The sequence below is a fragment of the Alosa pseudoharengus genome, unplaced genomic scaffold (assembly GCF_046254945.1).
Source record: "Alosa pseudoharengus isolate Yale_2024_CS ecotype anadromous, Long Island Sound unplaced genomic scaffold, YU_APseudo_1.1 YU_APseudo_1.1_scf_2, whole genome shotgun sequence".
NCBI classification, from domain to species: domain Eukaryota; kingdom Metazoa; phylum Chordata; class Actinopteri; order Clupeiformes; family Clupeidae; genus Alosa; species Alosa pseudoharengus.
In genome coordinates, this window is record NW_027468663.1 from 8,053,820 (window position 1) to 8,125,908 (window position 72,089).

At 42.6% G+C, this 72,089-nt stretch overlaps 3 protein-coding genes across 7 annotated transcripts in view; 1 reads left to right on the forward strand and 2 right to left on the reverse strand.

Annotated features, from left to right (window-relative positions):
- The first annotated feature begins 23,923 nt into the window (after positions 1 to 23,923).
- On the forward strand, positions 23,924 to 32,445 carry LOC143133724 (insulin-like growth factor-binding protein 3). Its single transcript, XM_076293560.1, has 4 exons — positions 23,924 to 24,484; positions 26,115 to 26,359; positions 27,579 to 27,698; positions 30,882 to 32,445. The coding sequence occupies exons 1-4, from the start codon at positions 24,115 to 24,117 to the stop codon at positions 31,005 to 31,007; spliced, it is 861 nt and encodes a 286-aa protein (XP_076149675.1). The 5' UTR covers positions 23,924 to 24,114; the 3' UTR covers positions 31,008 to 32,445.
- A 1,758-nt stretch (positions 32,446 to 34,203) lies between these two features.
- igfbp1b (insulin-like growth factor binding protein 1b) lies at positions 34,204 to 35,605 on the reverse strand. 2 transcript variants are annotated; one of them, XM_076295748.1, is made up of 4 exons: positions 35,260 to 35,605; positions 35,030 to 35,154; positions 34,428 to 34,556; positions 34,204 to 34,329 (listed from the first exon to the last, which is right to left on the reverse strand). In XM_076295748.1, exons 1-4 carry the CDS (start codon positions 35,603 to 35,605, stop codon positions 34,204 to 34,206), a joined length of 726 nt encoding a protein of 241 aa, XP_076151863.1. The 2 variants fall into 2 exon arrangements, with proteins under 2 accessions (XP_076151863.1, XP_076151862.1); XM_076295747.1 differs by having other exon boundaries at positions 35,030 to 35,144; positions 35,241 to 35,605.
- Positions 35,606 to 46,845: 11,240 nt separating this feature from the next.
- adcy1b (adenylate cyclase 1b) overlaps positions 46,846 to 72,089 on the reverse strand; it is a 46,870-nt gene continuing 21,626 nt past the window's right edge. Inside the window, exons 5-21 of one of the 4 annotated variants that reach the window (XM_076295751.1) lie at positions 69,204 to 69,331; positions 66,746 to 66,904; positions 66,342 to 66,483; positions 65,153 to 65,308; positions 58,689 to 58,883; positions 58,272 to 58,369; positions 57,935 to 58,019; positions 57,295 to 57,384; positions 55,153 to 55,399; positions 54,036 to 54,042; positions 52,598 to 52,730; positions 50,820 to 50,936; positions 50,435 to 50,581; positions 49,108 to 49,206; positions 48,839 to 48,953; positions 48,151 to 48,275; positions 46,846 to 47,234 (exon numbers count right to left, since the gene is read on the reverse strand). In XM_076295751.1, the coding sequence (XP_076151866.1) occupies positions 46,857 to 47,234; positions 48,151 to 48,275; positions 48,839 to 48,953; positions 49,108 to 49,206; positions 50,435 to 50,581; positions 50,820 to 50,936; positions 52,598 to 52,730; positions 54,036 to 54,042; positions 55,153 to 55,399; positions 57,295 to 57,384; positions 57,935 to 58,019; positions 58,272 to 58,369; positions 58,689 to 58,883; positions 65,153 to 65,308; positions 66,342 to 66,483; positions 66,746 to 66,904; positions 69,204 to 69,331 (2,421 nt within the window). In that variant the 3' untranslated portion in view covers positions 46,846 to 46,856. Of the gene's footprint in view, positions 47,235 to 48,150; positions 48,276 to 48,838; positions 48,954 to 49,107; positions 49,207 to 50,434; positions 50,582 to 50,777; positions 50,937 to 52,597; positions 52,731 to 53,924; positions 53,946 to 54,035; positions 54,043 to 55,136; positions 55,400 to 57,294; positions 57,385 to 57,934; positions 58,020 to 58,271; positions 58,370 to 58,688; positions 58,884 to 65,152; positions 65,309 to 66,341; positions 66,484 to 66,745; positions 66,905 to 69,203; positions 69,332 to 72,089 lie in introns of all 4 variants that reach the window. The other 3 variants (XM_076295752.1, XM_076295750.1, XM_076295749.1) reach the window with 3 other exon arrangements.

Genomic DNA, 72,089 nt, shown 5'->3' on the forward strand with positions numbered 1-72,089 from the left:
AATGATCTACAGCAGGGGCGCCTGCAGGAATTAATGCTATGGTACGCACATCCACCCCCCCGGCAAAAAAAAAAACTCACGCGTGGACAATATTTGTCCGTTTCCCGGTTTACATAGCATAGTAACATTCACATGCAATAATACAACAACGTCTTCAATGACCTATTTATTTGGACAACTTGATACAGCCCTATACAGGCTAAAGTTACCTTTAGTTTTGTTCTAGCTTACCGTGACGTCTGGCTTTAAACAGCTGTCTAATGCAGTCTAACGTTCTGACAAGCAATTGCCTACCTTGTTCTTGCCCATCTGGAATAACTCCTAGCTTTGCTGCATCCATTCTTTCTGTTTTCGTTGTTTAAACTTGTGATATCCATGATGAGTATTGAGTTAGTGAATTATCTCAACATTGTCTGCTGATAATATAGATAGCCGAGTAAAAGAAAACAAGTAGCCTAGTTGTGCCTGCGTGCGTATTCTCTCTCTCCTGCTCAAACAAAATGTGTGCGCGTTAATTTTGATAACGTGTTCACTAACTTCAATAGAAAATTGTAAATTGTAGCCTGATGGCATGCAGCTAATGGGATACTGTCCATAGTTGGGAAGGTATGGTGGGCCAAAACACACACACACAGGACATTTTCTCTTGTTGAGTAGCCTGATGGTACGCACAGTGCGTACGGACGTACACCTGCAGGCGCGCCTGATCTACAGTAGGCAGCACATTTTCTTCTCTCTCCTTTTTACAGTCTAATGGTTACTGACTACAACGGCTCGGGGTCAAAGGTCATACGGAATCAATTAATCTGCGTTATTTTTTTTAATCAGTTATTTTTTCTCAAATGAATTGTAGCCCCATGGGAATTTAGGGTATTTCCTAAAACCACTATTTTTATTTTGGTTATTTTCTTCTAAAATGTACATTTCATGTTGTTAAGAATGTGTTAAAAATGTTTACATAAAATTACGTTGGTTAAAATTATTCACTTACCTGGAAGAAAGATCCAATCAGGAGTCGGGGTGAGAGGTCGCGAGGAAGCAGGAAGATGTACGTGGGGAGAACATGGGGGAGAACGAGAAGAAGGGAGGAGAGAGGCATGAGTGAGAACTGCGCACTGCATGGTTGCTTTAGAAGTTGCCAGTTAAATGCTTATTGGTGTAAATGTGCTTGTAGACTGCACGGACAGTGAGTCTTAGAGAGACATTTTGCAGTAAGTTTGCGTGCTTTATGCAATTTGTGTGGAGAACTCGGATAGAGTTTTCATCGAGGAGAAAACGGAAAGCTAGTCAGCTCAACTTAGCCAAGAGGAGTTTCAAAAGACTTTGCCAACGAGTAGCCTGCTCGGCCGCCCTGTGTGCACTGTTGGAACGAGGTCCGATCTCCGGGATCACCTGCTTTGCTTTGACGACTTCACCAGCCCGCCAGAACTGCGTGGCCACGGCGAGGACGACATTGACCAGCACTACTGTAGTGAGTTTTCTTTTGTTTGATGCGCCTCCCCTCTGATTGGCCGTGGCCCAGTGCCTGTGTGTAAATTTGAAAATGCGTGTGCTGCAGAGAGAGAGAGAGGTCGGAAACCCGTCAGATGAACAGAGTGGATGTAGTTGCATTACAGTGTGGTCACATAGGCCAAGATAAATGTCCCCTCTACCCACTGCCTTTCGGCGGCTGGCAGCAGCAAACCGATCAGACGAGCTGATGATCAAGTTTATCGTTGCCTATGATGGGCCTAGTGAAACTTCCCTTCACCAAGTTAAGTCCGAAATAATTATTCACCAGAAAAATAGTTTGAACGTAAACCCGACGTACAGGAATGCCACTTGCGCCAAATTTATAGGAGTCATTCCAGATGAAAAGACGTCTTAAAATTGCGAACAATGCATACAAGGCCTTCCCGAACGACAGAGATAGGCTACAGATATCGCCGAAAAGGAGTGCGTCATTGACCGCAGTTACATGCAGGGTAACCCGGTTTTGAACAGCAATATTCGTTTTGCGCGCGAGTTGTGTAAACTCATTCTGATGGCATCAATCCGAATATCGCTGCTACATTTAAAGCCCGAATATTCCCTGCATGTAAAACTGTGGTCATTGTGTACAGTGAATTGAATGGACACATTTAGATCGAGCATGGCAAGTAATTGCAATAGCCTATAATAGGCCTACCATTTCGTTACTGCATTAACCATAGTGATGTTCTTATTGAAAATTTAAAAATACTAAAATTAAAAAGTAAATTGCATTGTGGGGCTGTCAAATGATTACTGCAATCATCATTGCAAAAGCACATAAAAATCCCCCAGGCTACTTGGAACATCTCTTTAAATTGTGCTCAAATACATTTCTATGGAAGATGCTAGCATGGCGAGCTGGTTTAGCCAAGGCCTAAAGATCATCAAGGATAGTATGTAAGACATTGAGCCATGAGATGTGCAGTTTGAAGCCCTTAAAAGACATGCACTGTTAATTTACTCACTGTTATTTTTATTTAATTCATCTTGAGATGTTTTTAAGTTTAAATTTCAGCTCAGTGAAGCACTTAAAGCACCAACACTTCATTAAGTTACTTTTCTTGTAGAATTGTAAATCATAAGTCATAGGACAACCTATGTAGGACAGTAATTAAGGAAAAAAGTGAACTTGCTGCGGTGTTAAATGCGATGTGGTTGAAAATTTGGGTGCACCTAACTTTTGTGCTGGTGCACCTAAGAAAAAAAAGCTAGGCGCACCAGTGCAAAAAGTTAGTCTGGAGCCCTGGTTTCTCAAAGTATTGAAGTTTACTGAGAAGCTAAATACTGATACTGATTATAGGTTAACATATGCTTTAGCGGTTAGCATTAGCCTCAGAATTTATTAGCTTCTATGAAAATAAAAAAAAAAGTTGTAGAGAAAACCTAAAAGCCTAACAGAAAATGGAGCCTCAGAATAGCACTGTAGAACTAGTTAAAGGAGGGTGGCTCAGCAGAGTCTATTATTCGTGCTGTAGGTGATTTGTTGACTAAGATGGGGAAACCATCAGGTGAGAACAGCAGTTACCGTCGTCTGAGTGTTCTCAGGTACTTTGCCAACTCCAGTTGGAGAAGAGTCTCTTGAGCATTGGTTAGAGCATGCGCGTCTGATGGTTGAGGAGAGCGAGTGTTCTACTAAGGAGAAACAACGGCGTATCATGGAAAGTCTGAAAGGTCCTGCGTTAGCTGTTGTAAAGGCTGTGCGGACTGCTGATCCAGAGGTTAGCCCTGCTCTATGCTTAGAAGCCATTGAGAGTGCTTTTGGGTCTGCTGAGACAGGTCAAGACCTGAATTTTGCTTTTAGGTTGCTACAGCAGCAGCCAAAGGAGTTGTCTGACTTTACTTAGGCGTGTAGAGTTGTCATTGACCAAGGTAGTTCGTCGCGGAGGTCTCCCTACAGGCCGTGCTGACCGTGCTCGAGTGGAGCAGCTGCTGAGAGGTGCTGTCCACTCTGATATGATGCTTGTCCAGCTCAAACTCTGGGAAAGGAAGGAAAACCCTCCATCATTCTTGGAACTGCTGAGTGAGATCAGAAGTGAAGAAGAATATGAGTCTTCTAGGATGAAGCTGAACACCTCTGTCCAGAGAGTTCACACAAACCCTGCTACAGACAGTAGACAGGAGGATGATGATCGTTTGAGAACAGAAATTAAAGAACTCAAGTCAATGTTTACTGCCATGAGTACTTTGCCTAGCCAGGTTGTAGCAGATAGCAAAGGACCTGTGTCAATGACAAAGATGCCCACCCCCGAGACAGGTGGGGATAGTGAAGTAGATGTTTTAAGAAAACAGGTGAAGAACCTACAAAAGCAAATGGCAGGCCATAAGCTTAAAGTCTCTGAATCCCCTACTTCAGTTCTTAAAGTAGAGCCATCAAGACAATAATGATAGAAAGCAACCATCTAACGATCGCTGTGGTGAAAACGGCCATTACTCTGCCAAATGCCAGAATGCAGAGAATCAGGGCAAAGTGATTCAAAAGCTGATACAGTCTCTAAAGAAAGCTAAACAGGGTGATCCATCTTCCCAAGCATCAGGCAGTCGTCACACCGTGTGCTCAGCTAAGAAAAGTGAAGTAACCACCCTTGAAAGAGGCATTCCTCAAGGACTGATCAGCCCCTGTTCAATCATTCCAGTGAAGATAAATGGCCAGCACTGTGATGCGCTTCTTGATAGCGGCTCTCAAATCACAATCATCTTTGAGACCTGGTATAAGCACCACTTACCTGATGTCCCAATCCAGCCAGTGTCAGGGTTGGCGATATGGGGTTTAAGCGACACCAGTTACCCCTACCTGGGATATGGCGTAGTGGAGATGGAAATTCCATAGGTCACAGGTGCAAAGGAGACCCTCTCCGTTCTTGCTCTGATTTGCCCAAGTCCCAAAAGTCCTGAAAAGACCCCTGTGATCTTAGGTATAAATGCAAACCTGTTCCAGAGACTGTCCAAGCTCTGCCGAGAGACCACAGGGGTCTTGCCCATTGCCCAGACTCTTGGCATAAAGACAAAGAACGCCATCGTTCACACCGACCAACCAACCACTGAGGGTGAAGAGGATGAAGTGGCATGTGTGAAGTGGATGGGTCCGGGCTCTCTAATCTTACCTCCTGGTGGTGAATGCTGCGCCATCTGTGAAGTAGAGTTGAAGAGGCCTCTGGGTAAAGACATGTTGATGGTTGAGGCATCACCCACTGCTCCATTACCATCTGGAGGAGGTAAGAGGTTGGGCTAAAACTATCCCTTGACAAGTGTCAATTTTGTCAACCCAGGGTTAAGTATGTGGGTCACATAGTGTCCGCTGATGGTGTTGCTACTGACCCTGAGAAGCTAGAGGCAGTCGCTAGGTGGCCTAGGCCCACAGATCTTAAATCGCTGCGGTCATTTCTAGGTTTCTGTGGGTATTACAGACGCTTTATAGCAAACTATTCTGCAATCGTTAGGTCCCTCACAGAGCTGACAAAGGGCTATGCACCCACCCAGCATGGAAGGAAACAAGCCCCAGACAAGACCAAGACCTACTTTAAAGACTCAGAACTATTAAATGACCGATGGGATCAGTCCTGCACAGACACATTCAATCGTATCATTCAGTGTCTGCTCAATGCACCTGTACTGGCATTTGCTGATGCCAATAAGCCATATGTCCTACACACAGACGCAAGTTTCAAAGGAGTTGGTGCTGTACTCTATCAGGAACATCTAGAAGGGTTGAGACCCGTGGCGTTCGCCAGCAGAAAGTTGAGCTCTCCTGAACAGCGATACCCTGTACATCAGCTAGAGTTCCTTGCGCTGAAATAGGCTGTCGTTGATCAATTTCACGACTACCTCTATGGAGCGAAGTTCACTGTACGTACCGACAGTAACCCTTTGACTTACGTACTTACCACGGCCAAACTCAATGCGACAGGTCATCGTTGGCTTGCAGCCCTGGCCACCTATGATTTTGACGTAAAGTATAGGCCTGGAAAAGCAAACATTGATGCCGACATGCTATCTCGCAACTTACCTGAAGATGGGCAGTGGGATGGCATATCTCGGAACATAGTGATATGTCGGCGGGTGGAAGTGGATGTATCCCCAAATTCGTCTCCAAGGTATGTGGAACAATTAGGAGCTTCGCCAGCCTGTATTCCGGAAGTGTATGCCTTTCCGTCTCAGTTACACCTCAGCTCACTGGAGCAACTATCAAAAGCGGACTTGATGACTGCTCAGAAGAGGGATGCTGTGATCAGACGTGTGATTGAGGCAGTGAAACAGGGAGTCTGGCCTAGCAACAAAGATTTAGACACCGAGATGCTACTGATGAAGAGGGAATTTGGCAGACTTGTGATGAGAGATGGACTTCTGTACAGAGCAAGCAAGAAAGCTGCAGAGGAGGCACTACAGCTTGTGCTGCCTGCTGAGTTCAGAGAAGTGGTGTTGCACTCTCTTCATGACGACATGGGCCACTTAGGCGTGGAGAGGGTAACTCAACTCCTAAGAGCAAGATTCTACTGGCCCAAAATGGCTCATGAGGCAGAGAAATATGTGCGGAATTGTGGACTGTGCATCACTCGCAAAACACCTGCCAAGAAAGCCGCCTCTTTACACCAAATCACCAGCAGTGGTCCTATGGATCTCGTGTGTATTGACTTTTGTCAATGGAACCCGATTCCAGAGGCATTAGTAACGTCCTGGTTGTGACCGATCACTATACCAGATATGCTTAAGCCTTTCCTGCAAAGAATCAGAAAGCCCTGACGGTAGCTAAGATCCTAGTCGAAAAGTATTTTGTTCACTATGGCTTACCTGTTAGGATTCATTCTGATCAGGGAAGAGATTTTGAGTCGAGACTGATAAGAGAGCTGTTGACATGGGCATACGGAAATCACGAACGACTCCGTATCACCCGCAAGGGGACCCCCAACCGGAGCGGTTCAACCGCACGCTGCTCTCTATGTTGGCTACGTTAGGCCAATAGAAGAAGAGATCCTGGAGTCAGCATGTAGCCTCCTTAGTGCATGCATACAACAGCACAAAAAGTGATGCGACGGGATACTCTCCTTACTACTTAATGTTCGGTAGGGAAGTTAGACTACCGGTAGATCTGTGCTTCGAGACATCAAAAGATGGAACTGAGGAGAGAAATCATTTCCAGTATGTCGAAAGCCTGACACGTGACCTGCAACGAGCCTATCAACTTGCTAGTCAAGCGGCTGACAAGACTCACTTGAGGAACAAGAGAGCCTATGATCAAAAGGTCAGTTTTCAGAACATACAGGAAGGAGACCGTGTTCTTCTAAAGAATCTAGGACTAAAAGGGAAACACAAACTGGAAAGTCGATGGAGTTCCATACCCCATGTAGTAGTAGGAAAGATGCCGAACTTACCTGTATTCCGTGTGATACCTAAAGGAGGCAGAGGCGGAGTAAGAACCATCCATCGTGACAACATCTTACCTATTGGGCAATCTGTGAGGATCCCAGTGGAGCAAGCCTGTGAAGAAACCCCTTTAAGACCTAGAACACGTTCAACCCGAACAAGACAAAGACAACCGATTGTGAGTCAAAGAGAAGAAGTCCCAGAGCTGACGGATTCCTCATCTGATGTGGAGTGTGGCCATTCCCATAGATCAGGGATGTCAAAGTCAAATACATTAGAGGGCCAAAAAAACTAATTTGCTACAAGCCGAGGGCCGGACTGGTTCAATGTTTATTAAAACATATTAAAATGACTGCACGTAACCTATTGAACCAAGACGTGTACTGTATTTTTTTAATCATTAAATGATTAATGACTGTGACTGAAGTGCGAGTTTGCTCAGAAATGTACGATTTTTCCCATTCTCACCGACCTTGTCATAAAACTTGTTTAAATGATCATATGATGCCTCCTTGCTGCTTTGTCGTCTACATCAGCCTTTCTCAAACTTCTTTGACCTGAGGCCCAGTCAAGGCATACTTTGGGGTCATAGGGCCCACCTACATGAACCCACCCCCCATCAAATTATCATAATGATATCACAATTATTATTATTTTTTTACTATATTGCTATATATGTACTTCAAAACAGTCAATGTTTAAAGTGCTAAGATTGTTCACAAAAGTTTGTGAAAACATGCACATCAGAGTACTGCTTTACTAATGTTAAATATAATTAGGCCTACAATAGTTTAATTGTTTTTGCATTGTTGCATGATGCTTGTATTAGAAATACTTCACAAAACAACAGCAGTTATATGGGTGCCGTTGTTCATGCAAGCATCATACACTGATAGAATATTTATATGCTATTTAATTACATTTAATTTGAATGCCTGAATGTAAGGATTCAGGAAACACAATACCAGCTTTTGTGAATGGTAAATGGCGGATCAGATCATGCATAAATCACTGATGTGGAGATCTTTAACTAAGACTAATTAATAGCTTTTGGCTGACTTTGATACTTAATGCCAAACAGTGTTTTATATAGTCTGAGTGAAGAATTTAGAGTAGAAGAACCTGCTGGCACAAATTCTGCAAAAACACAAAATTGGAATCTTAAAGGGTTGCTTTAAGAATTTAAGAAATTCAGTTTCCAATTTTAGTTAATTTATTCAACTAAAGGGTAACAACATCTTTTTTTACCTTACCCACTGGCCAAGTGATCTGATGTCAGATGCATGCAAACATGGATTTTAAATTTATTAGCTAAGCTCACATAAAACCTTACCTTCTTCAATGAAACTTTCATAAGAAAAACCAGGCTGCAGTTTGAGGTACTTTTTTAGTCCACGGTACTGGACCTTGATGAGCATTTTGCCAACCCTGTTAAAACAAACAAAATCCATAATTATATAAACACAAGAACCACAATTGACTATCAGCAGTATATCAACTAACTTAACTAGCAAAGGTCTTCTAAAATTCATTCTGACATCATTTACCATGTAGGCTACCAAATGTTTTAACCGCAGACAAACAGAAGTGTTTGTGTTCAAATATGTTAACATAATCGCTAAATAACCCAAACAAAACCAACAGACACTTAACTAATATCAATACTATTACTGAGAATATACAATGCACCTAACCTTAAAGGGGACATATTATGCAAATTTCACTTTTTGCATAATCCATTTGGGTCTCTACAGCTCCTAATAACACCCCAAGCGCGAAAAAAAGCCATCCATCCGTTTTCTGTGAGTCAGTTGAACGATTTTGGTGTCAGGAATCATAGGCTTCTATGAGCCATTTGAATGGCTCCCTTATACTGACGTCAAAATAAGGGAATTTGCATAGAACTACCCTGGCGCCACCCCTCACCTCTCAACCCCCACATAGCCCCACCCACTCGATTAGTTGAAGATCCGCCATTAGTTTGCTGGTTTAACAAGCACAGACACCGAGCGCAATGGCTACAAGCAAGAGCAAGTCACACATGAAGTGTTGTGTTGTTGGCTGCACAGAACAACACAAATCCTTGCACTTTCTCCCAGCCAAAGAGAACAGAAGAACCGAGTGGCTCCATTTCATTTTCGATGGCCATGTTCCAGCAACAGTCGGCAAAAATCTTGTGTGCGAACCACTTCAAGGCAGACTGCTTTGAAAACCTAGGACCGTACACTGAGGGATTAGCCATCAAACTTCGTTTGACAGAGGGATCTGTACCTACTGTCCGTGGCAAGTCACAAGATGAGACATGTAAGTACTTTCAAATAATGACTTTTGTGTTTCTATCGCAGTTACGCATGAACTAACGTTAGGTTGTTCTGTTTTGTCATTTACCACAAGCTAACTCAAACATTACGGCTAACGTTAGCCCTGCATCTGCTTGGAGTGAGCATTTTCTCCATTCCAAATTGCAAATGCAGCACACAGCCGATCGAGTCATATTTGACAATCCCAGTCAATAATATCTGAAAGTAATGATTGTTAAAATGTTGTCTAGACGCTAGACCTCCATTAAATATTGTCATGTTATCCACAATTGAGGCGACCAACAGCTAAAAGCCCTTAGTATAAGCTAATGTTGGCTTGTAGCCTCACTTTATAACGTTATTCAGTGTTTGCACATTTCCCCCATAGCTCTTTCATTTAAGCTGCAAGGGTTTGTCACAATTTGTAGTCGTTTTGTCCTTACAAGTTAGATATGGTCATGTTATCTACAATGAAGGTGGCCAGTAAGCTCTTAGTCTAGGCTAATGTTTGCTGTTGTAAATAAAGAGAGATATAGTACTGACAGTGCAAGAAGTTGTAGCCTCAGTTTTTAGCTCAAAGTAAACGTGCATATTATGTGCATGCCATTATTTTCATGTTTGGTTTTCTCTTTACTGCGCAAGACTCTACCTGGCTGCTCTGCATTACAATGAGGATGCTGCACGAGACCAGGCCACCTTATCCTCTGGGGACCCTCTCTACAGCAGTGTTTCCCAAAGTCTGGGTCGCGACCCACGGGTGGGTCGCAGGAGAATTTATTTGGGTCGCCAGCCCGACACAATTTATGTTGTGTTATAGGTCTAACTGATACCATTTGTCATTTGATACCAGGAAAGTTAACAGTTTTCTATTAGGATGTAGTTTGTTAACTACCACAGTTACGGTTTTGTCATAAAAGCTCATGAAACTGGCGCATGAAACTGGGGGACGAACGTATCGCAGAGGGGGAGCCAGAGCATGGATATCTACCTCTCAAAATGAAAAACTGTTCTGTGGGGCACCTGCCATGACCTGTACCTCGCAGTTGCAAACTGCAAGGGACATGAATCCGCCTATTTGCACGAACATTAACAGATACCAGTTCCTCAACTTTACCGATTAAAATCTAGTGACCGTGCTGTCAACTAAAGCAGACATCCATAGACCGGATAAGGATATTCAATTTGCATGTAGATAGTTTCGATTGTAGATGCAATCTTTAAAGTTAATAGCAACCTCCTCACATTCTTATTTCTGATTTAAAATGCAGAACAGTGCATTATATTAGGCTACAATTTAAATAGACATTTTAAACACTATTTCTCTCGTTTTCTACCTCGCGAACTCCAAAGTAAAGGCGCATTCTTCCGGCTATTGCCCAAAAGCCTCTTGTTCTGATATAACGACTATATAATATAATACAACAATACAATATAACGACTTGAGTAATTTGCTGTTTACATCGGAATTGACGTCCACAGTGTTATGGACCATTTGTCTGCAACGCAACGTAGCCTACAACATTTTTTTTTAGAAATACAGAAACAGCTTTACTATTTCCCCAAACTCTCGGATGCGCATTAAAACGTATCTTTTCAGTAGTCATTTCCAACTTTTCACGCTGACGGTGCTCAAAATGCAACACTACTGTGTTTAAAGCAGGATCTACCTATCTAGATCCTATAGCAATGTATGGTTGGGGGTGGCTTAGAAAAGTTGGAGAACCTGTGGCCTAAAACAGTGTTGGTGGTTGCAGGGTAGATTTGAAGTGAAATGGGTCGTGATGGTCTGTCATTTTTAAAAAGTGGGTCGCCAGAAAAAAAGTTTGGTAAACACTGCTCTACAGGATGCATTTCCCAAAGTAAAGGAAGGGAGAGTGCAGGGTGAAACCCATCAAAACCGAGACAACATTCCGTAAGTTACATATTTTTTTATTTATCAACAATAAAAGATCTGTTCATTTTGCATGCTATTGCACCATGGTGTCTTTTACAATGAACAAAACAATAAATAAATGTACAATGAAATACTTTACAAACTATGTACATAGTTACGAAGTGTGAAATATTGCACAGGGTATGTGGAAGACTTGATGGGCTTCATCATGGGCGAGGTCTTTGTGGACCAAGAAGCATACAGGGAGGAACTCCTGAAAATAAGCATTCCTCCGGACCTGTCCTCAGAGTTTGAGCGCCCAGAGAAGGAGGAGGTGATCGCCAACTATGTGTCTCGCTTCAATCCAGGGGAGGCAGTTTGAAGCTCACGTATTGTCTTTGGCTGTCAGGAAACTCCCGACGAACACGCAGGACCACACATGATGGGATGACGACCCTTATTCTGCATCCAAGGAATCCCCAACACCAACTGACAAAGCTCCTGTAGGCAAGCTATCTGTAACGACTAAAAAAAAACAAAAAAAACATTGCAGTAGTTAGCAGGTTACATAATCTGTCAGTTCTGTCAAAAGTGCAAAGTGCAATTGTCATATTGCATATGTCATGTTTTATTTCTGTTTTGTGTAATAAATATATTGTAATGTCTTAAATGTGTCACGAGTGTATGTTTGATACCTGCTGAATTTGCAGACAATAGCCATACATAAAAAGAAAGAAAACAACAATTGGGGCATGTGTTGGTGTGTAAGGCCATTAGTGACCTATGAACATTAGTAAGACTAACATCTGCTTTTGCTGATAAAAATGGTAGCCTGTCACTTCTCATAAACACTGGGAAAAACAAGTAGCTTAATAAATAACACATACTGCTCTATTCCCTGTAGCCGTAAGGCCCCATGGTCAGCTCTGTATATGTTCAGTGCATTCTGAAGAGAATAAACATTCAGGCACACCGGGTATAAACCCGTCTGCTGCAGACGTAGTGTGATCTATAATGGTAAGGTGAGTGCTATGCTAGCACGGTCCCTAGCATTATTTGTAAATGAGTGAGTATGGCAGCATACTCGCTAGCTCATTTGTAAATAAGTTAGTAACACGGTAACATATTTGCAGGCCTTTCTGTAGCTTAGAAAAGTTACCTGTGTAATCTCCTGGCAGCATATACTCTGCCTCAGTTGGCATTGCCCAACAATTTCCACAAGCACACCTATATAATAATTAAAATAATAATAATAATAAAAGCTAATCAAGTGCTGTGAACCTAGTGAAGTTTCAAATACAAGCAAATGTTAAATATTGTAAAAAGACTGGCTTTGTCACGAAAAATTACATTATGTTTACTTCGTAACAGGCTGAATAGGGTAAAGGCTAATAGCCAAGACTAATTTGGCACGTAGGAGAGATAGCAAATACATTGATTTAAAAAGTTAACAAACCATTTAGAAACTGCTTGCAGCATTCGTGAAGGTGTTTCTGCAGGTGGCTCCTCTTCATCTTGATCTGGGTCCGACTGGGTCGAAAATGTTGGGCTAGAGTGCGCCTCTGTATTCCGTCATTTTCACCCAAGCAGTGGAGGTTTTCACGTGAAGAAAATGAACAGCATAAACATCTGACAGGTGGGGCGTGGCCAGCAGTATCTTATTTGCATAAAAGTGACAGTCCTTAAACGGCTCATTCTGAAAGGGACTGAAGCTGGCAAGAATAGAGGCTGCAGAGATCTCTTTATGTGAGATTGATTTTGTGCAAAAAACTTTATGAACATGTTTTGTATAGCCCATAGACCTATTCTAACTTTTTTTAAAAAGGTATAATATGTCTCCTTTAACCAACAACACTAACAGTTACCTTACACCACGTGTATGCTACAAATGCCTAAAAGAATGCCCTGGTGGTCTCAGCTAACGTTAGCTACGAGCAAAATATATATATAACCCGAATTAAAAGCAAATACTGTTCAGTTCAATCAAACGTCAATTAGTGCTTTAATTAGTCAGTCAACAGATCCCTTAGTGCCAGACAAGCATTTGACACCACACTAGATCGCTTGGAACAGTGGAGTCCTGGCTAACTAATGTTAACCAGCTACATTAGCATGTTAGCTATTCCCTCAGTGGCTATTAAAATTCCAACCATCTTTTCAAATTCGTTACAAAAAGATTAAGACGTCGTCGACTCCAATAATATATTAATGTCAGTTTAGAGTGTCCCAAGTATTACAAATGATTATAAACTTGGCCATTTCAAATTGATAAGGTTATAATATAACCTACCGAAGTTAAGGTTAGCTTGCTGGTTAGTTTACCAACCATCTGAGTAGCAGCTAGCTTCTAAAGCTAACGATAGCGACCTTGCTACTGTTAAGCTAACTTCACCAATATTTCCTAGTAGGTCAAACACGTTGGTATGAAAATATATACCTGTGATGTGACATTACTTAATTGTATATTTGTAGTAGGGGAGAACCAGGACGAATGAAACCCTTCTTAATTAAATGTAATTTACAAAGACATCGTAAAACACTGAAAGTTAATATTTTGTCTTTAGCAACCTACATCTATCCTCTGTCAAATACAGTTGCATCTACAGCTACAGTTATAATCAATAGTGATTATAATAATAAAGGGAATGTAGCCTACCTCTCCCAGGTGCAATCATCATCACCTAGCCTACTCCTGAACAATGCTGAACTCAAATCTCGAAACTCGCCTGTCAATACCGGATAATGCATTATCATAATAATAATTGAAGGAATAACCTAGGCTACCTCTCGCTCTAAATACACCCATTATCACAGTGAGACATTATACATTATGAACACAAATAGTTACTTCAAAACTTTTATTGACACGTCATATTTACAGGTTTTTGGTTAATACTTTTTGGTATGAGCCAGGTGTGAAGACTCAATACAAATTTAATTGAGGACATCTGTACGCACAACTCGTTCTTACCATGCTGTGTTTAGAAAAATGTCTTTATTTTGTATCGCACCAATATTGCTGCCCTCGCAGCACCGAGTAGCCTAATAAGCAAGTAAGCTAGTCTCTCAGCTATACCAACAGGTGTGCTGTGTGTGTTCTGGTGGATGATAAGCTGGCCCATCGCATCGCTCCATTTATCAAACTTCCCAGCAGACAGGCGAACGTACTCATGGTGCTTTTTCCTTCATCAGCTCTTCCTTCGTTCAGTGCTCGCACATCCCACGTTCTTCTTTTCTTCAGGCGTTTCCGGCTTCTTTGGTGGTTGTGTCCTACTTTCAGGCTCGACGTACCGCCCCCAGTTGGTGGGGCAGAGTATCACAGTTAATCCGTAGTGCGCTAACCTTAACCATTTAAAGTGCATTCAGGACAGCAGAAGTTGGAGTATGCTTCACGTCCACGGCAAAAATGACGCACGTCTTGGACACGCGCAAATGTGACGCACGACCATACCAGAGCCTTTAGAATAAATGGGGTTTACTGCCTGGTCGGGACAAATGAAACAGGTGTTTCAATCGTCCCGCCATAGACATCTAGCATTATAGGCTGTTTTGCATCCATTACAAACAAACATGCAATGTGAATGTCTGGGATTGGGGAGAGCACTAAATGCTCTACTGAATAAGCATGAAGTCAAACCTTTAAATGGAAAAACACTTTTAATAATCAAAAAAAATAAACCGCTAATGAAGTAAACTTGTGAACCATCAAAAATCGTTTATCGCCTGTAACTCCGTGATACCAGGACGTAACAGGAAGGCATTTGGCTGAGCAACGGAGGTTAAAATGCTCTATGTTTTGTCCAAATGATGACTGTCTATCATCGTTGCACTCAGGAGAAAACCGGAATGTTTCATTCGTCCCCCGTTTCAATTGTCCCGGTTGTACCCTAGTTTTCATGCTAGCTTTCACAAGTAGCAGGAACAAAATACTTTACCTTTTACTATTCCATGCTGAACTTCGATGGCGTCCCTCTTTGAGGCATTCTTTTCAAAATTTCAACTGAAGGACGTTTTTCAGATGTTCAAAATATTTGAGGAAAAGGCTTCACATTTATCAGCGAGAAATTGTGCAACTTCCCACAATTCTTTTAGGGAACATTTTCTCTGAATATTTTTCTCGCAAATGTAGTTGATTTATTTGGGGGGAAACATAATAGTTATTATTTTTAAGGCGACTTCTTCAAGAAATTAAGTCATACTTGATTTTTTGTGTGTAATTTCCTTGGCACCAGGATTCATTTTTTACAGTGTAGTTCATAATTAGGAGCTCATAGTTCTGAATAAAAAAGTTCATTACTCTACATAGTTTAATGTTGGGAGTAAGTTTTATGTCTTATGAGGACATTTAGACATTTAGTAAGGGGAGGATGTAGCCCCATGGGAATTTAGGGTATTTCCTAAAACCACTATTTTTTCTTGTAAAATGTACATTTCATGTTGTTAAGAATGTGTTAAAAATGTTTACATGTATTAAAAATTACGTTGGTTAAAATTCACTTGGAAGAAAGATCCAATCAGGAGTTGGGGTGAGAGGTCGCGAGGAAGCAGGAAGATGTACGTGGGGAGAATGAGAAGAAGAAAGGAGGAGAGAGGCATGAATTAGGCCTGTCAAACTCGATTCCTTTTAAGGATCCGGGTTATTCTGAGTCACTCACTAAACTGATCCGGGTTGAACGAGTCACTTGAGTCACTTGAGTCAGTATTGCTAAATCGCAAAGAAATTCAGTCCTACGTTCAAGCAGTGCAGTGGGGTGCTTCATTTCGTTAAGTGCCTTCTCATGTTGGATGTGGATCCTCCATGATTTGAAACCAGGTTTTTGCAGTACTTGCATTTAGCCTAAGAGTTTTGGTCTCCTGGTCAAAGTGCATCCACACATTGTTCATCTTTTTGGTGCTCATGTTCAGAAACTTTGATCTTATTGACAGGGAGGGTAGCCTATATTATAATAATTAATTATTTGTTGTTGTTTTGTTAACAATAGAAAATTTGCCTAGGTCTAATGCTACTCTGCTACAATGTTTATTACCACTACTATATACTAATAGTAGGCTACTAGGAATCTATTCTAATAGGTATTATAGGCAGCTAATAGGCCTACTAGGCAGCTAATATTATTAGCCTATTAATCATAGCTATACATATATATATATATATATATCATGTTAGGTAGCCTAATATAATATCATATATAATATAATATAATATAATATAAAATAGCCTAATATAATAGCATCAAAACCTCCACCCACTCACGGGAAAGAAAGCAGTTTGAGCCAGACTGTTTATTTATTGTCTTAACCTAGCCTAAGCAATTGACTTTCAATGTAGACATAGAAACAGGAACGTAGAAATGCCCTGCAGTGACTAAATTATTATTATTGTTATTATTATTATTATTATTACTACTACTACTACTACTACTACTACTATTCTCATTAGGCCTATTATTATTATCACCTTGACACGAGTAGAAACTAGGCTACTTGCTCGTCTACAGATCCACTCATGACAATGTAGCCGGCTGATTCGACTGACTCGCACTCATAACAACATAATGTAACCGGTCCGCCCGCGGCTGATCCAAATGACCCAGGTAGGCTAGCCTACTCAAGCAACTCCATACAGAGCTTGCAATGTTTCGGACATTGCAACTGTCTTCGCGACCTAATTGCATTTTAAAGTAGGCTATGCGTGCAGAATATATGTTATTTCAGAAGTGAAAGCATGGCTTTTGTTGTGGATTTTCTTTTAACCTTGACGAGGAGTTACTCGTTCCTCTAAAGATCCACTCATGACAACGTAGCCGGCTGATTCGGCTGACTCGCACTCATAACAACAACGTAACCGGCCCGCTTGGCTGATCCGACTGGCTAGCCTACTCTCCATACAGAGCTTGCAATGTTTCAGACTGTCTTCGCGACCTAATTGCATTTTAAAGTAGGCTATGCGTGCAGAATATATTTTATTTCAGAAGTGAACGCATGGCTTTTGTTGTGGATTTTTTTTTAACCTTGACAAGGAGTTACTCGCTCCTCTAAAGATCCACTCATGACAACGTAGCCGGCTGATTCGGCTGACTCGCACTCATAACAACGTAACCGGCCCGCCCTGCTGATCCAACTGACCCGGCTAGCCTGAGCAGCTCCATACAGAGCTTGCAATGTTTCGGACTGTCTTCGCGACCTAATTGCATTTAAAAGTAGGCTATGCCTACGTGTAGAACATTGTATGTTATTTCAGAAGTGAAAGAATGGTTTTTGTTGTGGATTTGCTTTTCACCTTGACGAGGAGTTACTTGCTCGTCTACTGATCCACTCATGACAACGTAGCCAGCTGATTCGGCTGACTCGCACTCACAACGTAACCGCCCGGCCCAGCGATCCGACTAACCCGGGTATACAAAGCAGCTCCATTAAGAGCGTGCAATGTTTCGGACTGTCTGCGCGACCTAATTGCATTTTAATATGCTACATCTATACACCAAATCTAAAGTATGCCTAGGCTACATGCAGAACATTGAAGGTTATTTAAGAGGTGAAGAATGGCTTTTGTTGTGGAATTGCTTTTCACTTTGAGGAGGAGCTACTCGCTCGTCTACAGCCACTCATGACAACGTAGCCGTAGCCGACTCGTACTCAATGTAGCCTAACCGGCCGGCTGATCCGACTAACCCGGCTCTGCGGGAAGTTAACCAGTTATCTCAGACTGCCTGCTCACTCAGTCGCTTGAGTTGATTTGTGGAGTTGTGGTTATCCTACTTATGAAATTGTTACATTTTTGGCAGCTATGATGGCTAGTAGGCTAGCTAATGTTGCAAGAGGTTTGTGTGTGGCGCTGTTTATCGTTTTAGATTGAATTGTAGTAGGACTCAACTGATCCGAGTTAATGATACTAGAGACTCGCGACTCATGGGTTAATTTAAAGATACGGGTGAAAGATCCGAGTGAATCACGACTCAAACAGGCGTAGCATGAATGAGAACTGTGCACTGCATGGTTGCTTTAGAAGTTGCCAGTTAAATCAGTTAAATGCTTATTGGTGTAAATGTGCTTGTAGACTGCACGGACAGTGAGTCTTAGAGAGACATTTTGCAGTAGGTTTGCGTGCTTTATGCAACTTGTGTGGAGAACTCGGATAGAGTTTTCATCGAGGAGAAAACGGAAAGCTAGTCAGCTCGACTTAGCCAAGAGGAGTTTCAAAAGACTGCCAACGAGTAGCCTGCTCGGCTGCCCTGTGTGCACTGTTGGAACGAGCTCCGATCTCCGGGATCACCTGCTTTGCTTTGACGACTTCACCAGCCCGCCAGAACTGCGTGGCCACGGCGAGGACGACATTGACCAGCACTACTGTAGTGAGTTTTCTTTTGTTTGCTGGGCCACGGCGCGAAACGGCCGTTTTGTTTAAGTTCTCTCCGCTCCCCAGCAACGCTACAGGCCTGCATCATTCCTAACGTCTCTCTACAAACGACAAGTTGTTGGGTACCCATTTCATTCATAAGTGAATTCATTTAGTTAGATGCCGGCTTAGGTTATTGAAACTGAAAGTGTGCTTGAAATATTGTTGGACTGAACTCTAAGCTGTGTGAATGCATTGCATTAAAAAAAGAGCTGAAAAACATTAATTTGAATTTATCTTTTACATTTCCTGTGTATATGTGTAAATATTACATTTTCAGTAAAAAGTTAAAACGTACTTCTTGGATTTATGTCATTGGGTATTTTGATACTGATAGCCTATTGTTGATGGTAAGTAATGGTTAGAACATTGTCATTAGTTTAATTCAAAGTCATATTGATGCATTATATTTAATTTGTTATTGATTACCCTTGTATTATGTGTAGCTATTTAAAAGGTTAAAATAGCGATGTAACTTTAAAAGCTCAATTTCATTTAAAGATACAGAAGACATTTGAACACATTTAGAGTTGCTTTAATTTAGCTTTATACTAGCCTTATAGTCACTTTATTGACGTTTGCATAAGGGGTAGAGGCTAATGGGAGCTAATTTGCTATAGCCTATATATTGCTAATGTTTACAGGTAATAATTATGACCGCAGCGAAGCGGCGGTCATATAGTTTTAGTCAGATTTTTTTTTTCTTTTTTTCGCATGCCCAAATTTCCGTCAATGAGTCCCGGGACACTGAAAGACCGGGGTACACGAAACTTGGTGGGCATGTAACCCCACATGGATAGCATGGAACCATCGTTTTTCGTTTTGATCTGTAGCCCCCCCGCTGGACTGGACCCCCCGAAAGGAGGGTAGGGCAGACACAGTTTTCTGTGAATATCTCGAAAACCGTAGGGTTTAGGAGGACCATTTTTTTTGGTATGTTGATCTCAAGAGGCCATGTCAACCCATTCAATAACCACTCATTTCATGTATAGCGCCACCTAGTTAAACACAAAAAAGTAAAAATGAGGTGTTGTAATCGCAGGTATCTGTGACCTAACATAGTCAAAACTGCACAAAATTGGAAGTGTAGGATCATTATGACACCCTCTGAATGCACGCCAAGTTTCGTGGAATTCCGTTCATGGGGGGCCACACAATAAATTAATTTATGTTACTATACACCAACTGGCCTGTAGGTGGCCGGAGACAGTTTTCTGTGAATATCTCGAGAACCATAGGGCCTAGGAGGTCCACCTTTTTTATGTATGTTGGTCTTAAGGGGGCATGTCAACCCATCCCATTACCACTTATTTCATGTATAGCGCCACCTAGTTAAAAATTAAAAAGCAAAAAATTAGGTGTTTTCATCACAATATCTCTGGCTGACAAGGTCAAAACTGCAAGAAATGAAAAGTGTAGGATCATTATCACACCCTCCGAATGCATGCCAAGTTTTGTGTACTTTCGTTCATGGGGGGCCTTTAACATTTAGTGACGTACACCAACAAGGATTCCCGGGACACTGAAAGACCGGGGTACACAAAACTTGGTGGGCATGTACCCCCACATGGATAGCATGGAACCGTCATTTTTCGTTTTGATCTGTAGCCCCCCCGCTGGACTGGACCCCCCAAAAGGAGGGTAGGGCAGACACAGTTCTCTGTGAATATCTTGAGAACTATAGGGCCTAGGATGACCATTTTTTTCCGTATGTTTGCCTCCAGGGGTCATGTTAACCCATTTCATGTGCACACATGTGCACAAACAGATACACACACACACACACACATACATTCACAGTAATCATACGTATGACACATACTCACACAGTAGACATATACGCTTGCATGCACAGGCACATACGCAGGCACACACACAAGCACGCACACACACACACACACACACACATAACATAAACATAACACAAACAATCAAGAATTTCTCAGAATTATGAATAGGCAAGATGGAGGTGGGGTTGTATAAAATGAATTTTACATGTGAAATCTATGAACTAATAATGTTTTGGTACTTGTTGTCTAGCAGATACCAGTGAGAATTGAGTGTGGATAATGCAATTTAGTGAGACAGTTAGAATCATATAGGCCTTTCAGCGTGATTTCTTTTTGTGGAAAAAATGTGCTGGACTGGGCGGCGGTCATATTTTGTACCGCTCTGCGGTACATCTAGTAAGTGAATTACATTAGTGCATTAATTAACATTAGAGAGAGAGATCTCTCGCTATCAGAAGAATTTGGGAGCGCACTCCAAACGAATAGCTAGATACGCTAGGGGGCGCTACATAATTAATCGAAATTAATCAGTTATTTTGACAGCCCTAGTAATAAGTGTAAAGTGCTTTTAGAACTTTTACACTGAATTCAATAGTATGCTTCTGGTTGTTTTCCCCCTAAAAAGGGGCAGTACATAGCGCAAACCCCACGCCACCCTCTCCTGGCATTACGCACCGGTTGTGTAAGACCAACGTGGAGATTGAGGAATCAGCCCAAAAAGCCTCTCCCATAGACCCCCAGTGACCAAAGCAGGGAGTGGCAGGGCAAACCACGGAGGGGTACTATTGCTGTGGGAAACCTGTGCATGTTGCACGGCACAGCACAGGCACCCTGCAAATCAGTGCCCTGAACCACAGTCATCAATGTGTGGACAGCTGAGGTCTGGCCAGAGTCCTTGCTACAGCCCGAGTCATCAAGGGGAGGAAAGATTCTGCTGCACCACCAACATCCCAGCCCAGCCCAGTCCAGTCGAGCCAATCCCATCCCAGCATGGCCTGGCCATGCACAGCGCGACTGACTGCTGGTTCCTGAGCCTGTTAAATCGGTGCTGTCTGCTCTGGAGACGTCTCTGCATCAACTCTGCACTGGATCATGGAACAAAAATCTTCTACTAACAATGCTCCTGCCTTAACAGCCAGGAGACGCTCATGGATTGACTCCTGAGAGGTGCAAGGTGTTGCAAAGTTCATATATGGAATCACATAATGTAGTTTAAAGTGCCCTCATGTTGTGAAGTTGCAACTATAGCCTAATACAGTTATGTTTTGAACATCCCACCATATTAATTTCCATACCCAAAACCACCCCAGCACTCAATTCAGCACCCCTCCCATGTCAAACAACATCCAATGGCACTGTAACACTGTATCAAAGTTGGAGGTTAAATTACATTTGTGATCTTGTAGGTCATCAGCCTAACCTGATTAAAGTTTGGTACAAGTAGGCTCCTTGAAATTGCCATAGAAGCTCAACACCCAACATTTCGTTGTGTTAGTTGCCAAAGAGTTGGCATTCTTCTCAGAGTCCTACCAGAGCTGTTGGGGTTGGTTTGGACATTTCAAGTGCTCTTGATACTGCAATTAGTTCCATCTGCACTTTCTCCAGTTCCATATAGTGAATAGAGGTTAACATGCTGTATGCTAAGCTGTGCACATGTCAGATCAGCAGCTACATTCCATACAGTGCTCATATTTTACCCCCACAAAACTATCCAGCCTCCTCAAGACATTCACAACACTTACCCAGCAGAAAGCACACAGAGGAAATGAGGGCAGGCCAGCCCCACTGGTGCTCCTGCACCACCCGTTCATGGGTACACTCAGAAACACTGGCCTCCAGCTGGTTAAACTAAGTAAGTATTTTTTTCCATCTGTGAGCGTTGGCTCAGATCTTGAATTCCTGTGATTTTTTTGTCACTTGCTTTCCCTTTCCCCCGAAACTAGTGTGTTGCAGTTTGCCATCTAGAACGATAGTATTGAGGAGTACAGCTGATCAGGGGGTCAGTTTGCCTACATAAGTAACCTACTCCCCAAAAGCAAACAAATACATAATCAGTATTAGCAGTTGTTGAGATGGAAACATTAAATTGGGATGACTTTGCTACACCATCTGCAGCAGCTGATTGACTTAAATGGCATAATGACACTTATTGCAGTGCAACAATATTGACCTAAAAAGGGACGCCTTTACTGGCTTTTGGAAATTGCAGTCTTTATCTTGGCGGCATGGTACAATCCAGAAGCGTTTGTATGAAGATGAAAGAATGCGTTAGTTTTACTCTTGGACTGTCTGTAACCACCACGGTATCCCAAACACCTTTCGCTCGCTGTATCAGGCTACCCCTCGCTATGTTGGGCATATTCATGTGGCGAAGGCAAAAATAATAATAAAAAAACAGGGTATACAAAGGTGCCTGCAACGGACGATGGGAGGGGAAAACCCGCAGTCCAGCGCAGCGCATCATGTGAGACGAATAGTTGAGATTCCATTTGATGGGGCACTGCTGTTGAGCCTGCTGGTTCACTTTCAGCTGTAGTGCGTATGTTCCTTGGTCATATTCATTCACAGCGGGGGTGCATAATGCCACCCATGAAGTTTAAAGAAGGCACAATGGGATGGCAAACAACGCCAAAACCGTTGCGCCGGTCACTTTCAAGTTCATGTTTCAGTTTCCTCTGTTTCATGTAAAGAAGCAGACTTTAGGCGCTCAGCCGTGGCCGTTTTGGATTCTTAATGTGTAATGACGCGTTGGAATCTCCCGCGTCTTGGTGTGGAATGTTCTGCTATTTTTTGCCCCCACCGTTGCACCCTCCCCCCCCCACCACACACACACACACACACACACACACACACACGAACGAACGAACGAGGTTAGGGAGTGATAATGGCCCCCGCCTAGTGGTCGCAGACAGCGGATCAACAAGTTTAAGGTCAACGCAGTAAATTGGGTTGCTCACATGAGGTCTATTTTCACGGGCAGTCTTCAAAATGTGTATTGCCAACATGGTGAGAAGGTATGTGGCTCAGATAACAGACGATTCAGTTATTGAATTACTGCTGTCTAACTGAAGGTAAAGCCCTGCAAATTGGCAACAGGTGAACGCTCCAAATATAGCACTATGCACACATATTATGACTGGGAATGATTATTTGTATGTATTCAAAGGAATTTCAGAACGTTGCTGTATTTACACAGTTTAGAGTGAAATATTAACCAAGACAATAGCATAGCCTACTGCCATTACTTCTTAGCTCAGCAATTTATATTGTGGTCTTTGCCAAACAGTGTCATATCTGGGCCAGACCCACAACAGTAGCCTAATCTGCCACCAGATTTTTAACCAATTTGTTTTCTTTTCACGAAAGGCTTGAAAGTCAATTTTGCTAACCTACCAAACACATTTGCGCATGCACAGCCTACTTGTGTAGCCTATGACATGGTTGACAGAAAATGTGTATTCTGTTCCATGATTTGCTCGATTATTTACTTATTAGATTGTGTCAGTCTGTTTATATATTTGTTATATATTATTATTATATTACTTATTTACTTTATCTATGTACTTGTACACATTGGATGATTTTGATAGGAGAGCTGCATGTAGGCCTATAGATCAATGTGTTGGTATGGATGAAAGAATATATATATATATATATAACTGTATAATGCTTGAACCTGCCGCCACCTCTTTCACATACCAAGGAATATTGGAAGATGGAAGTGAACCCCTTCGTTAAATTATTCATTGGAAGGGGTGTGCCTAAAAGTGGTCCTGTCCCTGGGTATATATTGTGAAGTTGTGAACGTGCCTCACATGGATTAGACCAGTGGTGGCAAAGAACCCATTTCTACAAGAACTCATACCCGTACTTTCTTTCGTCACCATGGTGACTGGGCTTCATTCTTTATTCCTAACTGTGGTGCTGGCGTCTGTCGCGCGCTATACGGGGGCAGTGGGACCGGTGATCCGGTGTGAGCCTTGTGATGCCGGCGCACGGATGCTGTGTAAGCCCATACCCAAGGATTGCGCGGAGAAGGTACGCGAGCCAGGCTGTGGCTGTTGCCTGACTTGTGCCATTGCGCACGGGCAGCCGTGTGGAATATACACGGGAAGATGCGGGTTCGGCTTAACTTGCCAGCATCAGCCGGGAGAAACTAAACCGCTCCAAGCATTACTGGAGGGACGTGGAATCTGCGCCAACGCAACCTCAAAAAAGCTGTTAAGGACCCCAGCTTCAGGCAAGGAAAATGAAGGTAGACTTGTATTTGTAGATATATTTACCATATATTTGCGCAACGTCATTGACTCTGGTCCAGTTGGCGATATATTTAGCAAATTCACGTACCTGCCAAGGAATTTCATGCGTATCGGTCCAGAATTAATTTGTAATGAACTATCTGAAATATATAGAGACGCAGTAGATCTCGCTTTGGACCACCTCATGTGACTATTGCCGTCTTTGTGCAAAAGACTCTCCATATCACTTCCCAAAATGTTGTTTGACCAAACGCTCCCTAAGTCCATATAATGAGGAGTTACTGTATGCACATAATACCACTCATAGTTCTGGTTGGTGCATGGGCGGCTATGTGTAGCTGCTTCTGAAGGGAAGAGGAACTTGGCAGGCTGCTCTTGTCAGGTCAGGTTATGACATTATACCAAGTATGTATGATTTTTTTGTTCAAATTTACTGATGGCTCAGGAATATTTTGGCCAAATGGTGGTGTGTTCACATGTATATGTGAAGCTGTTTTTTACCACATTGCTGGATGGAGGGCAGGGTTTCTCTCCTTGCTATAGTATGCTATATATATTTTTAAACGTATTCATATGCTTCATGTCTTCAGCTCCTTATTTATTTTGCATCGGTTAGAATCAAACTTGGAAAGGTTACCTAGACTAAGATCAGGTGGCAAGTTTGGAAACACATACTCTGTGGACACAGGCTTGTTTTCAAACGTGATAGAAATATCTGATACCCTACTCTCCCTTTTGCAGATATCACTGATGTTTGTGTTTAATAATTCAGAACAGGAAAAGCTTATATTGCTCGGTTAACTTAAGTTCTCTAGACAACCTTCCAAGATGTGCTTTGAAAAACAATATTGTCACACTGACACAATCATGGCTAAGATAACTTTACACTAGCTGTGGTTTCACGTTACAGGTGAATGGGAAGTTAATTTCACCTCTGTAAAACACCAATAAAATATGAAACCATATTCTCCTTTGATCCTCCCCACAATATGATTGACAATATTGTGATGATGAACTGGTTGATGAAGTTACATACATAGCAAGTGTACCTTTGGAATAAATCTCTAGAAAAGAACTAAAACAGTTAAATGGAGCCTAATTGTCCCCATTACTTATTTGAATTGGTTATGCATGTAATCGCTATACTTTGAACTTAGAAACATCATTTATTCTGCTAGTTGCAAAGTTCATTTGGAATTTGCTGTTAATAACCTACAATGACCTTTATATATGACCTTTATATATGACCGTTGTATAACAAAGGGGTTTCCTTGATTTTGGTAGAGATATTGAACACAAAATTATAGAGTTCAGCTGTTGTAATTGTATTGGTTGTAGACCTTGCAACATTGTTCAAATACATATGCATTCTAGGGATGTTGTGTATCTCAGGTATTTAAAATATTTTAAGCACATCAGTAACATTGTGCTGTTCTTAAAACTTGCTGAAATGCACTTTTTCAGAATCAAGAGTTTGTATCATAGCCATCACATAACGTAATACTTAATAAGGTAATATGGTGCACATGCCCAGGAATGAGTGACCGGCATTAGTGCCATTCGGTCTGAAGAGCACAGTCCCACAGGTCTTTAACTGCATTCTCTCTGTGTCCTCCCCTCGGGCAGGCGGTGAGAAGGTCCCCGGGGAGGAGACGGTAGCCGCCAGTCCCCAGCCACCACTGGCCAGCCTCCCGCATCTCCCCCTCCCTCCTCGGCAGCAGCACCCCCTTTACCACAGCCACGCCAAGGCAGAGGTCATCCGCCGCGAGCACGCCAAAAAGACCCAGAGCTTCAAGATGGAGGACATGCCTATTGGACCTAACACGGACCAGCAGAACTTCTCCCTGGAAACCAAGCCAGAGCCTGAATTTGTGAGTAACCTTACCCTCTCTCTCTCTTTCTCTCTCTCTCTCTCTCTCTCTCTCTCTCTCTCTCGCTTTCACTCAGTGTTTCTTTCATTGCCTGTATTGTTCTTGCCCTCTCGCTTGCTCTTCTCATTCTATCCTTCTGTGTCTCACTGCCTCCTGTGTAGCTACTCTCTCAGAGAGATGATGAAACTTCCCGGGGGTGGACACTAGCTCACCCCAGCAGAGAGATTCCTGCAGTGTGCTTTGTGGCTGACCCTACCAGCATGGCTGTAATTCCCTGCTGTGGCATCCATCCATGTGCCTTTATGGATGTGTATGTGTGTCTGTGTGACTGTGTGTGTGTATGTGTGTGTGTGTGTGTGTGTGTGTGTGTGTGTGTGTGTGTGTGTGTGTGTGTGTGTGTGTGTGTGTGTGTGTGTGTGTGTGTTATTTTTGGATGGCTAAGGTTGAATGTGTGTGTATGCGTGTGTGTGTGTGTGTGTGTGTGTGTTATTTTTGGATGGCTAAGGTTGAATGTGCGTGCGTGCGTGCGTGCGTGCATGTGTGTGTCTATGTGTATGTGCACGCAAGGGGTGTGCATGCATCGGGTCTCTGATTAGTGAGTAGAGCTGCACAGCAGCGTTGGGCTGTCTGCTATGTGTGTGCTGCTGTGTTTTGTTGCCCAGCCGCACCGCCCCTTGCACACTGCAAATGTAAACAGAGTTCAGTAACTCAGACTTTTCTTGTCAGTCAAGAGGGCCATGGTTGGTTGTCAGGCATGTGTACATTTTCTTTTAAAAAACGCTTTACTTTTCAACATAGCGAGAGTAGTGTGGGAGAATACAACTTACAAAATACATCTTTTCAAATCCTTATGCAGCCCTTACATGGTGTTTTTTTTATGTACATCATATTAAGCAACACTCTTTGTTCAACACTCTTTGTTCAACACTCTTTGCTCTTTGTTCCTTTTAAATATAAGGAGACAGGGCTGGTGTAATGGTCAGTGAACTGGGCTTCCAAGCACGGGTTCAGTTCATTCATGGTTGCCACCGTTGTGCCCCTGAGCGAGTTGATCGGACTGCTACTGTAATTGGTCTCTGGAAGTTCTAAGTTGCTCTGGATAAGTAGTAGTAGTAGTAATAAATAGCATGCTTTCCTCCTACTGCTTCCTGTCCAGCCTGTGTAGTTTGGGCCAGTGCTGAGGTTTGTAATGGTGCTGTTTGTCCTCCTCGTTCTGCAGGGTCCGTGTCGACGGGAGATGGAGAGCATACTCAACAGTCTGAAGGTCACGGACATCCTCAATCCCAAAGGCTTTCGCATCCCAAACTGTGACAAAAAAGGCTTCTACAAGAAAAGACAGGTAAAGCCACATTCCAACAGAGAGCAGCAATGAGAGACCATGGAATATTAATCAAATTTTGCAGTTTTTCTGCAAATACAGACAAAATAAACTCATTAGTTGGAATACCCCAGCAGGTGACAGCAATAGTATAGCACAACCTCCTGACCTTGTTTTTCCCTGTGAGGCTCATCACATGACATGTTTATGAGAGATACAGTAGGCAGGGATGAGGAATAGAAGCCATTAAAGCGCAACCACAGTGGCCTTGGTGTGGATGTGATAGGTTTCATCCAATAGGTCACATGATCTCTGTCCAAGGTGCTGAAGACCTGTTATCACAGGATGGGTGCGCCATTCCAAGCCTATAAAACCAGAGACGCAGATGCTGAGGTGTTCCTCATTATGTTGTCATGATGTTCACCCAACAAGGCCACATGCTCTTTACCTGCCATTGTGAGTCAAGGATAGCAGCCCTGCCCAGCGGTGGTGCTCATAAACAGAAATGAAATGTAATCGAGGAGGGGAAAACTAGGAAGACATTGACGTATCGGCTACAGGGCACAGTTTGATAGCAGTGCTCACATAACACACACACAGACACTCATTTTTTTCTTCAGCCTTCTCTGCAGCCACATGGCAAAGACTCACGTTATTTAACTCAAGTCAGATGTGAGGGGAGAACACTGCACCCCTGCCACCGCTCCCGTCTACCCACGGGTGCGTCACAGACTCCCCGCACAACTTACCGGCAGTCCCCAAGATAGAGGAGAACCACATGTCCAGAAAACGCGGTGTGGCGCGCCGGCTGACGCAGCGGCCGTCTCCCATTGCATCCAGGCGGCGCTGGGGGGACCGACGTCAAGGTGGCCATCGGCACCCTGGCCATAATTGTGTGTGCCCCAAAAATAGCCGCCGCGAGGCGTCCAGGCCCGTGTGGTGTGCCCACAATCGGGTTTTAATAAATGAGGGCCCGTTACGGGCTCATATGGAGGCAGTTATTCCCCCCGTGCCATCCCTTTGCCAGAGCAATATTTATACAACATGGCAGGCGCGGCCTAATGGTTGTCTTCTTGTTGACCTGCAATCATTTTTAAAAACAGGCCACCACTGGGAGCCTCATTATCTTCCCATGTTTTATTACCGTGGTGATTTTATATTAGAAGTGGAAAAAAACAACATAGTTGAGGGAGTGGTGGTCATTTATGGCATGGTGTTTACTTTTGTGGTTGCCATGGTTTTTACTTTCAATCATTTAGGAGATGTTGTAGCCATTAGCTATAAATGTATGCATTGTTCATTAATGGAGAGTCGGGTCTGATTCAATTATCCGAAATGGTGAAGTAATTATGTTCTTCTTTGCAAGACGATTTTATTTGAAATTCTGACTTTTATTATGCATTATATGCTGTTTAATGTAGGCTTTTTATATAGATTTGATGCAGTGATATGGGGTCATTGTGGACCTCCAGGCCGGTTAAAGGATGCAGAACATTTTACCTTGTGTTCAAATATACAAGCTATTCCAATATAGTTTACATTGGCAAATTCTTTATTTGCTCAGAGCACAAAGAAAACATCAGCGCAGATGTTTCAGACCAGGCCTTCATTAGGGTGTACACAGTTAAATATTTAGACCACATGGTGTATATGCTGCTCTGTGATGCTCCAACCTAATTAGCAGAATACTGGAAGCTGGGAGGTTGCAATGAAAATACCCCTCTAAAAATAACTGAAGATGTATTCACATATGCTCTCACACACACACGTACACACACACACACACACACAACACAGACACACACACACACACACCACCACACCACACCACACACACACACACACACACACACACACACACACACACACACACACACACACACACACACACACACACACACACACACACAGCCCTCAAAGGAAAACAATATCACATTCAGTTAAAATAAATATAAATATGTCCCTTGTTCGTCTTTCACAGCACAGACAAATACATAGAGATATACAGTTACGCCACCAATCAACTGGCAACCACCTGTCATCACTTTGAGTTCAGCGAGTTCAGCCAGCAAAAATCTGGTTTACAGATTACAGCCAAGCAACTATATTTCTTTGTTTGTGTCTTGTACCTATGTCAAAACAAATACATGGATTTAAGGTGTATAACCGAGCAGGGGAAACAATAATGTAGAGATGCCTGGTTCCTGCTGTGAAAACATCCCTGAATTATTTTACCAGGTGGCATTCTATACTGCTTCCCCTGGCTCCAACATAACACAATATGAAGGGTCTCTAGCTTACTCACGCGTGAGTTGTAAGTTGGAGTAGTGGCCTCATTTTCCCACCATGCATCTACAGCATTTCCTCTATGTGTCCCTCTCAAACGGCTCTTTCATATGAACGCACCAAAAACCTCCCATCGGACACACGGCGGTCCCCCGAGGCTTTGCAACAGCCATGCAGAGAGTCATCACTGTCTCCTGCTCTCTGGAGGCTGGCCTGGATGTTTTTACTGGGGAGGACTCCGACCTTTAGTAAAATTGGCAGTAAAATAACAGCCCTGGAGGGGGAAATGCACAGTGCTCTGCAAGTCATTTGTTGCACCCATAATTTGAGGGCCACGGGGTATAATCAGCAACAGATGATTTGTACTGGCCAGCGGGTTTTCTGAAAATAGAAGCCTGGCGCTTGCTTGTTCGCAAACGGGCCTAAGCAAATATTTTAGCAGCTCTCTGTTTACCTTTTCAGTGCACTCTGTGCGGATTGGCAACAGGAAGTTGATCATAAAACGGTGTCTGAAAATATACCTGTGCACTGTGCGCCTACTGCTGACGGGGCACATGTGTGCGGGTGAGGGGGCAGACGAATGGTGTTGACCCTGATTTTCTGTCTGCTTGTGTTGGCCGCATGGGACTCTCTATTGCCCCAGGCACACACACACACCATGCCCTCTGTTTGTATGGCTAATGTGACAGACATCCTCAAAATATACTGTTTCACCTGTAGGCCAAAATCCATGACCAGTACTCTCAAATCTCATATCATTGAATCCCGGTAACCAAATGACTCCTCTACCCCCTGTGCCACTGTTTTCTAATCAAGTCTTAATTGGTTAAGCAAATCACTGTGGAAGCTTTGTAAAGCTGTTTTTTTATATCTCACCAGTGATCTCTCTTTCTCTCTCTCTTATTCTTGCCCCCACAGTGTCGCCCATCCAATGGACGGAAGCGTGGATTCTGCTGGTGTGTGGACAAGTATGGTCAGCCATTGCCGGGTTACAAGGGGAGAGGGGGAGGCGACACCCACTGTTACAACTTGGATAACCAATAGAAGCAGTTTATGAGAGGACGAGAGAGAGAGAGAGAGAGAGAGTGAGTGAGAGTGAGAGTGTGTGAGTCAGGGTGGATTGGATGAGACGTTGCTAGACTGAGGATGCTAGGAACAGAGTCAGGTGCAGCCTACTGGCTCAGGGAGCTACCTCGCCTCACAGACTTTTGGTTATGGGCTCGGCAGGGGCCTGTCTGACGCTTTGTGGAAATAAAGCTCTCCTCCTCTCCTGTCCTCTCCTCCCCTCTCTGATCCTGCTGACCTGCGGCTCGTCACTGGGACTGAAGTGTGAGCCGAGCCTGTCATCGGGACAGCCCAGACTCGCCGAGCCACATCACCACAGCGGCAGCCCCCTCTCCTCCGCATGGACCACTATGCCTGTGCCATGCCTCATCCACCACACACACCAGGACTGTGCAGCCATGCCACAAAAGGCTTCCATCACACATAGATGTGTATTTATATGTATGTTTATGGTATATATTGTCACTGCCTATCATGAATAGGTATATGAGCAAGTGTCCCGGGTGGTGGCAGAGAGTGCTCTGAGGACATGGAGAAGCAATAGGGTGTTGAAAAAACTACAATCCCCAGGACAGAGTGGGAGCTGGGGGTGTTGGGTAAGCTTGTGTGGGAGAGGCAAAGCTCATCTTGACAAACTCCTCTGAACACTTGCGGATGGCAGGGCCACTCAGGGACGCCCTGAAACCACTACACGACACGACTTGAGGAGAGACCAGGAATAAATGATTGCTACTTGGTTTGTTTTCCCCGTGTTTGCATCCTACGATTGTTCGTATTTAATTTTTTGTCAAAAGATGGGAGGCCTGTGTCAGTGGATCATGGGCATACATCAAGGATGACACAAAGCAATTCATTGAAGTGCACTAATCTGTCAGGGAGTCGTTTGACATGCCTTTATCACATAAAAATACTCAGGCTGCTTTGCACATCATCACTTCTGTGGTAAACAATTATAATAATAAGCTGGAATCTTTTTGCACCATGTATTCAGGCCTCATACAACACTCATGCTAAAGGTTGCCATTGTAAATGGTATGTATGTCTTATATAAAGCTTTCAGTTGCCTAGTCTAGTCTAGGTCATCATTCTAGGTCAGGCATCATTATGGAAATCATGTGTCAAGTTCAAGGTGTGTGGTCTACTCAAAGTATGCATAACCACTCACCTACCCTGGTGTTTCTTTCCTGTTTAGTCTAAAGCATCTTCTATTCACTTTTCTCCTGCTTACAGTTGTTGTTTTTCCTGTCCCCAGCAGGTCCACACTAAGGCTAGTGTGCATTAAAAGTATGAAGTCTCTTCTCAAAGCATTCTCCTCAGATAGGGAGGGGGGATACTGAAACTTATTGCAGTTGGGGGAGGCATTTCATGTACAGTATGTTTTTTTTATTGAAGAAAATAAATTCCAGATTTTTGTTGACATCAGCATTTTTTCCATTTTATTTGTGTGATCAATTAGGACATGTTACGTAACCACCCAAATTTAGACTTTCCCTTCAGGTCGTGTGTGTGTGTGTGTGTGTGTGTGTGTGTGTGGGATCGAGAATGCCCAAAAAGGAGGACATTGTTTTAAGCTCTCATTGTTGGTCAATTAACCATTGACAGCAATTACGAGATCAAGTACATTGACCTAATTGTTGTACATTACATCTCTTAGTGACTGGATGGGCTATTAAGCGCATAGGCCTTTGATTTAATTGGTGCTCTGAGCAACTATGGCCCTTTCAGCTCTGTCTCCACAAATTGACATCAGTGAGAGGATTCCTCTGACAAGGACACATGAAATGAAGCAATGGTAGAATTGTGTCAAAGACAACAGGTTTATTGAAAGAATATACAGTTTTCACTACAAGCGTTGTAACAATACAACAACTCTTTCAAGAACTGCATCCAAAATGGAATAGCCAAAAATAAGACAGTAGCAGCACTCATCTACACCGATGCAGAGGGACTGTAGTTTACACCTGGACACGCAACAGCAGCATAATGGACAAAAGTGACCTACAGTCCTCTATGCATCAGCTTCACTCCAGTTAAAAAAAACACACAAAACATTGCCTACATTGATAATAGGCTTTCCCAAATATAGTGGTTTGTATTAGTTTGTATGTTGAATTTTGCAGCAATGTAACACCACACAGCTGAGCAGACTCACTAAAGCAAAAGGCCAGGCCCTGAGAATGGTATTTTTAAAAAGATCACATTGGGTGGCACATGTATCATAAAAATGTATCACAGGCTTACTGACACAATAATATATCTGTGTCTATATAATGTCTGTGTGATAAATGCCAAAGCCAATCCAGTGCACACTCAACTAGCTACACCTCCTATTAGCCAAACAACAGGAAACCTGACCATCTGTGCCAATAGATGGAAATGGGCAATGGTCTGCTACAGCCCAAAGAGGTAGGGGTTGGTCAAACCTATCCACCTGCAGTCTTAAAACATGCACTGTATTGCAGTATCATTCAGCCAGAACACCCAGAGTATGTTTATTTTAAAGAACCCAACAAATCAATTGTACGCCTGATGCCATTTGTAGATATCTGTAGTTTTCCTTAAACACTTGGAAAGCCCTAATATCTCAACATTAAATATGATGAAGCATAAACAGAAAAAAGGCATTTCTATTTTTTTTCTCAGAAAAATATACACGTAGCCCCAGAGCTATATTAATTGGAAAGATCCACAGTGCAATGATCCAATATTTGAGTGAATCAAAAACAGATTCCAAGGACTCTGTATTAGGCTTGGCTGAACCTGGAGGTGTGTGGTCTTTGCAGATGGAGTTGTTTAGTCAGAAACAAATGAATACAGTGTTTTCCTACTTACAATAAAAATAAGTAAATATATAAATAGTCATAAACAAATCACCAGTGACTGGCATATTACTCTCTTCATACATTTGGAATAAATAAGTCTTAATATAATGCTAACATAGATAAAAGGTCATGAAAACCATCAGCATGTGTGTATATGTGTGTGTGTCCATCAGCATGTGTGTGTGTGTGTGTGTGTGTGTGTCTGTGCATGTGTGTGTGTGTGTGTGTGTGCATGTGTGTGTGTGTGTGTTTGTGTGTGTGTGCATGTGTGTCAGAGTTTGTGTGTGGATAAGTGTAGCGTGTGTGTGTGTGTGTGTGCGTGTGTGCGCACGTGTGTCTGGCTTTAAGTATCTTTAATGAGTGGCTTCCTGATGACACTGAGCCTCTCCAGGAATGTCACTGGATCCCGGAATCTGTTTGCCATTCCATGAAGACACACACCAACAGCGTGCACTCTGTCCCACTAGAGATGTCTCACACTGGAACACACAGACACAGATAGAGTTCAGATTAGATGAGATTACATGAAATTGCAGAATTATTATTATTATCTTTTTTTAATTCGATCAACTCTCACCTGCTTGGCTTTGTAAAAACCATGCTTGTCACAGTTGGGGAGGTAGAAGCTTGTAAATTTTTCTCCCAGTTTCTGTTGGGATGTGGCAATCATGTCCAAGGCTGCATGCAGTTCAGTATGGCATGGACCCTAAAAATGATCAAAAGCATGGATTTAGTGCCACAACAAAGACAAAGAAACGCCTGACAAACCCCACCCTGAAGATTTAACTAAACAGAAGTAATCTTAGGTGATACCGGTAAATCGATTTTTGATTGATAGTGATGTTTTCGACAAGTGAAAATATAATTGCTGCTAATGAGGGACAAAAGGACTATCATTACAATATGACTAGTTAACGCTGAGCTATGACCTACAAAACCAGATCATAAAAGCACAAATGAGAAAAGTCAAAATCTTACTAAAATACATGTTCATTTAGCAAATTCTTCAAATATCAACAGCTCCCCCTTGAGGACGTATATCAGAAGAGCATGTCCGAGCATAAGATGAACCAAGTACTAAAGCCATATTTTATACATAAATAAAGAAAATGTAATCTTAAATAACATTATAACAATAACTGTGAGGCAGTGAGACTTGGAATGTAAGTCTCAGCCTACCTGCTGGACAAGTTTGTTTCGGATAGCGTTCACTTTTGCCTTCAAGCTCTCCTGGGCATCCACAGCGTCCAGCGGTTTGTTCAGGCCCAGATAGTGATGAATGGACCCGTGGTCTGTACCCTCATCTAAAGGAAACAAGAGGGCCTTGTATCATGTATAATATTTGTACTACTTGTATAAGCACAGGTGAGATGAAAATATTCTGATAAATAAAAGAAATTCAGTTGCACCTTCATCCCCATCCAGATCTGTGCAGACACCATGTCCTCTGGTAAGTGAGTGGAGGGGTCTTGGGTCTCCTGGTCGCGGAGAACAACGTAGGCCGGTGGCGCAGTGTGCCGTGTAGACACCGCAGGAATCTCCTCTCTCCAGAGCGCAAGCGAAACAGCATCCGCAGCCTGGTTCTCTAAGCACCTCACGGCAGTTTGTGGGCACTGCGGGACACTGACTGAGCTGTTCTGGAGTGCAAGGAGCGCAGCGGATAGGTTCCGGGCCGATAACTGGAGAGGACTGTGCAGGTGTCACGAAAACAAAAGCTGCCAAGGCCCACGTGAAACAAATAGATAATCCGGTCATTTCAGAACTGAAAAAAAAAATCACTCCTATGAGAATATTTGTTCCCTCTCAATCGGTGCACGTTCCGTTAAGTTTGTAATTCTACTGAGAAGTCCTCTGTAGTATTTATATGGTCCATTGACCTTAAGGAAGTTAATATTTCACGCAGTTGTTTTTATATTAATTATTTAACACAAAAACAGCTGTGACCGAGGCCATGCCCAGTGGTTGGGGTGCGTAAAACCAGATTGTGGGTCGTTTGAAGTGCATGTCAATATTTACTTTGGAACGAGGAGTGCCTGAACGCAGTGTAGTCATAACAGGACAACACGACTAACCTCTGTTTGTGGTGTCTACCTGCACTTTTGGACTATTGTCAGTAGAAAAATGGATGGAATGTCACTATTAGATATACCAACAAACTGGAGCATAAATCAGAATTAATGATGAGTGATTAGGCAAATGAACCTTTTTAACTATTGCCCTCTTTATCTCATAATATCAGTGTAAATTAAAAGCCTAGTCACCTAACAGTCTTTCTGAGTCAGGCATTATCAACAACTATTACCCAATATTCTTGCTGTCAGGTCATAAAAACAAGGTCATCTTCCTATTGCATAATTAGATAAACTTTACTGGCCTTTGAAGAAAACATGTTTGTTGTAAAGGTGTACTAATTTCCTGGTGTAGTATTAGTTGGCCACTTATCTAGAGCAAACACTGCGTATACATTTCGCTTCTTTCATGCTGTTGTGATTAACACAACTGTGTTCATGTGTCACAGATGGTCAAGCTTTTAATACTATAACCTGAGTTGAGGTGTTTTCAAAGCGGACGAAGTTGAGAGGGAAAATTCCGGAGAAGCACTGATGGCAAATATGTTGTGATGAGAGTGCAATTCTGTTTGTTCAAAGCAAACAGAAGCAATCCCTAGAAAATGAACTCGTTCACTTTCGAGGCTAAGCCAAACTCCTTTATGGTAAATATTTTAAAAGAACACTATTGATGTTACTCAAATATCATATTGAATCTTTTATTATTTTTAGCCTGTGCAGTACTCCTACAATAACATAATACGGTACTTAAAAACATGTATTATTTAACAGAAAGAGTACCAAGTAAGGTGCAGTGTAATGAATGAGACCTGACACGCTGCTCAAAACTGAATGTTCACAGGCTACCCATTTTTTGTGTAGTTATTACAGGTGACAGCGAGACCAACAAATCTACACACACAGTACAAATAATAAAAAAGTCTGACCTTTACAAAAAGGTTGACGATACATAGTATGAGCATATAAAAAAAAAAGAATGAGCTTAATCTGTGAATCCTGAAACCTCTGTGAAATCTCTCAACCTCTTCTTCAATCTTCCATCAAACCTATTCTATCAGCAGTTCATGGTGAGTGGCCTCCTCAATGTTATGCATCAGGCTAACAAGCCAGAGGGGTAGAGGGGGCTGCGGTGGAGTGGAGGCACCTCTTTGTTTCGCAGGCCGCTTCTGGCTTTTAGCCTAGAGACAGCACATCATGCACTCTTAGAAGGATATAGGACACAACACATGCACTTTAAGAAGGACATAGGACACAACACATGCACTCTTAGAAGGATATAGGACACAACACATGCACTCTTAGAAGGATGTATGAGACAGCACATCATGCACTCTTAGAAGGATATAGGACACAACACATGCACTTTAAGAAGGATATAGGACACAACACATGCACTCTTAGAAGGATGTATGAGACAGCACATCATGCACTCTTAGAAGGATATAGGACACAACACATGCACTCTTAGAAGGATATAGGACACAACACATGCACTCTTAGAAGGATGTATGAGACAGCACACCATGCACTCTTAGAAGGATATAGGACACAACACATGCACGACAGCACACCATGCACTCTTAGAAGGATATAGGACACAACACATGCACTCTTAGAAGGATGTATGAGACAGCACATCATGCACTCTTAGAAGGATATAGGACACAACACATGCACTCTTAGAAGGATATAGGACACAACACATCATGCACTTTTAGAGGGATGTAGGAAACAGCACACCATGCACTCTTAGAAGGATGTTGGACACAACACATCATGCACTCTTAGAAGGATATAGGACACAGCACATCATGCACTCTTAGAAGGATATAGGACACAGCACATCATGCACTCTTAGAAGGACGCAGGAGGATCAGACTAAAGCTTTAAGAGCTTTAAGCACGTTTAGTGTATGGGGCAGTGAACTCTTTCCATATGTTGTACAATGCACATAAAGTCAAACATACTGCACTATAGTTTAATTTTGCAGTGTTATTATATGTTGGGTTTTGCATGTATCCAGTATGCATGAAAACTATGGTATGCACAATTAAAGGAAAATTCCGGTATTTAGCACTTTGAGTCCCTTTTCTGGTTTGTTTGGGATGAACTAGAGTGGTGGACACCGACATTTTGACGATTAGTGCAGTCTCGACTTTTCTGACTCGTTTTGAATCGCCTTTGACTAGTCAGAGTGGCTGCAAAGAGGCATATTGTAGGCTACTCAAACATGTCCTAAAACAACCCTTAACGTTCGTTTTCAAAACTGTGCAACTCACCGAGTGGTTAGTGGTGTTCATTGATTATTAAAAGCAAATATATCGGCGCAATGTATGATTTCCAGCCGTCTTATTTGCTATTATGGAACTATTCACAACCGCTCAATATTTGCACCTGAAGCATAGACGGTGGCGCAGTAATATCAAGGTGCAATGAGTCTTCCAACAGAAATCAATGGGATTTTACAAAATGGCAAATAAAACATGACAGAAACTGTATTTCGCTACGCTACTTCTTTTGGAACATCAACGAACACCACTAACCACTCGGTGAGTTGCACAGTTTTGAAAACGAACGTTAAGGGTTGTTTTAGGACACGTTTGAGTAACCTATAGTATGCCTGCTGACAGCCACTCTGACTATTCAAAGGCGATTCAAAACGAGTCAGAAAGGTCGAGACCGGACCAATCGTCAAAATGTCGGTGTCCACCACTCTAGTTCATCCCAAACAAACCAGAAAAGGGACTCAAAGTGCTAAATACCAGAATTTTCCTTTAAGGGAGTGGATGAGGATGAGGGAATCATTCATATTACATCCTAGTTTCTACTAGGACAACTGAGATCATTATCAGTCCTGTGATTTAAAACCAGGGTTCTCAGTCCCCTTCCTGGAACCATCTTCCATACACTCTACTTATCCCTGCTATATTCTAATTACACCTGATTGGCATGCAAACTCTCAATTTGCTTAATCAGAAGTGCTCCACTAATCAAGAGGGGCCACTAACGAGTTCAGTCAAGGAAAGTGAGACAGCAGGAGGGACCCCCGGATGAGGAATGAGACCCACTGATTGGGAGCAAGCCTGATGGTGGTGATCTTTACATTTCATGTCAGCAGAGGTGCTGGAGTGTGTACCTCTCCATCGGCCTTGGCTCTCCTCCTCTTGGCTGGACGCTTGGCTGTCTCGCGTGGTGGTGGCGCTGCAGGTGACTCTGTAGGTTGCTGATGGAGGACACTGTGCTGACTAAGTACATGCTCATGTGAAGACTTCCCATGTTCTGCCTCTGAAGTGGAGCTACTGTCCCCCGGCTCCACAGGTGAGGACTAATAAATTATTAAAATTTAGGGCTCAAAATCACTGATGGCTTAGTGAGGAATTCATCCTCTGCCAGTCTCAATGCCCATTTTTTCTTCAGGAGATAGCCTAGCTTTCTACTCTGTTTTAACATTTACTTATAGTCCTGTTAATCATGCCTGTTTTAAAGATTGAGTGAATAAATAACATAACCTGAAGTGTCAAACATTATCAGTGCGCTGAAAGAAATCTAAAGCAAATAGATGCCTAAGGGCTTGACACCACACAGACTCACACACATCACACAAATCTGTAGGCTACCTATCAAATAAACAAATAACCACACCTGTGGGGAACTGAAAGGCTCATCATCTGGAGATTGCCAGCCAGTGGGTTTCCCTGTGGGAGTTGGTGTGGACAGTTCACTGTGCAGGATGCCAAAGCTGCTCTGACTCTCTTCAGCAGACTCCTCACTCTCTTGGATAGGCGTGAGGGTACACCTAACAGAAAGGACAGATGTGGAGATGCCACTCGCATACTGGTGTGTGATGTCTGCACCATACTAAGGTCTTTGTGTTTGAAGAGTGTTTGAAATGGAGTTCTTCATTTCATTTTAGTGTGTAATTGTCGTAAATGTCGTTTTAGTATAATGTATATTAGTAAAATGTTTTATCAAAATAAGTTGTCATTTTAAGACAGTTAAACAGAAACACACTCCTATCCTTAATACATTACTCAGTTCTAATACAGTGCACACATCTGAATGAACCAGTATCATTCAAAACTACCACATTCTTTTAAAGTAGGCTAACATATACAATGTATAGCTGTAAAATTACTTTTAGAGGGGACATTTTCAATTCATGACATGTAATGGGTCTAAAAATTGAGTAGGCTATGTATTATAACACTCTATATCAACATGTCATTCAGTATGTTGTAAGTGTGTGGCGAAATAGTGTTGGCCTGGCCTGTTTATGTTCAAACACTTCTACATGCATTGCTCAACAATTGATAGAAACGTGGTTCCTTCAATTGCGCAAAAGGACAACTGAGGACATAGGATAATGTATACTTGCAGGTTGTTCGTTTGCTTCTCTCTGTGTCTACACATGCGCGAGCAACCATAGTAGCAAAGAGACAATCAGAGGTTAGTAAGGTATCCTAATGTTGTGAGACTGGCTTTTCCAAACCCTCCATCACCTAAAGCCAGCCACATCAACGAAACGTTATATGGGATTGAAAAACTACAAATTAGGCTCTTTTAAGAGAGTAAACGTGCTTTTTAACAGGTTAGGCTAGGTAGCCTATAGGCCTACTCAAGTCAAATAGCCTTCTTGAACTGACTTACGACTGACTAGGCTACGTTGACACACTGACTACGATAATTCAAGAGCTAATTGGATATGTTTACAAACTATTTCGCAAAACATACCTCTCCGGACACGGGTTCATGTTGTCTAACGAAGAACACCATTAAAAAGGCAGCACATAGCCTACCACCGTAAAACTAGCTGGGAACACATCTCGGACATCTCTGAACAATTGGCTACCTTAACAATGTCACCTGTTTCTTCCACCAGGTGGGAGTGTTCTCTTACGCAATCAATAGAACAGTCTGGGTAAGTCGAAAAGGCACGGAAACTTGAAAAGTGGCTTATACGACGTGGGTTAAACTGGGGTAGCCGGTTTTAAACGCCACTACCACAGAAGACTTGGGTAAATCAAGATTTGGGTAGGCTAATTGAGGGCCGTCTGTCAGCTCTGAAAGTTAGAATATGAAGACATCTCTGTGTTGGCTTGCATTGTGAAAGATGTTGACTCAGTGGTTACAGCAAGGGCACACTGTGGACGTATTCGGGTGGTTGACGTTTTAGGCCGCAAAAAAGTTTTTGAAAATAAATTCAGATATTAGGCATGGAAATCACTTAGTCCTGTTGTACTGACCCTTCCATTCCCAAAAATATGTATGGTCTTTTAGATTTTTTGTTGAAATTCATATTTATTCACTAATTAGTTGTGGTAGTGACTAAAATTGTCATATGGTGTGACATGAAAGTTATTGTTTGTAAAATTATAATGGGGTATTTTGTTTTTAATGTGAGCAATGTATTATAATCTTCTATCATTACTTCATCAAGATCTTACGGAAGCTTATTGCTGCCACACTAAATTAATTAAAAAGGCTCAGTATTATGTAATTACGTGAAAAGTTTCTTGTTATAACAATATCTTTTTCATGTTTTAACAAGATATTTATCACGTTATTACATGAAATTATCACGTTATTTCATGATACTGATATTTTCATGTTATAACGTGAAAATATCATGTTATTTCAAGATATGATATTTTTACGTTTTAACAAGATATTTATCACGTTATTACATGAAATTATCACGTTATTTCATGATACTGATATGATACTGATATTTTCACCCTTCCCCACAGCCTTAGAAATGACAGCGATGACCTGACATGCAGGCTACCGAGCCAGAGCGGTCTATACATTCACCCACATTGCGTGAAGATTTGCATATTTATCAAAGCCCTTTCTCCCTCTTGCGTCAAGTTAGCGAAAGTTTTATTTATTGTGTTGATAAGAAGATAAAGCAGAACTATCAGGCTGTGTGAGCCATATATATACAGTCTGGTGTGAGCAGGCTATCCTGCATAGAACCTCTCTATCGGCCTCCTTTTCAGCAGCTCTCTGCCGATACACACACATCCCTGTTCGCTGCTCCTCAGTCAGCTGGGAATTGACCACACACAGCCTACACACTCATACACACATGCACAAAAACAAACACTCATCAAGCAGCACTGTAATAGCAGTCAGGGAGCAAGTTCATAGACACTAGTTATCATTTTTGCCAGCCATGAGCTCTCGTGGCCTTGTTTCGTTTAGTTTTGTTATTTGGAAATAACGTGATAATTTCATGTATAAATGTGATAAATATCTTGTAAAAACGTGAAAATATCATATCTTGAAATAACATGATATTTTCATGTTATAACGTGAAAATATCATTATCATGAAATAACGTGATAATTTCATGTAATAACGTGATACATATCTTGTTAAAACGTGAAAAAGATATTGTTATAACAAGAAACTTTTCACGTAATTACATAATACTGAGCCTTTTTATTTCTTTTAGTGTGGCAGCAATAAGCTTCCGTAAGATCTAGCATTTCCTTGTGCAAATTTATTACATTTTACAGTATATTTCTTCATCAATACACAGAGTAAGGCATATGTCCTCAATCTTTCAATAAACGTCATATTCATTTTGACATACCTTGATATAAAAGAAAGAAAATGCTTGTGACTTTTGCTGACCCTATTTTCTATCTGTTCCATTGAGATTTGTATGATTTAGACCCCAAAAGCCTTTTTATTTTCATAATTTCTTGATGTCACACCAAATGATATGGTGTCACGCCATATGATAAATAACACCACAAATAACACCACAAGGCAGTTTAAGACAGGTATATCATGTAAAGGTTCACTTTCAGAAATCACAACTATGCAAAACAGAATGCCACCAAATATTGTATAGCTCTTGGGTTCCCTGAGGTGGGCTTCAATCTGAATGTTTGTAGTTCCCCTTTGAGTTTATTCTCTTTATATCTGTTAAAAGACAAATTCAACAATTTATTCAGATAATTTAAAAAGTTTTCCTGCATTATAATCAGATTAAATTGTTGCAATTACTTATAGTGCTACAGACAACATTAATATTACTGTTTTCTTTAACACCAGAATTTATTTTCTCAGACTACTATTGATATTTAGAATGTCAAATATGTATCTTTTGTATCCAAGGCTGTAGAGTGAGTGAGTGAGTGTGTGGGGGGGTGATTTCTGTGTTTTATGTGTGTGTGATTCGCAACACATGCAATAGTTGCACATCTTAAATAATAAATGATAAATCATGTTAAATATGTCAAAATATATATTACACTTAATTATGAGTTAAACATATGTATGAAAAAACATTATTTATGCAGTTTCTATCATACAGTGTGACAAATAAATCATATGGTGTGACAAGAAAACCCGGTCACACTATATGATATGGGGTCATACCATATGAGGTTTCATGTATTTAGCATGACATTAAGCAATGTGCTTTTATGCTAACATCCTAAAAACATACTAACTGCAATATGACAATATAGTTTTAAAGGTAATATTGACTGAAAAGTAATTTTATTTGGGCATTTTTGCGCAAAATGCGTCACACCAAAAGACAATGCAAAAGGGAACTGAAGCAGGAGTGCCGGATATACTTGATTTTTTTGAAAACATGAAGAGAGAAAACTCACCTTGTAACTTTCAGTGTCCTTCTGAGGTGTTGTTCTAACTCCTGAAAGAAGGAGGACCCCTACTCCCCAAAGGTCTCCAAACAATTGCCCGTTTAAAAAAAGTAATATGGCGTCACACCATATTATATCCATTTCTGGGACAAAGTGTTTTAGTTAAGGGTGGCTTCACAATATTATGCCTGAACTTTTAGTCAAGCAGACTCACAAGTAGGCATCTGGGTTATCAATATATGATTGAATAAACAGAAAATTAATTAATTTTCTTGTTTTTATTCAAAATCAAAATTTGTGAAATGTGAATGGGACAGTCACGCCATATGAGCTTTTTCTGATTTGGCTGAAAATTGTGAAAAAATGGAAGAATAATCCCATGAATGCTCTGTATGTTCATATAAAACAGCATTTTCTGAACAATATCACCATAGTTTTTGATATATTTTTAATAATTTACCTATCTTTGACACATTAGACCAAAAAAAGGCCATGTCATGTCAACCACCCACTCCCTATTGGCACGTAAACAGCACCGCAGTTGGTTAGGCCATGGTGCCCTACTTGTGTGTAGGCCTAGGCTACTTCCTTTGGTGTGACAGTGTCCCAAACTGCATTTTATGTAGGTCTACCGCATAGCCTTGGATTTAGGTTATGTCTCGAATAACACGATCACTTAGGCTATTTACGAAATTTGGTGCTCACTTGATATGGGTTACTTTTTCAGCCGTCAAAGGCTAGCGATATCATACCTGTTTGTGCGCTGCCACTGAATCATTGACTTCCAAGGCCACAAATGGATACAAAAATAAACAAACAAATTAAACAAATTGAGTGATAGCATTGTCCAATGGCTCCACTTGCTATGTTTGTCACACCAGTTATTCAAATATCATGCATTTTAATTTCTGTATTGACCTTCTCTAATTCTCACTGTTGAAAATCACCTCTGATTATTATTGCGTGGGTTATAATTAATTTACAAAGACGTCATCAGGATAGTCATCTCCACCATTGTCACCCTCTTCAATCATTTCACAAATGCAAAGTCTTTAAACACCAATACTTTATTTCTTACAAAATGTTATTTATCCAACTTTACACTGTACAGTCCATTTGTATAGAGCTTTATTTACAAAATTAAGATCTGCATATCAAATCGATTAACTACAAGGCAAATATAAGTATAATCATTGTAAGCTTGTAAAATAAGGCAAAATCACATATATTATCAATGATAGGGAATCACAGGAAAAGTCATAGCAAAAGCCAAATAACAATGACAGGACACTTAAGAGTGTGTGTGAATATGTTGAGTTCAATCCAATGCTTTTGCAATCGCTTCAATCAATTGTAACAGTGCATGTAGTTATGAAATATACTCATGTAAGTCCTGGGTTATTTACATATGGTTGCAAATGTGTGTGGGTGTGTGTGTCTGTGTGTGTAAACTAGCCCGCCAAACGATGGCGCAGTCAGTGTGGGTCAACAAACTCTCAGCCATCCTACTGTCTCTTTTAGCCCCTCTCAATTCAGCTGTTATTAAGCAGAGTTTCACTTCAAAGCCTTGGCAACAGGCAGAGCTCTCTGAGTGTGTGCTCAAGTATGGTAGGTGTGTGTGTGTGCGCGCGCGCGTGCGTGTGCTGGCTTTGTGTGTTTCTGTGCAGTCATCACACTCCTTCAGTGTCCTTATATGGAAAAGCAGAAGCCCCAAAACAAATAAAAAACAGTGGGAGTAATCAGCTTGATCATCAAGGCCATAGATCTGAGGGAGGAGGAGATGCAAATCTCATCACCAATTAAATCCATCATCAGGCCTATCTTGAAATGTCAGTGAGTGTCCAGCTTACAACTCATGAATACAACTCAATGCCTATACAGACCTGCATTGCTCATAAATGTTTTAAGACTACATTTGGGATATTTCATAGAGGCTTTGTAGGGTCATCTTAAAGGTCTGAGAGAGCCAGGAATTGGGTATGATGTGCTAAGGTATGTTGAAGAACCACATTTCCAATTGCAGCATGCAAGGCATTAATGGTGGAATGACATACTTATGTCAGAGTAGCACAAAAGAATCTTCCTGTTCTAGCCCATATTAATTAGCAAATAATGTTTTATCAGTAGTAGTGTTGCACGGTACACTGATAATAAAAAGGAATCGCAGTACCCTGAAATAGAAAATGTTATACGATACCCTATTATTTTATTAGTACCAATACTTGAAGAAAGGTCCTTTAATAAGGTTATAAGAAAAGTCATATTTTCATCAGTTTAAAAAAAAAAAAAAATTAGTTTCATGTTCTGTCGTGTCAGTCTAATCTACCACTTCTATTACTGATGTGATATCATTTTAGTATTGGTATTGAGAAACTTAGGCATGGGATTGTATCAAAGCCATCATTTTGGTATCGTGACAACGTTAATCAGTGTATATCAATATTGTTACATGTGGTGTTACAGCATCAATACTGTCTCAGAGGTTTATATGCTGCTAACGTAATCTTTCAAGAATGGGTGCCCTTGTGCAACAATCATGAAGCCACTGCTTTGGCTAAAGAAGTCTACTCGTTTCCCATTAAAGAACCAAAATAAAAACCTCATAGAAGTGGCAACTGAGTAACAGAAGCATCCAGAGTGTGCTTTCACTGCAAAAATATCATGTAATTGCATTACATACAGTTTATACACACATGCATACAAGCACACATCCACACAGTCACACACAGTATACAAAATGAGAGAAATATATAATATTTACAACACCAAGGACTTTTTTGTACAGCATAATAGAAGTTGTAATCTTGGCATTATATATTTTAAGAAAAGTTAGTTAGTCATGCCTCGGTTTAGATGAACATCCATACAATGTTAAGTATTTCAGTTCAAGTGTGCTTGTGATTATTAAAAAAAAGCAAAAACAAAAGCACCTCGTTGGAATGCTGACACTGCTCTAAATGGAGTTGGAATGAAGCTCCACACCCCCAGAGGGGAGATGCCTCCTTCTCCTGAGCCTCCTCTCCTCGTGTGCAGAGGGACTCAGTGGGAGGAGAGACTGTATGACTCAGAGGGTCCTCACTGGAGACAGTGGCATGCCCAGTTTGGGAGTGGTAGCAAGGGGGTGGCCATGCAACCTCCCTGGCTGCAGCTCGGCCTGGCCTGGCCTTGCCTGAGCATTGTCCCCTTTGGCAGACCGATTTCTGGGCCCTGTGTTGAGCAACAGGCCCCCTACACACCGCCCCCCCTTCCCCACTCTCTCTCTCTCTCTCTCTCTCTCTCTCTCTCTCTCTCTCTCAGATGTGCTCTCTGTCTGTCCTACACCTCCGCGTCCTCCTCCTCCGTCTGCTGCTCCTCCTGCTCCTCCGCCTCCAGGCAGGGCACGCAGGTGGAGGGCAGGTGCAGGACAGGGGTGGCATTGCTGTTGCCCGCTGAGGTCTGGATGGTACTCATGCTGGCACGCGTGGTGAAGCTGCTGGTCACGGAGGAGATGCTGCCCGCCTTGGTTCTGATGCTGCCACGGCCGCAGGCGGGCGGCCGTCTCTCCAGGCTGGATGAGCGTGGTTGGTTGCCCAGACCCTGGGCCTTGCCCTCCAGGAAGTAGGTGAGCATCTCCCCTTTGCCTTTCACGCTGATTTTCCCCCGGCACACCAGGTCGTAGTTGATCTTCAGCATGCGGTAGACGTCCTCGGTCACCTGGGCGACAAATAACAAACTTATGTTTTATCGGATTCACTGCATAGTGCTAGACCAGAAAAGGTCTGTATTGGGATTTATTTGGGAAACACATGATTCATCTACATTAATAAATGTAAACATGTGTGTGTATTTGTGTATTGGGATGACACATTTCATTTATGTTATGTTCCCAAAAGGGCTGTCAAAATAACTGATTCATTTTGATTAATTAATTTGAGAAAAAATAACTGATTAAAATAATTTGTGCAGATTAATCGATTCCGTATGACCTTTGACCCCGATCCGTTAAAAATTAGACTGGAGAGAGAAGAAAACGTGCTGCCTGGATCATTGATTGGAACATTTACTTTTAAAAAACGGCCTGATGGTGTTGATAAAAAATAAAGTGTTAAAAATAAAGTCCTCTGCAATGTCTGCAGCAAGTTCATCAACTCTATAGTCGCCCATCAATGCAAAGAAATAAGTGTTGACATTGAGGGGAGTATTAATTTATTTTCATTGTGTCCCCTAGGTTATATCTGTGACCTGAAATGCCTTATGTGAAAAAAAAACTTCTTCCCGAAGCACTTTTGAATTTATTTCCTCAGCATATTAGGTCATATCATAGATTATTATGGCAATTATTTGAACAGTGAAAACAATAATAAAAGAGTTTTTGAACTTTAATGTCACTAATGCTGATTAATCAATGATTCATTTGAATTTAAATATTTAAAATACTTTCACAGCAAAAATGATATATGCGATTCATTTAGATTAATTAATCACAGAGTATGTCATTAATTAGATTCATTTTTTTAATCGATTGACAGCCCTAGTTCCCAATTCTATAACCGTTAAGTAGTGTAAACCATTGACTTCATAACACATGCTGATTAAAAGACAACCAGCCTGACACAGTGACCCTGCATACCTGGATCTTGCCAGGGACTCCTGTGCTGTCCATGCGGCTGGCCACGTTCACAGTGTTCCCCCAGATGTCATACTGCGGCCTCCTTGCCCCGATGACCCCCGCCACCACAGGCCCCACATTGATGCCTGTGGACACAGTAGAAGGGTAGAATCTTAATGACCACCAAACATGCTACCAATTAGGCATGAAAACTTGCTTGCTATGCGGAGGCAACGAGAATGTCTCATGATTTATTGTGATAACAAGTCCCTGAGCGATGCATTATGTACCCATCAACGCCTCATGAATTTTCATTAATTTCATTAATCCTGGAGTCAGCTGTTGCTTAGACGCCTAAGGTGCACTGTCACCACTGCTGAAGCGAAAGCCAATTTACTGTGGTCTGCATGATGATGGCTAGCAAATAGGATGAATTACTGTAGAAAGCCCCACAGTCAGGCAACAGCAACACACACATACACATACTGTACACACACAGAAATCTAACAACTTGCAAGACAAGTGAAAAACATACACACACACACAGAAACCTAGCAACTACACATACATGTACAACAGCAACACACACACACACACACACACAAACCTACCAATACGCAAGACAAAGGCAACATACATGTACACATACATATCTACCAACTCGCAAGACAAACGCAACATGCACACACTCACTCACACAGAAACATACCAACTCGCAAGACAAAATCGTTATAGGACTGATAGTTGATTTCATCTAGAACATCAAACATCTCAATGGCATAGTCCGCCACTGTGCTTAGATGTGTGGTCGCAGACTTTTTGGCCTGCAACACACAAGAAGGGGCTGTTAGCATGTAGGTCTACACTTTATGTGCATCAGTTGGTAAAATAAGTCATGTTTTGGTCTGCATAATATTCCTCATTAACCGATATTATGAATTTGTATTTATAAAAGAAAATGATTTGATATCATCTTGCCTTGGTTCCAATGGTGGGCACCAGTCCCACTGCTGCCATGTAAGTGCTGCCAATGGTTTTGATCTTCTCTATGTCCTTGTAACACTCTTTGTCCATGAGCTAACAAAAATCAGACATCATACAGTTCATCATCTGTAGTACATAACATCATTAACATATTCAAAGAATCCAGAGAAATCTTTGGGGGGACAAGTGGGACAAATTGGGGGACAGGGCTGATAAACAATATTGGATGGCCATGATCTTTGGGGCCTCAGATGGCACTGCATTAAAAACAGACATTTTACTGTAATGAAAATCACTGCATGGGGTCAGGAAAACGTCTGATAAACACTGTCTTATGAACACAGTCTGACACATCCAACTGGTTAAAACTCTACCATGCAAAGAAGAAACCATATTTAGACACAATCCAAAATTGTGGCCTTATTTGGGCCCAAGATAGACTGAAGCGAAGTGGAAAACTGGCCTGCGGTAAGACCAATCAAAATTTGCCATTCTTTTTGGAAATCATGGATTTGGCTTGCTCTGAGCTAAAGAGGAGAGGGATCATCCAACTTGTCATTATGGCACAGTTCAAAAGCCAACATCTATGATAGTATGGGAGTGCATCAGTGTCTATGGCATGGGTAGCTTTCACGTCTGGAAAGGCTCAGTTATTGCTGAATGATTATTACAAGTTGTCAACATATGATGCCATCCAGACAAATTTCTTTTCAGGAAAGGCCTTGGATATTTTTAGGAAAACAATGATAAACTGCGTTCTGCACATATTACTCAATATGGCTCCGTAGTAGAAGAGTCCAGGTGCTAAAATGGTCTGCCTGCAGTCCAGACATGTCACATTTGGTGCATCATGGAAAGAAAAACATGATTAAGAAGACCCTGGGCTATATTGGGCAAGGATGGAACAACATCTAATTCTATAAACTCTAGCAACTGGTCTGCTCAGTTCCCCAATGTTTAGAGACTGCTGCTAAAAGATGAAGTGATGTAGCACTGTTTTGAAATGTGCTTACATCAAATTCAAAAAGAACATATACTTTCCAAAAAAATATACAATTTCTCGGTTTCAAGAACTGATATGTTGTCTTTGCACTATTCTTGATTAGATATATGATTTACAATCATAGCATCATAGCATTTTTTATTTACGTTTCAAATAGCATGCTAACTTTTTGGGAAAAGGGGTTGTCCATAATGATTAGTGTTATTCATTTGTCCATATTTGTTGCATGTATTATTCAGACACACACACACACACACACACACAGAGACACACACACTGAATTGTTGGAGGCATGGAGATTAGGAATGAGACACAGACCTCATCAAAGTCGGCAATAATCTCATTTAGCAGTCGCAGGCATTCTACGCCCATGTTGTTTCCATCCAGCTCAATGTAGAAGTCATTGAAGTTGGGAATGGAGGCAAACAGCACTCCGACCTGGGCATAGGACTGGTAGTACAGGTCCTATGACAGAGAGAGATATTGAGACATATTTAGTACCGGTATGTCACAATATGTCACAACAAATATTTAGAAAGCCTGTGTCAACACAAAGCCATTATTGTCACATCATTGTACTGGCCCATGCATGTTTGCTAGAAGTGATGATAATGACCTCGTTCTTCAAAACCAATAGGGAATATTGGTTTTGGGTCTGTGCTGATGGCTCCTGGTCTCGAGGTCTAGCGTCCAGCTGACTCACCATGTTCCGAGGGTTGGACATGAGGAAGTGCTGGGCCACGTGGGCCGGCAGCAGGTTGAACAGGATCCGCTTGTTGTCCAGTTTGACTTTCTCCATCCCATCCCTTTCCTCTTCCGCCTGCAGAGACAACACACACACGCATACACACACATAAACACACATGCACACGCACACAGACAATTTGTTGGAAAATCACTCATTGCATTGATTCCATGTAACTTTCGTATTTTAAACATCAGCACAAACACATCAAACATTTCTATTGCATTAGGCAGCCCTTTTCACCACTAGAGGCCAGCATACACCCTCAGGCAAATGAATGTAGGAAATCACACCCACTCAGAATTATGTCTGACAAACACTCCTGGGGCTAAGCAGATATATATTTGGGTAGCCAAGCAGAAATGAAATAATTCAATGCTAACTCTGCTTTTAAGAACGTGACAAAACCTCAAGAACACTGCAATATCTCCAAAGCACTGCAGACTGGGATAGAACATTTGCAGATAATTTATCTATCCATTGAGTGTACAACTCAAGTGACATGTAATAATAGCAGATACAAATGGGGAGGAGGACTGCAGTGCTATAATCCTTACCCATAAATATAATGAGCACACACATGCATGTGTACACAAGTGCGCATGCACACACACACAAATACACACACACAAAGCCACATAGATACACATATACAGTGCACACACACACACACACACAAAGCCATAGACACATATACAGTGCACACACACACACACACACACAAAGCCATAGACACATATACAGTGCACAAACACACACACACACAAAGCCATAGACACATATACAGTGCACACACACACACACACACACAAAGCCAGATGGGCTTCATGCCCCCACTGTGCCACGCTGCCCCAGCCCTTGCTCGCTGTACATCCCATTATGTTGCCAGCCAGCCCCGAGCATGGCAGCCAATGGCCTTCACTCCACTTCACCAACTGGTCTTCATGACAAGCACTCGGAGCTGTGAGCCAAAGTGATTGAGCATAGATCAACCGCAGCCAGAGGTTCACACCGGGCCACCGACCAGCCTTCAGCACTTCACACACAGGCCACGCAAGGACACAAGCAGTACTCCAATTCAAAGTTCATTATGTGGAGTTCTATGAAAACTACATCCATCACTGAATTCAAACTACACATGAGTGATTATGTCATTTTTTTATTTCCGAACCAGCAGTTCCCAAAGAGGATCCAACCAAATCCAACACTGCAGATAACAGTTGTCATTGTCATGCTCAATATGTTTACATGTTGATACATGCGCATGTGAGCCAGCTTCCCACATAAACATATCTACCTATAGCGGACATCATCTTTAGACAAAATAAAGCAATAGCCATCATGTACAGGATCCTTTGAAATCTGGTAAAGGAATCCCCTTCACTCGAAAGGGGTTATGACTGACACACAGACACTCTCTCTCTCTCTATGAGACACACACACACACACACACACACACACACACACAGACACAAACATACAAATGCACACAACTATCCCTGAGTTAAGTAAGTAAGTTAAGTATCTACTCAAAATAAGAACTCTGCAGCTGAACATGAAAGACCACATTCAAACCTCAGAGCATTCAAATTCCTCAAATGCTTTTGTGTCTGTCAGTCTCCTGCATGTGCCAGTCAGTCTGGTGCATGGTGATGTTGGTCAGTCTGGTGCATGTGTCGGTCAGTCTGGTGCATGGTGCTGTTGGTCAGTCTGGTGCATGGTGCTGTCGCACTGACCTGTGTGGCCCAAAGGAAGTCCATCCTGAGCTTGAGGTCCAGCTGTCTGGAGTGCAGGGCCAAGGCGCTTGAGAAGAGAAGCAGAGAGAGGAGAGGTTCGAGGCCCTGCGTCTGGAAGTAGCCCACGCCGACCCTTTGTGGAGGGAAGCACAGTAACAAGCCATCAGTACACACACCTGCACCAGAGCAGTAGCACACAAACACATGCAAGAGCAATAACACACACAAATGCTTTTTATGCATTTGTTGACCATTTGGAGTGCCTGGACACACCAGAATATACATTGAAACTTATAATCCGGCTACTTGCCAACACAAGGAAAAGAAACTTTAGATGATCCGTCTCTGCATTTGCTACCATTTCGTTGTGGCTTTTGCTGAGAAGCAAATAGTCCGCAACACACGCTGAACCTGAATCAAATATTCTTTAGAACACAGCTGACCAACCATCTGCTTTCACTTTTGAATGAAGTTCCATTGCAAAAAGTGACCGTGCTACTTGCAGAGTGAAATGAAAGAGGTGAATCAGAAGCACAAAACCTGTTGCCATTGACAGCAGTCATTATATGTTTTCAGCTGTAATTACATGAATACAATTTTGATTTGATTTGATTTATTTCAGGATCAAGACAATAAAATACAGCAATCCAAAGGATGACATGCAAAAGTACAAAACTTATTTCCAGCATGGTCCTTGGTGTTGAACACAATTGACCCGTAGAACGTTGGGAAATCCCATTCAAGTCAATGGAGCGTTCTACTAGCATTGTGAAGAGCTGTACAATAAACACATATAATACAGTAGATAGTATTTATCTGGGAACACTGTTTATCTCTTGAGTGTTACATCATATAAGGCCAGGAGCATTTCCGTTTCTGTTTACCAAAGGATTTTTCACTTTGCTCAGTATGATGGGCTATCCAATACTTGATTTATTAGAGAATGACTCCCACTGTTGTGATTAGAACTGTTGTTACAAGCACCGTGGGAAGCATGTTTGTAATCAGTAGCTGCTCATTTATTTATGTGTTTTGGGCCGGTTGTGGCGTAATGTTCGTCTCCCACAGAGTCTGCTTCTTTATCATCTCTCTCTCCCTCTCTCCCTCTCTCTCTCTCTCACACACACACACACTCCTTTGCTTTCTCTCCTTTCTTCCCTCTCTACCCCCTCTCTTTCTTGATCTCTCTCTTTCTCCTTCTGTTCTGTGCTCTCTTTTCCTCGGTGACCCTTCGCTTCCTATCCGTCAATATCCTCTCTGTCTCTCACCCAACCCCCACCACCCCACACCACCTCTCCCCACCTGCTGCCTGGCCACCAGCTCCCACTCTCCTCTGCCCCGCTCCACCCTGCCGAGGCTGTGGAGACGGAGTGGGCGTGCTGTGACGAGACTGCCGGGGTGAGCACCTGATTGTTTTTCATGTGGCTAATGAGCGCACGCTTGGCCTCAGACTGCGAGGGGGGGAGCGTGTGTGTGGGGTGTGTGTGGGAGCACACAAAGACCCGCAGTTGCTCTCATCAGAAATAGAAATGTCTCCTCTAATGATCACGTAAATGAAAGGCACGGGGGAGAAAGAGAAAGGGGGGGGGTGAAAACGAAAGGAGAGAGAGATTGAAAATGAAAAGCAACAATGAGTGATAGAAAGATCTTTAGCTAAGTGATTTCCCTCAAATAGCGATTTGACCTATTTGTGAGAGAGCTCAGTGAGGCTGCCTTGCAGTGAGGGAGCTCTGGTGTGCTAAAACGGTCAAAGCAAACCCACCTCACAGGCAGCATCACAGAGCTTAACCCACGACTATATTACTATAGGACTACTTCCTCTTTTGGACAATAAACGTAACATGAACGTCAAAGGCCATTAATAATGTTTTTAATAGTGATTTTCTTGCCTTTTTTCTGTGCTCATCTCATACATATTATGCATGCTGCATGCAAATGCCTCTTCACATTTACACCTATGAGTGTGTGTGCATACATGACTTGTGCATGCATGTGTGGACTGTAGTAGGTTTGTAGGTCTCACAGTACTGTGTGTCACCATGCATGCGTGTATTTATGTGCATGGGTGTGTTTCTGCCCTTGCACCCCACGCCATGTGTGTGTGTGTGTGTGTGTGTGTGTGTGTGTGTGTGTGTATTCTTTGCATAGACAGTAAAAGAAATGGACAGAGCCACTCCATAGGACTTGAATGGAGAGAAGTGAAGTCAAGTGAAGTGAAGTCAATTGCTGGGTGCTGTTTGCCTCAAGCTCAGTTCACACAGGCAGTATGCTCTCCGACACAGATGTGGGATGTGGTGCATGCTGAGCTGCTCAGTGTGTGTGTGTGTGTGTGTGTGTGTGTGTGTGTGTGTGTGTGTGTGTGTGTGTGTGTGTGCGCGCGCATGTGTGTGTGTGTGTGTGTGTGTGTGTGTGTGTGTGTGTGTGTGTGTGTGTGTGTGTGTGTGTGTGCGCGCGCATGTGTGTGTGTGTGTGTGTGTGTGTGTGTGTGTGTGTGTGTGTGTGTGTGTGTGTGCGCGCATGTGTGTGTGTATGCCCTCACCCCACAGAGGTCTTGCGGAAGCCGCTCAGCTCCAATACGGTGATGTAGAAGACGCTGAGCAGCACGAGCAGCACCATCTTGGGGAGCCAGGACACGCGCAGGAACAGCGCCAGCGTCAGCGTGCCCACCACGCAGGACAGGAAGGCGTAGCGGGCGCCATCGCAGGGCAACTCGTCCATGGTGCGGTTGCCGCCGCCGTCCATGTCGATAATAATGATGGAGCTGGTGGAGTTGGAGCTCCACACCCACGGCATGCAGCCCACCTGCCAGAGTTGGGCACACTGGTTAGTCTGGCGCCAGTCTATGGAGTTAGATTTGTTCCACTTTTATGAGCGAGCAATAGCACAATTTGAGCGTGAAAAATATTTTGAGCGAGCACACAAATTATATTTTCAGGAATTTGATGAGGTTGATGAATTGTGGAACAAACGTAACATTGTCAAGTTGAGCGAGCGCGACAGATCTCCTGAGCTAGCGGAGGAACAGTTTATGTGAGCACGTACAGTGAAACTGAAAGAAAGGGGGCTGATGTTGCACATACATATTGATATTAGCAAACAGGCAAAGACATTTGTGGAGCACAACATAGATTCCTGTTTGCTCAACTACAAGTTTGTTTGTGCTTGAGTTTCATTTTTCCTCAAAATATAATTTGTGTACTCGCTCAAAATATTTTTCTGCGCTCAAATTGTGCTATTGCTCGCTCATAAAAGTGGAACAAATCTAACTCCATACCAGTCTACTATTACACATTAAAGCTGCATTGGCAAGTCTAACAGATTGAGGGACTGTCTGATTGACAGTCAGATCTCACACAGCCCTGCTCTGATTGGACCAGAAGAACCGGAAGCTGTGGATTTTTGCAAAACAAATAACCGGCTCTAGGTGAAGGTAGAAGTGCGGGTTTTTTTTTAAAACCGGCTGATTGATGTTGTTCTGTTGGAGCATAGTGTCGGTTTCAGTGAATGTGTTCAAAACAATCTTGCCAACTGCAGCTTTAAACATCAACATACCTGCACAATTTTATGCAAATAGAAATATTTTGTGCGTTGATGCACACTCCAAGCAATATAAATGCTTATGTCTTATGACTCCTAGGGCCCTATCTTGGCGATCAGAAACGCTTGGTCAGAGGCAAGACATTTAGGGCGAGTCCAGCCCACATTCGAGGTGATTTTGTGATCTTCTGTTTCTTAATCAGTCATGGGTGTGTTTTGGGTGTAACATCCTTTAAACCAGCGCAACTTCAAATAGCTTATTAGTATTTTGACAGTCAGCATCACATTTGACAGAATCTGCTTGCACGCGAGACTGTGTAGGGAACACAGGGATTCAAATAAACCTTGCTTTACTAAATCCTGTGTGTGACTAGCAGAGTATAGCCTACATGCATCTGCACTCGCCTATTATTTGAACTCTTAGGCAAAGTGAAACTAACTTCACCATAGTCTCATTGTCAACAACAAGACAGTACTACACAGTTATTTACTTTCACTATTGACTGACAAGGAGTTACCATCGAAAACATAGCCTGAAAAAAAACAACGCTTACCCCAATAATGTTCGAATGACTGAATAAATATCCTAAGGATATTTATCCTGCAGAGAAGTTGTTTTGAACTGGTTGCTAAGGGCTGCTTACATCTCATGACAGTGCGTCTTCAGCTGTGCTTTATATGCACCTTTCGCTATAGACCAGGTTTTTCTTGATCAGTGGCGTAATGATTTTTAGAGGGTGTAAGCGTTTTTTGGATCATGCGTCAGACCACAGCTTGTGTCGTTAATTGCCACACCACTGGGCGCAAAGTTTCATAAAAGTGGAGTGCATGGCAAAAAATGAATCACTTTATTGAGTGTAAGCCTTGTGTCACTCTTTCGGGTGTAAGTTAGGGCCCTAGGTCTTCATTTTCATCTTTATGCTGATCCATGACATAAAATGTTTCTAATCACATTCCAATAGCCTTTTTCTGTGTCTGTTGTTGTGTCTGTTTATATAAACCTTTCAACACGCTAGCTATGAGAGTAGATTTTATACAACCACAACTGAATTGAATTGAGTTAAATTTAACTGAATTGATTTGTCTAGTGTCCAAACAGAAGTGTCTTCTGAATGATTCTGTGCTTGAGAGAGGATTACGAGCAGCAAGGGCCATCTTACCACACAAGCCTGGGCCATGGCGTAGATTAAGAACGCAATGAACACACACAGAGCCGTTCGGATCTGAATGGTGAGGCACCCTGGGATACACTGAGAGAGAGAGAGAGAGAGAGAGAGAGAGAGGAGAGAGAGAGAGGAGAGAGAGGAGAGAGAGAGGGGAGGGGGTAGTGATAAATGTGGAGGAAGGTAGAGAGAGTATGGAGATTATGAATGTGGGGGGAAGCCAGTGGCAGAGAGAGATTACCTGAGCAAATTTGCATTTGAAAATCCACTTAGCAGTGGGGTTAAGAGGAGTGTCAGATGTGAAAAAGTGAAGCCTCCGCTCCACACAAACGAGAGAATCTGGCTAACTAGCTTAGCGTGCTGGAATGGCATGAGCAGTCTGAGCCAAGGCTAACAGGCAAAAACACATCCAACAAAAAACGTCAGTCTCTCTCTGCTCACATGATTCCAACACTGAATTTGTTAGGCCATGCCGTGTCTGTTAATACTACAGTTATGACAGCCAAGACGGAACATTTGCATTTGAAGGTGAACACTTTTGGACTGGTATGCTAAATGTGGTCAATTAGCATGCGTGTGTACTTCAAAGAAAGAAAGCAGTGAGGGTTAAACAAAAAGACGTGCTGAAATTTGTTACCTGTACACTAGTGATATGCAAATACATGATACAAGCCACCAGGAAACAGATGCAGAAGACAAGCAGCCCTAGAACCACTGTCCTCCTGTGAGAAGAATAGAAAGTGAAAGAGAAGGAACAGAAGAGAGCAAGGCCTGAGTGAGTGGGTCTGTTAGTGGCAGAGCAGCTGTTTGGTGAATGTCCTAGAGACTAAACGTGTAGAGAGAGAGAGAGAGCGAGAGGGAGAGAGAGAGATAGAGAGAGAGGAAGGGAGAAAGAGAAAGAGAGAGAAAAAGAGGGAGAGAGAGAGAAGAGAGAGAGATGAGGACAGGAGTTGGGCTAAAAGTGGAGTTCCTACTGTGGAATGATGAGGAGGTAAATGAGTCCAAACAAGGCAGCGAGTAGCAGAGACAGCACCACGGCACTGGTGAAGTACTCATCATGGAGCTGGTGGTACTGGGAGCAAAAACATACAGAGAGACAGAGAGAAAAGGACAACACATTTCAGAATTTTAAAGGGGAGTGTATGCAGGTGCACGTGTGTGTGTGTGTTTGTGTGTGTGTGTGTGAGAAAGAGTGTGTGTCGATCTCAGTTTTTATATATATTTTATATTTATAGTTTTATATATATTTATATATATTATATGTAAATGAGGGGGTGTGTATGTGTGAGTGACCTTGTGGCATGTCCTGTATGGCAGCGCGTACTTCTATGTGTATACTGTATGTGTACCTGTGTGTGTGTGTGTGTGTGTGTGTGCACGTGCTGACATACCCTATGTTCCCTCTCTGAGCTCTTGTACATGAGTGTGAGGAAGTGCAGGTCTGAGGTGTTCGACTCTGTCTGGCGCGCCTCGATCAGCCGGCTGATGTAGCGGTTGACCCGCGTGCCCGGGCTGCTCTGCGTAACGTTGGCTGACACCGACGTCCGGTTCCGCAGCTTCTCCGGCACTGAGCGCAGCACCCGTCTCTGGACAAAAGCAATCATGGGACATGTAGTTTATCTATCATCAAGTCATCACCAACAACACCAATGATACACAAAGCACAGATAGCACACACATGCCTTCCTATCCAAGCACATACATCCTTTTTTCAGAAATGTCAACACTGCATTTCAGCCTCATTAACACTGAAACAAAGCAGTACATCAAGTTCTGACAAGCCCCTTTTCCAAACAGAGACCCCCCCCCCCACACACACACACACACACACACACACACACACACACACACAGTGTCGGTGTCTGACAGCGGTCTCTAATGAGCATAACTCTCGACAGGTGCGCTCTTCCAGTGGGCTCCGGGAGCCACCGACTCTGAAATATTGTGCCGGCAACTTGTGCTGTCGCCATGCCTTGCAACTGATGGATGAGTGTCGCTGTTGACGTTGATGCTGCTGTGTAGGGAGACAAGATGTCTAATGCATGAGCGTGAACAACGATGGGCGATGGCAGCCCTGGGAAAATGTGGCAATGACCAACAACGCTTGTGTCACGTCCTGACCACCCCAACCCCCCCCCCCCCAGACACATCATGCAGACAGGAGGGGCGCCGAGCTGTGGAGCTACCGGCGAGGTTCAGCGGCCAGCAGTGGCGCCTCAGTCTAGCAGCGACAGACGGCACGTGCGTAATGAACTCTGTGACCTCATCAGGCATCAGACACGTCACGCATACATGCGATTCCGAATTAGCGGCGCTTCATTATCGATATAGACAAAGAGGCACGTGTGTGAAAGATGATATCCATGACAACGCCCATTGTCGCGTGGAGGATCGTATCCATAGTGATGGATAGGGGGAGCGATACCGCGTGCGTCACACCTGATGGGGGGGCGCTGGGAGTTCAGTGGAGTGTGCCCAGGTGTTAAGAATGCAGAGGCTCAGTGGAGCCACAGAGGTGTGTGTGTGTGTGTGTGTGTGTTTCTGAACCTCCTCCTCCAGTGAGTTTGAGCAGGGGCGGGAGGTAGTCACTGCAGCAGCCCTAGCTGGGGCTCACTGGAGCAGGACAGGGGTGGAGGAGTTTGATAGCAGTGGAGCGTGACAGGGCTCAGTGGGGTGGAGGTGGGGGGTAGGATGTGCCCTGCTGTGGTCCATAAGAGATGGGTTTGGTGTTTACAGAACGTGCATGGCACCAAGCGCACAGGCCATGATGGAGAGGCTAACCTCACACAAATGCAGTGCACACATCCATGTTCCAGCAGGAACTGTGCTGTTTAGTTTCCACCACTTTGTCCTGCTTTTAATGTTCTGTCACTCATTGTGTCTGTGGACAAAGTGTCTGTGACCTACATGTGAATCCTGTGGTCAATGGCAAAGTCAATCCTGACCATAGGGGTTTATATGTCACCCCCCCATGCTTACACAGAAGTACATGAGAGTTGAAAGTTATGCACACACCCAGCCAGCATTCACACATCCACATATGGCCACAACCACACATACTGTATATACACCAACATAAAGCAATGCTACAATGTTGCATTCATTTAAATTGCACATCCAGATCACACCACTAAGGCTCTCCAGGGGGTCGGGATTTGCAGGGTTAGCTTTAGCAAGTTAGCATCCACCATCTTTAAAAATAGCATCCTCATGCGCTCACCTCCCCACATGTTTACAAACAAGCCAATTAAATGCCAAATCACTGGTGGACACAAACCACAGACCACTTCTCATGGTGGTGAGATAGCTGTCTTAGTAGTTTTCCCATTGAAAAAAAATTAACTGCTAACTAGGTTTAACTTTGGTCACTTGTATCACTCTGAACCAATCAAAAAAATTCAATGACACCTAGCCTTAGCTTAGCATACATTATTCTCATTCACTAATATGGAGAAGTGCTATCACTTGTCTCACACATGATCAATGATCAACACACAATCACTATCACAAATGCTAAAAAAAAATCATGATACCTCTCTGAAATGAGTTTTTGCAGGTTGGAATGTCTGCCTTAACAGGTGCCGTCATAATTTACTAGGCTGTGGGAAAGACGTTAAAGATCATAATGGTGGTAGTCTAATTGAAAGGGACCAAGCTGATTTCACAGTTTAAAAAAACCTAGCCTCTGATGCTAAAGTCCCAGACCCCACTGTTATTGCGCCTTCCCCCCGGAAGATTGGAATCTCAGATGATTTTTTGACACAAACATATGTTGTGGATATGTGGATTGGTGAATAAGCTGGCAATTTTGTGGCCATATATAGGTAATGTGACACCTAATTGTTTAATGAAAATGTGGGCGAAAGAGAGCATATGTTGAACGCCATTTTTAACCTTCTATAACTGTTCTGTTCAAAAAGTACCGATTTACACATTCCCTGTACCATAAATATGGCATTTTTCATCAGATTGCCTCATGATATCCTTCACAAAAGGCATTTGAACACATGAAATTCATTGTGACTAATTTCTTTGAATTTTGAGTGATTTATTCAACTTGGTCACACTTTTTTTGTTTACGGTCAAAAATGACCGCCATAGGAAATGAATGCGAAAGAGTATAATTTTAAGTAGATGAAAGACATCTCCATACACGCACTCCTACAACTTTCCTGTGCTTGTGTGCCCATTCTACACATGAATCATACTTTCCACAAGAAAGCTTAGAGTAAATTATGGGAGCAGTGTTTTCTTGAACTAATGTACTTCTCCCCCAATGTGAACAACACCTGTCAAACAAATCAATCTTGTGTAAATTATAGGAACCCATGTGAGCAAATGTATTGCCTATACTTCTAAGTAAACTGGCAAATGTATTGTCTGCATTTGTTAGAAAAAGTTGTTTTTACTTTTTCATTATAGTGGATGGAATCCACTATCTTGAAATCTCCTGGCTTCTTCTAATTATTATTATTATTATAACCTTTTCTTTTTACCTTTTCAAGAATTAATGCGACTCTAACCGCTTAACGTACAGACATGTTGAAATAACCGTTTTGTAGGTGGAGTGGAGTGGGGCAAAGAGAGTTATTTTTTCAGATCTTTAAAAAAGTTTATACTTTTTGAGAAATAGGGGATTAAAAATGGTAAAAAGCTCATTTTTCCCCCATAGACTTCAAAGGCTGTGATGTCATAATGGCCTAAAGCCAGCTGCGCTCGTTAAAGGTGCAATTTGTAGGATTGTTACCGAACGTTCTGTAGGCCAAAATCAAAACACTGGTGAACGTTCTCAAGACTACCAGACGCGAGCCTCTTCTGGGTTGCCAGATGTAAAGACTTAGCTAACGTTAGTTGACCTGCAGCTGCTTTAACGTTTCTCCAACCATGACCCAGCTACACATTACGGAAACCGTGAAAACAAAACATACCTCTCTAACCAACGTAACATATTTTGCTGAAGTTAGCGATGCAGATGCATTTTAGCCTAGGCTACCTGTCATGGAGAAATATGGCCAGCTCTGCGTCAGACTTGATATTCTTCGTTTGACGAAGACGTCACCATCTCAGGAAGCTCCTCCGATGTGCACTTAATTTGTTTCTTGTTTTAATTTTGGAAATTTGCCTGCCTCTCGTAGGTGTTCATGACTACAACTGACAGCTGTTGACAGTTGGCCTTCGCTAATTTGGCAACCCAAATAGGAGGACACGCTAGCCCATTATTAATACGCTATTCTAGAATTAATCGTTCAAAACATAAACGAAAATTCCAAGAGATTCCGCCCCGTAACTCATTTTTTTTCATAGGTTTTACGGGGTTTTACAGGTTAGAGTAGTGTTGTCAAATAAGCCATTACTTCAATTCATCGTGTTTCCTTACTCTCTGACAACATATGGTGATCATTTTTGGAATGGTTACCGTTTATTTTCCATTATTTCCTACATACTGGACCTTTAAGCTCCCAGAGTAGTTCCCGGGCAAATTAGAACACTGGCACAGGTGTCACCCATAGACAGTAAAAGAAATGGACGAACAGACTCCGTCGTTCTCAATGGGAGGGTACTGAGTCATTTTTCAGTTGGTCCTCCCAGTACTGCGCAGACTCGCACTTAACTTCGTGACGTTAGCCATCGAACTGAATCTTGTAACTCATATGATAGATAGGCTACACAGAAATTCTTCTCACACTTCCTTCGCCTTCAAAGTCATCAAAGTTAAACATTTATTTATGTATTATTATTAATATCCTCACAAGTGATATCAAGTCGTGTTAATGTTGAAACTACCACACATGATCATCTTCAAAAACAGTCATGGTAAAACAAAACAAAAAAGTTATAGCCTTGAGGCTAATCTTCTTTCCACTTTTCTGACCTACGTCAATCCATCGAAAACCTCTGAAATGATTATCGTTAGACTACCTAACTACCTAAAACTACTGTTTTTCCATTAGGTTTACTTGCCTCTATGCTTTACCTTAACATAGGCTACAATGCTATTGTAGGCTACATCTTTGTTCACGAGTTTCCGTGCTGGCTGGACTACGCTTCTTATCCAAACAATACGGTTATCTCCCTTCAGTACGTTAGCTTCCCTTCAACCGGACATGCTAAACATTCTTCTTACGGGAACCTAACGTTACGTACGAGGTAGTCGAGTCTTGTTTTGCCTTTTATTGTTTATGTAGATAACACAGAAGCTAAAATATCGGCACATGATATATGTTATATGAAGTTATGGGAGTTCAAAAAAATCCTAAATGGATGGGCGTTCTATGGGGTTAGCAGAGAGTTGATAACCACTGCTACATCGATGCTTCTACTTCCGGGAATTCGCCTGCCCCCTTGGTGTCACCTTGTGAATTCAACCGTCTCAGCTTCTAATGCATACAATCTGGTGCTCCCTAAAACTACACATCCTGTTTAAGTGTTTCCCGTGTGTCAAAATAAAAGTCACAGCCATATCTCATGCTTTGAGCATTATATCTCCAGAACGGTTTGACGCATATGCTTCAAATTTGGTACAAGTGTTTGTATGGACTCAAAGATGAAGTGAGTTGATGTAGGAGGTCAAAGGTCAAGTCAATGAACACTCTGAGTGCGATATCTCAAGAATGCCTTGACATACATGCCTGAAATTTGGTATGAGTGTTTGTATGGACTCAAAGATGAAGTGAATTGATGTTGGAGGTCAAAGGTCAAATGTCAAGGTCAAAAACACCTTGAGTGTTATATCTCAAGAACGCCTTGACACACAAGGTCATTTGGTATGAGGGTTTGTATGAACTCAAAGATTAAGTGATTTAATGTTTTTTTTTCAAGGAATGTCCCCACCAACATTAAGCCAGCAGCTTTCCATCCACTATTGTAATGCCTCTGGCATTACATTCTAGTTCTACTTTCTTTTTACTTTTAATACTGCCTGCCTCCCTTCTTTACCCTACAATGTTCAGTGCTTTGAGTACATGATAAAGCACTCTACAAATAAAATGCAATCAGAGTGCAGGTTTTGTACTGGGGTTTGAGGCCAGGTGGGGTGACTGCTTTCTCCTTTTGCAACATAATGCCAGAAGTGAAAGGGCTTGCTGTAATGCTAACGGAAGTGTGCTCAAAGTATGAGCTGTATGAGGGACCCTTAGGTCAGGTTGACCCCTGTATGAGGGCTCCCATGGAAAGGTGATGCATTAGTGAGGCACCCTGTGTCTGTGATGAACAGTGGATGGAAGGATGTACGAGGGGCACCTGTTTGTGTGAAGTGCATGAGTGTGCTCCATGAAGTTTTACAAACTGCCAGCACTATGGTTGAGTATGTGCCCTGACTACCATACCAACATCCATTGAGGCAACAAATCTTAAAAATATATTCATAAAAAATATTATTATTACTATTTTTATAGTGTACATTTTTAATTTATGTTAAAATAAGAGCAGTTAAAACTGTACGGTCAAATTTGACCGCGAACAGTAAATTAAAGGAAAATTCCAGTATTTAGCACTTTGAGTCCCTTTTCTGGTTTGTTTTGGATGAACTAGAGTGGTGGACACCGAAATTGACAATTGGTCCTGTCTCGACTTTTCTGACTCGTTTTGAATCGCCTTTGACTACTCAGAGTGGCTGCCAACAGGCATGCTCAAACATGTCCTAAAACAACCCTTAACGTTCGTTTTCAAAACTGTGCAACTCACGAGGGGGGGGGGGGGGGGGTGGGTGACTGCTACTAGCATTAGCCAATGAGTACTAGCATTAGCCAATGAAGTGAATGGGGGCGGAACTTCGTCCAGCTCTGTATAATGCCTGTGTACAAACACACACACAGACACACACACACACACACCACACAAATGTCCAGCATCTCACTTTGTCTCCATCTTCGCAGTTCATAACATTGGAGAAAGGGATCTCAGCCTTGAACATCTTCCTGCAGTGCATCAGCTGCACCAGCAGGTAGCACACTGTCTTGAACTTCATCTTTTTGGCAGGCTTGATGTCGGAGAGGATCAGGCCAGGGAAAATCTGTCAACACACAAAACATAGCAGCAAAGAAATATGAGATTGGGAGTAGGAAGGCACCACAGATCCTACATTTCCATAACAGACAGCCCACAAAGAGGCCTGCAACATCATATCACAGACCTGGTGGCTGTGTTTACACAATAAACAATAAACAAAGCAAAACTTTTATCCAGATAAACAGATAAGATGAAGACAAACAAGGACAATTACATTAACATGTATCAAAAATGGTTTGATGTACTTGGGGATGTTCTCTCACTTACTAGCCCAGGGTAAATATACTCTTGAGAAATACATTTTTATGCTTATGTTTTCATCTGCAAAAAAATATACTTTTTGAATCTACCCATGCAGTAAAAGATGACTAGTTTACAGAGAAGCAGACACGAGAGAAGGGAACTCAAGCACATCCACTTAATGGTTTGCAGTGTACTATCATCTCATTTGCAGTGAATCAGAGAGGTGAGCACCTCAGCTGACCATTAATGACCATGACCTTCTTGAATTTCCCCTTGGGGATCAATAAAGTATCTATCTATCTATCTATCTATCTATCTATCTATCTATCTATCTGTCATTAAGAACAGTCAGCCTTATAGAGCTTGAAGATTTGTAATGTGACACTGAAGAGATGCTGTCCTCTTACAGACAAGGCTTAGTACGGAATGTTCCCATTACCAAATGGTGGCAAGGGATTTGGACAGACAGGGGAGAGATGGCAGTTCAATGCAGTCATACTAAATGAGAGTTTTATTCATCATTCATTTGTCCCGTTACTTTCACTTAAGCCTCACTTGCTTTAAACATCAAATAAAGAGAGGCTTAGAGTGAAAGAATGAGAGAAGGAGAAACAGAGAGAGAGAGAGAGAGAGAGAGAGACAAGAAGAAGGAGGAGAGAGAGAGAGTTCCTGGACAGGGCATGTTTGCCATTGTACCTGCTGAAGAGCAGTGACAGGTAACTGAGTGGAGAACAGACAGAGCTGGGGATTAAGACCTGCACCCCAGTCTCCCCCTTTCATCGGTCCTGCTTTACCTTCCTGCGGTGAGATGGCACTATGAAGAAAGTTTCGATGTCGTGTTTCTGCAGGAAGGCATTCCTCTCTTTGCCGTTGCCCGGCTCCACTTCGTAGTCTCCGTTTAGGCACTCCAGCGTGGCCCTGGTGATGTGGACCTTCCTGTGGGATCCACAAGATTCGCTGGGCATTTAGGGTCAATCAGAGGTGTGTGCAAAAGTGCATAATGCCTTAATGGAGAAGTAGGATTGAGAGAGGCTAATGTCTCTCTCTCTCTCTCACACACACACACACACACACACAGACCCACACACACACACACACACACACACACACACACACACACACACACACACACACACACACACACACACACACACACACACACAGAAACACACACAGACACACACACACACACACTCACCCAGGCAGTCCCCCAGCTTCCATCACGTTGGCTAGCGTCACGTCATTGGACCAGACATCATACTGCCACTTGCGCAACCCCAGGACCCCACAGAGCACACGGCCAGTGTGCAGCCCCACGCGCATGTTCAGGTCCACCTCCGTCGCCTCCGCAACCGACCTGCAACACACATTTTGTTCAGAGTATGAGTCTATATCTGTCTGTGTACGTGTGCCTGCATATGTGTGTGTGTGTGTGTGTGTGTGTGTGTGTGTGTGTGTGTGTGTGTGTGTGTGTGTGTGTGTGTGTGTGCATGCATTATGTGTTGGATGAAATGCCCAAAAGCCTTTTATATGTACAGTGTAACTATAGTACATATTTGTATAGGATTGTGTGCTCATGTATAGTATGTGTGTATATGATTATATGAACTGAACACACATCATTTGTTTCAACATCTGGTGTTATTAACAGCAAGGGTTTTATAATAAAAAAATGAAACGTTTTCAGACTTTCCCATTTTTCCGCTTGTCTGTATGAATGACAAGGTGTGTATGTTCTGGGGAGATAAGGTCAAGAAACAGCATGGCAGCTGCCCAGGATTCAAGAGACTCTTTCTCTCCCCTTCCCTCTCCATCTCTCAGCTATGTGGCTAGCCATGCGCCTTCTCTCTCTCTTCTCTCTCTCTCTCTCAGACAACACTGAGCCATTCACAGAGAATCACTCTTTTATTCCTCAAGGAGGCTTGGTTCAACTTAAGACATAAAGGAATGGGGCGGAAATTGCTTCTGTGTGTGGCCTCTATACTAGGCTCTTGGTTCTCAGGGAAGCAGTTATTCTAAGTGTGATTCAAGAAGTGGTTCCAGTGAGCATTTTGATGTGTTGTTCAATGAAATGCAACTAGTATCAGAGTTTCACAATGAGACATTTGCCTATAGACGAGAACACAATGAGGACACTAAGAAGACAGCATCCCCATATGATAGTGAGAGTCTTCTAAACAGCTACTGTAGCCTGGTACCATCGCGGTGACCTCTTGCAGGGGTCCCTCTTAGCTTTGTGGCCAAGTGGAGCGGGCAGATTGTAGTCTAAAGACAGACTGGAAGATTGCTTTGATACTTATCTAATGTAATATTTGCAAGATTAATAATGAGCGTGTCCTCTTGTTTTTTTCCAGCATATGTTCTGGGAAACCTGAGTTTCAAAATCTAAACCGTAAAATAACGAATGTCACATGTCAATTGGCATTTTAGGGTGACATAATTCGTAAATCCAAAGCACTGTTGTGTGTGTGTGTGTGGAGGAAGGGGGGCCTGGGGCAGTCTTTCTGTCTCCTTGTCTCTGTCTAGAGACGTCTTCATGCTGTGTTTCTTTTCTCATTTGAGCAGAGTGTGTCAGACATGTTAATGGGACGTCCAAATCTTGTGAGGATCAGTGAGGCGTATTTCCTCCGCTCATGTGATATTCCCTTTCCCCTGCCCCATCAGACAGGCAGGCAGACATACTGGACATCTCCATTTTGACGTGTGGCGCCTCAAGCCTTTGCTGTCATAAAATAAGCCATTTCCCCGGACAGACGTGTGCGGCGAGGGCTTTAACATACGCCGCTGCATCCCAGATCTCCATAAAATCAATGACGACCTTGCTTAGCTGGCCTCCGTAGATACCTCTCAATGGAGGAAGACTTTGACGGCTTGGAATACCAGGTGCAAGGACACATGGCAATTGCTTTGAACAATTAGTTTAGGTGGATGGAGCCCCCCAACCCCATCCCTAAGTCCACACTGTGAGGGGGGTGGACTCCCTAGAGAGTGGTGCTGCACGGGTGATAAAGTGTGCTTACAGAAGGTCATTCTAACCTATAACACTGAGGCAGATGAAGACAGGGGTGATGGTGCCTTCATTTTGGGACGCAATTTTAGCTGTCAGTCACCTTGTCAGTTGCAATATCAGTCAAAGAAACCAGGGACTGGAGTCAGTCATCTACACACAGAAAAAGTCTGCATGTTGTCGTGACAGTCAGCCAGGGTGCCCTGCATAGGTCAGTCATACAGCTGTGTGACATTTTAGGCACGGTGTGTATCTTTTCACCAAAAACTGCACAAGAGCTGCGAAGAATTATTACAAAAGACCAGAGAGGCCACAGAGTGCCAAGGCTAAAATGCACATGGAAGTACCGTACTGTATATGTTGTGTTATTGTCCAGTTGCAGAGCGAGCAGGAATTATTCCTGCGTGTTTATGTTGACTTTCCGTGCGTGGGTTGGGATGTGGCTGTCTTGTTAACAAAGCCTAATGCGATCATGCAGACCCAGATGCACCGTTGGGTCGCAATGTTCTTCCCTTGAGGATGCCATTCATCATGGCCCAATGCACGCACACACACACACACACACACACACACTCACACACACACACACACACACACACACACACACACACACACACACACACACACACACACACACACACACTCTTACGTGATGGTGTCGATCATGTCCAGGCCCATCTCCACACAGCAATGGGCGTGGTCGGTCTTGGGCTGGGTCAGGCCTGACACACAGTAGTAGCAGTCGCCCAGAATCTTAATGCGCCGGCAGTGGTTCTCCTGTTAAGAGCGAGCACACACACACACACACACACACACACACACACACACACACACACACACACACACACACACACACACACACACACACACACACACACACACACACACACACACACACACACACACACACACACACACACACACACACACACACACACACACAGAGAGAGAGAGATAAAGAGTAATCAGTGATTTTTAGAGTTTCTCTACAATGTTAGGTGGATGGAGATTAATACGCAGGGAGCTGCGTATTGTTTACACCCTGGTGACATCAAAGTGCCGGGGGCACGGTAGATGAGTAGACTGTTCAAAGGACATGTCACTCGGCTGCTGCACTGACTAGATTCATATGCAAACACCAACAGACTTTGTCTGCATTTACCAGATGAAAGAGCACTCCAAGCCTTCTCCCACGATAGCACAGACAAGCCACGCATTCATATGGGTCAGTGTGGAGCCACTGCACACACATTAGCATTTCCTACAGTATTTCACTGGTGCCCGTGACAGAGCACAGAGCTGCTATACTGCTCAAAGCCAGTCCAAATATCCTTAGAAAGAGAGATGACTTGTTGAATCTTGAAACTTGTTGACAATCCTGCGTAACCCTGAGCTGTCAAAACAAGAATTAGATTTTTTTTACAAAGGCAGCAAGTGCAACATGTTGTAACGTCTTTCAAAATGACGTTCACCGTCTATATACTTCTTTTACATAGGTAAAACCTCTAGTGATCAATACATCGCACTGTTTGTGGCTGGGGAGGTCATTGAGGTGGTGGCCATGTGTTTAAGGGTGTAGCAGACCAGCAGGCAGGCAGGCAGGCAGGCAGGCAGAGGTGGATGGGTTTAATGGGTTGCTATTTGTTCCCATAGGAGTGGGCTGCTCTCATGGGCAGAGAGTGTCAAGGGCTCTTCAGCTTGTCCTCATGCGAGCGGATGCCGGCCTGCCCGATGAGATGCACCACGCGTCCCTCCTGCTACTTAAGAAAAAAGGCGCTGCCTGCTGAATGAAAATGCCATCCTTTGCTAGTTGTAGCACAAGCTGCCGTTGTAACGGCAAGCAATAAATGAAGAAAGAAAGAACAAGAAAGAAAAAGAGAAAGTGAAAAGAAAGAAAGAGAAAAAAGAAACACAGAGAGAGAATTACTTGTACATTTCAGCTGAAACCTCAGACAGCTGCAGCGTCTTTCAGCACAAGATTCTTTGATGTATGACACTGCCAAATATGTTCAACAATCAGTTGTGTACCGTTTTAATATACGGAACAGACATACGAGGCATGACAAACTATCTTAAAAGAGAATTTGCAATAAGATTATAGCTCGCACAGCTGATTAAATAATAATCCTATAACTCTCAGTTCCACAACCTCCCCAGTGCTTTGCTGAGATTCAGCCTTGAATCATATTCATTCCATACGGGTCTGAATGATTGCAAAGCACTGGCCCTATTGAATTAAATCCACTTCACCATTTGTTGCTCTAAATTAGTCTTTCTTGAATTAGTGTCGCTCTATGATTATTTAATAGAGGTAATCTATAGTCTCACACTATAATGTCTCAATGTTTCTATAATAATTTGAGACTGCTCCAGTTTTAATGATCATTTTTAATTATCCCAACAAAACACTCTAAAACTAATTTCTACCTCTATAAATATATTTTCATTATTATCATTAATAACATCATCATACAAAAACAATATATTTCCATTAAATGGAAAATCAGCTATTTTGAGACAAAGCCCACAGAGATAACTTTAGCTATCCAGTAGGTAGTGAGAACAGCCACAATCATAGTAAGTTCTTTTAATAATCTGTCACTCCCAAATTCAGAAGTCTTTCTAGCCCCTTTTCCACTCCCTCCATTAAGCGCTACCTGTAGCTGTGTCTGAGAGCATATAGTGGGCAGTCTGCTGGCCTCGGGAATTATCCCGTGAAAGAGAGAGAGAGAGAGAGAGAGAAAGAGAGAGAACGCTGGCACAGATATATGCAGCCATCTTCACCTAATCTGTCCCCGTGGCTTTGCGGGTGAGACCAAGGGCTTTGTGGGTCGAGCGCTCTCTCCCCGAGGCTCCTGAAGGAACAGGCCGCGGCCATAAATCTCTATTAGGCCAGGCTAGACGCCCCGCTCACTCCCCCCGGACGCCCGGAGCAAACAGCAACCGAGGACTGAATTACAAATCTCTGGTGTCAGCCTCACACACACACACACCCACAGATACATGCACCTTGGCCTCTAACTCAGCAACAAGACAAGCTGCCTCCTCCACATGTTTACACTGCGCTAATGCAAATAGCACTACATCCATTACACCCATTTAAATCTCAGCCGCGGCGCCACACTGCCCAGCTCCCGTGGGTCGGTGGGGAGATGGTGGAAAACACAATCGATGTCCCCGTGTCTCTCAGTGAATAACAGTGTGTAAATTAAAGTGCACTGAATCCATGTGCTGGTATAAATTGCCAGTACTGTAAATCTGTTCGTAGCGATCCCTGGAGGGTTCAGGGGCGGGGGAGCTCAGCTTCTTCTGGCTGCGTGGCTCGTTGTCCTTGAGCAACAAACACTGATGCCTTGGCCGGTGTTAATAATGATAGGAAACATGACCTTGCCTAGAAGCCACCACCACACACAGGTAGAAGATAATCCTTAAACATGAAGGGCTTTAATGCATTGTGATATATACTGTACTTAAAATAAAAAAAACATTCATACTGTTAATGTACCATGAAATGGTAACATGCCATGAATTGACT

Coding starts and splice junctions, on each gene's coding strand:
- LOC143133724 (XM_076293560.1), top strand. CDS start 24,115: ATGGTGACTGGGCTTCATTCTTTATTCCTAACTGTGGTGCTGGCGTCT. Junction 26,360..27,578: donor CCAAGCCAGAGCCTGAATTT/GTGAGTAACCTT, acceptor CTCGTTCTGCAG/GGTCCGTGTCGACGGGAGAT. Junction 27,699..30,881: donor GCTTCTACAAGAAAAGACAG/GTAAAGCCACAT, acceptor TTGCCCCCACAG/TGTCGCCCATCCAATGGACG.
- igfbp1b (XM_076295747.1), bottom strand. CDS start 35,605: ATGACCGGATTATCTATTTGTTTCACGTGGGCCTTGGCAGCTTTTGTT. Junction 35,145..35,240: donor GGTGCAACTGAATTTCTTTT/ATTTATCAGAAT, acceptor AGATGAGGGTAC/AGACCACGGGTCCATTCATC. Junction 34,330..34,427: donor GTTTTTACAAAGCCAAGCAG/GTGAGAGTTGAT, acceptor TGTGTGTTCCAG/TGTGAGACATCTCTAGTGGG.